The 60,809-nt window shown below is 40.1% G+C and overlaps 5 protein-coding genes across 6 annotated transcripts; 4 read left to right on the top strand and 1 right to left on the bottom strand.

Annotated features, from left to right (window-relative positions):
* Window positions 1-2,697: 2,697 nt before the first annotated feature.
* LOC104442456 (protein DETOXIFICATION 41-like) lies at window positions 2,698-6,588 on the top strand. Its single transcript, XM_010055896.3, has 8 exons — window positions 2,698-3,091; window positions 3,357-3,901; window positions 4,691-4,777; window positions 4,856-4,912; window positions 5,155-5,393; window positions 5,710-5,828; window positions 5,903-5,989; window positions 6,068-6,588. Exons 1-8 carry the CDS (start codon window positions 2,780-2,782, stop codon window positions 6,107-6,109), a joined length of 1,488 nt encoding a protein of 495 aa, XP_010054198.1. The 5' UTR covers window positions 2,698-2,779; the 3' UTR covers window positions 6,110-6,588.
* An 8,495-nt stretch (window positions 6,589-15,083) lies between these two features.
* LOC104442466 (protein DETOXIFICATION 41) lies at window positions 15,084-19,128 on the top strand. Its single transcript, XM_010055900.3, has 8 exons — window positions 15,084-15,465; window positions 15,897-16,441; window positions 17,234-17,320; window positions 17,399-17,455; window positions 17,698-17,936; window positions 18,253-18,371; window positions 18,444-18,530; window positions 18,609-19,128. The coding sequence occupies exons 1-8, from the start codon at window positions 15,154-15,156 to the stop codon at window positions 18,648-18,650; spliced, it is 1,488 nt and encodes a 495-aa protein (XP_010054202.1). The 5' UTR covers window positions 15,084-15,153; the 3' UTR covers window positions 18,651-19,128.
* A 7,798-nt stretch (window positions 19,129-26,926) lies between these two features.
* On the top strand, window positions 26,927-27,565 carry LOC120286723 (secreted RxLR effector protein 161-like). Its single transcript, XM_039299174.1, has one exon. It carries the CDS (start codon window positions 26,927-26,929, stop codon window positions 27,563-27,565), a length of 639 nt encoding a protein of 212 aa, XP_039155108.1.
* A 12,596-nt stretch (window positions 27,566-40,161) lies between these two features.
* Window positions 40,162-47,199, top strand: LOC104442433 (protein NPG1). The gene is made up of 7 exons (XM_010055873.3): window positions 40,162-40,484; window positions 41,405-41,665; window positions 42,921-43,173; window positions 43,296-44,506; window positions 45,031-45,178; window positions 46,349-46,687; window positions 46,766-47,199. The coding sequence occupies exons 2-6, from the start codon at window positions 41,492-41,494 to the stop codon at window positions 46,666-46,668; spliced, it is 2,106 nt and encodes a 701-aa protein (XP_010054175.1). The 5' UTR covers window positions 40,162-40,484; window positions 41,405-41,491; the 3' UTR covers window positions 46,669-46,687; window positions 46,766-47,199.
* A 2,054-nt stretch (window positions 47,200-49,253) lies between these two features.
* Window positions 49,254-55,276, bottom strand: LOC104442425 (polyamine oxidase 2). Of its 2 annotated transcripts, none has more exons than XM_010055852.3 (10): window positions 54,695-55,276; window positions 53,333-53,451; window positions 51,979-52,067; window positions 51,792-51,905; window positions 51,178-51,265; window positions 50,924-51,009; window positions 50,743-50,845; window positions 50,483-50,580; window positions 49,967-50,396; window positions 49,254-49,801 (listed from the first exon to the last, which is right to left on the bottom strand). In XM_010055852.3, the coding sequence occupies exons 1-10, from the start codon at window positions 54,732-54,734 to the stop codon at window positions 49,493-49,495; spliced, it is 1,476 nt and encodes a 491-aa protein (XP_010054154.2). In that variant the 5' UTR covers window positions 54,735-55,276; the 3' UTR covers window positions 49,254-49,492. The 2 variants fall into 2 exon arrangements, with proteins under 2 accessions (XP_010054154.2, XP_010054160.2); XM_010055858.3 differs by lacking the exon at window positions 54,695-55,276 and adding an exon at window positions 54,166-54,400.
* Window positions 55,277-60,809: the final 5,533 nt, after the last annotated feature.

Below are 60,809 nucleotides of genomic sequence, written 5' to 3'. Positions count from 1 at the left end.
GATTGGACGTCGGTTGGCTGATGTGACATGATGAGTGCTGACATGAATAATTTTTAATAATATTTTAATTTTTTGAATTCTTTTTCTTTTTCTTTTTTCCTTCTCCTCCTCCTTCCTCTAGCTGGTCGTCGGCGACTGGCCAGAGGCAACCGCTAACGAGGTCGACCTTGCCAGCCACCTCGCTAGTGGTCACAAGAGCAACCTCGCGCTGGGCAACGAGAAGCCAGCTCGAGGCCGCGTAGGCCACAAGGGCTGCCTCACGCTGAGCCAGGGAGGTTGGCCCTCGCTGAATCTGGCAAGGTGGGCGAGGCTCGACCCTCGCCACCTAGGAGCCTCGCCCACCTAGGCCTCAAGGGCGGTCTCGCCAGCTTGGCATGAGGCTGCCCTCGAGGCTTGAGCGATGAGGGTCGAGCCTCGCCCATGGTCGACGAGGCTTGACCTTGCTAGATCCGGTAAGGGCCAACCTCGCTGGCTTGGCACGAGGTTGCCCTCATGACCCGGGCGGCCTCAAGCTAGCTTCTTGCCGCCCAACGTGAGGTTGCTCTCGCAGCCACGGTGAGGTGGTGGCAAGGTCGACCTTGCCAACAGTCATCTCTGGCCGGTCGCCAGCAACTAGCAAAAGGAAGGAGGAGGAGAAGGAAAAAAGAAAAGGAAAAAAATTCAAAAAAATAAAATATTATTAAAAATTATTCACGTCAGCACCGATCGCCACGTCAGCCTGTCGGTGTCCAATTAGCAAAATCCAACCAAAATTAGCTTGAAATGACTGAATTAGCACAACGTATAAATGTTTATAACTAAATTGGCACAAATACAAAAGGTTTAGGATTTTTCTTATACTTCTTCTAGAAATTACAAAATTGTGAAGATTAAAGCAACTATGGAATAGATAAATTCAATAAGAACAACGTAATCAGATTTGTTCATCGCTTTGACGGCTATCTCGAAGGGCGTTAGCTGATCACGCATGGATGGAAATATCTAGAACCGTGTTCCTAAAGCAAGGATGTAATCTAGCAAGCTAATAATGTTATAACGACAACACGAGATTCAAAGATTACACCGGCCACATCAATGGGAAGTTGAATTGTATGAACTAATAACGTGCGTCCCACCAACCAGTCAACCCCTACATCTAAAAGGTCTATCGACATAACCAGCAAGTCAATCCCCACATAGAGAGGTCAGTTTACTTTGAAATATGTCGCAAATGGTCCTTTTAAACTTTAATCTAACATGCAATATTGTCTCTGAATTCTTTATTAATTAATATGATCTCTGAATTATTAGAAAATATTCAATGTAGCCTTTCCATTAAATTTCAAAATTGATGAGTCTAACATGTCCATCTTTTTATCCATCTACTTTTAAAAAGGCACCAAAAAAATTAGGCCGTTAGCATGGCTATCATCATTTGATGACGTGAATTATTATAGCCTAATTTGAGATAATGTCTTACTTGGATGATTCATATGCAATGTTTTCTTGTTGTCTACGTTCAATCTTAATGATTGCAAGTCACATTAGCAAATCCCCTTAACTTAAGTTACCGGAAAAACATGGGACTTGATTGAACATTTACTAATCATTGAGGGGCTATATGATTGTACATTAAATTAAAATTTATGGACCATTGGTGTTATTTTTCCATTTAAATCGGTATATAAGAATCCAAAGCTTCAAATATGCAACTCTTCAGGCAATTCACGGCAACTTCTTTATTTTCTGTGTCTTTGAAATGCAATGGACTCTAGAGAAACTTCTTAGGCTGGACCGCAGATAATGATCGCCTTGTACTTCCATTGCTGATAAATCATCTGTACTTTTGAATTTAAGACGAACTTTTGAGTAATTGAATAATGTTCGGTGGATGAAAATGAAATGTCTTTGAATCCCAGATTCATGCAGCCCCATCGATATGAACTCGTTCGATTTGATTATCACTTTTTCTCCGCCGTGATCACTGTCATGTTTAATTTGAAGAAAGATGATGCACGGTCAAAATGGGGTGGCTTGACCCGGAAGGGAAGATGCGGAGGCCACCTACCCGCCACGCCCTCGGAGGTTGGTACGAGGTTGTGAGTCTCCACGGTTCATTTGGTGAAGGCGATCCGAGCAACAGTGTCCTGTACTATTTTAGTTCAAAGTATACAGAAAACAGTATCTTCATTTGGTGACACGTTAAAGAATCCTCATTTGGTGAAGGTGGTCCAAGAAACAGTATCCTGTACTATTTCATTTCAACGAGTTCCTCGTCTTAAAATAATCATATTAGAAACATATATAACCAAGCAATACGTGATACTTTTAACAGTCCTTGAGCTCGAGACTACATAGACGGAGTATAGTGACCTGATTTTGAAATTGTATCACAACGTTCATGCGAAAATATTTAAATTGATAGCTGAAGAATGACAAGTGAAAAAAAAAAATTAAATAAATAATTAAAACATTGTAGATCCTCTAGACAGGCACTTTGAACAGTGTAGATGTATCGTCTGCTTCAGTAGATACCTTGAGGGCGATTAAATGTAGCGGTGTCAGCACTAACCGTCCGTCTGTCTGCTCCAAAGCGAAGGAAGAACCGGCTTAAGAAGAAAGAAAGGTTGTTAACCTTCAACCTCAAAAATGGCGGCCCCCACCCCAAGAAAAAAACAAAAAGAGCTCTAACCTCATTTTGCCCCCTATTTGAAAAGGCTTCCTGAGACCCTTAATTGAGCGAGGTCTGGTCTATTTAGCTACGGTGTGCACCATCAAGTTTTCTTCATCAAGAAGGATCATGGGCTCAGCAGCAGCAGAGCAACAGCCGTTGCTGCTCGGACAAGACCCTCACGGTCGAATCTCCGACTTGTCGTCTGCCACGATCGAGGAGCTCCTTGAGCATTCGATCCCGCTCCGATGGTGGGCACGTCTAGTGGCCTGGGAGTCGAGGATGCTCTGGCTCTTGTCCGGCTCATCCATTGTCGTGTCCATCTTCAACTACATGCTCAGTTTCGTGTCGCTCATGTTTGTGGGGCATTTGGGCGCGGTGGAACTTGCCGGCGCCTCCATGGCTAGCGTGGTCATCCAAGGTCTTGCTTATGGCATAATGGTATTTGCCCACCACTCTTAAAGTTAATTGATTTTATGGCTGCCAGTTCAATAATAATCACAGTTCAATGCTCATTATTTGGTTATGCTAATGGTTGCATTCACTTATCTGAATTGTCTGACATCACAAGCATATTGTCCAGCCTTTTTGTTGGAATTTCTATAAATCATATCAAGCCATAATGCCGGTGTTATTATATATTCCGTTGATTCACGAAGCATGTGAAACCAGTCATAAACTTCACTTGTGTTCCGATATCACGCAGTTGGGCATGGCCAGCGCGGTGCAAACTGTCTGTGGCCAGGCTTACGGGGCAAAGAGGTACTCAGAAATGGGCATCATTTGCCAAAGAGCTATAGTTCTGCACTTGGGAGCAGCTGTCCTTCTCACCGTCATATACTGGTTCTCCGGCGATATCCTCCTAGCGATTGGACAATCTGAGACCATCACTGAGCCGGGCCAGTTATTTACGCGGGGATTGATCCCTCAGCTATACGCATTCGCCCTCGCCTGCCCAATGCAGAGGTTCCTTCAGGCACAGAACATAGTGAACCCTCTGGCTTACATGTCCGTGGGGGTCTTCCTCTTGCACACCCTCCTCACATGGATTGTGGTCTATGTCTTGGACTATGGCCTTCTAGGGGCGGCCCTGACTCTGAGCCTCTCGTGGTGGATTCTCGTCCTCCTCAACGCTCTTTACATTGTCCTGAGCCCCTCTTGCAAGGAAACCTGGACTGGCCTGTCGATTAGAGCTTTCACAGGAGTTTGGCCTTACTTCAAGCTTACGGTTGCTTCTGCGGTAATGCTTTGGTAAGATCTTGTTGCAGAACTGCTTACTACAATCGTTCAGTCTTTTACATTGCCATGGTTGAGCAAGGTTTAGTTGGGCAGGTCGCAAGACAAAAATTTGCAATCTGCCCCCAGGGAACCATTCATATCTCGAACACTGTTCCATACACTTCTAGTCTAGGGTCAGTTGTAGTTTCTATCAAGAAACCTATTGTTCTTCTAAAGGACGTAATTGTCATTGTTTACTGCTCCTTGTAGGACTTTTGGAAAGGAATTTACCCTGAAGAATGAAAAAGTGAGGCCTTTAGATAGTTTAGGACTGATTAGAAACTCTCAGGTCATGTGTGCTAGCGAAAGTGGTTTAGTGCCTCTGTTCAATTTGGAAAAAAGTTTCTTCTTTTTATGACACCAGTACTATGTGGAAGATTTGCTTAAATTTGAAAGTGAGATCCTTCAAAAATAGCCTAAAGGACAGCCTTTGGAAAATGGAAGATTGAAAAACCATCTTATCTTAAAATAGAAATAAATAGAGATCCTGCCTCACAGCTGGTGAAGTGAAAATAGATTCAGTTGTACTCTTACTGTTCTTGAAGGTTTGATTCAGGGTAGTTATGCACAGCCAGGAACCAACTCTTTTATGTTATGGTCAGTTCCGCTTTCGAAAACTTCTTTCGAACAGGAAACCGACCAATCATGTTCCAATCCCGCTGGAAACCTACACATCAAGGGCGGTTCCAGTTGGCTGTGTGGATTTAATGTTCCCAAATGCCTAACTGTCGCAAAAGTGATCTTAGTTCCATCTGAATGCAGCTTGGAAATATGGTACTTCAATGGACTGGTGCTCCTGGCTGGTTTCCTCCCCAATGCTACGATAGAATTGGACACGATGTCCATCTGGTATGTCAGCTTATCATTCTTCTTCTATTGGACATGCTAGCTTCATCCTTCTAACATGATGTTTACCCTCATTTTCAGCATGAATTACTGGAATTGGGATTTACAGTTCATGCTGGGGCTAAGTACAGCGGCCAGGTCCGTCACTTCAAACGTTACAGATTGTTGAATGACATTTTAAATAGTTGAATAATGTTCGATTTTGGTTGGCAATCTCCTTAATTTTTGCTAGTATCATTGCCTACTCTTTTTGCTGGCCATACGAACTGCAAATAAATTGATGATAACTACTGTCACTACGCTCTTCATTCAGCTGGTGGATTAGTATGATCCCTGTTGTACTGTTGTCAGCTTACAGATGGTTTGGTGATCAAATGCAGTATCCGGGTCGGTAACGAGTTAGGGGCAGGTCATCCAAGAGTTGCGAAATTTTCAGTTGTGGTAGTGAATGTGACCAGTATTCTCATTAGCATAGTGTTCACTGCGATTGTTCTCATATTCCGGGTTGGTTTGAGCGAACTCTTCACAAGTGATGAAGAAGTCATCGATGCTGTTTCAGAAATAACTCCTCTGCTGGCCATCTCTGTCTTCCTGAATGGAATTCAACCCATACTGTCAGGTAACTGATATTGCATCAGGCATGATACAGAATTGTAATTGCTGGCATGCCCTGTCAATTCATGTCCACATTCTTTTGGTCCTGATTCATGTAGATAATAAAACAGTACATTCTTAAGAAGTGCAATAATTTGTGTTCAAATTTTTCAGTTAAACAAGCAATGTCATATCAAAGTTATCTCTGTCCTAATGATTTTTTAGACTATCTAATGTGTGTTGTCTAATCTGGTTATGTGCAACATTATGAGGCCTGGCACTTGATGTGTTAACTAATCAAATCAATGCCAAATCAAAATTCATGCTTCATGAATCTGCAGGTGTGGCAATCGGCAGTGGTTGGCAAGCTGTCGTGGCATACGTAAATCTGACAGCTTACTACATCATAGGTCTCCCCATAGGATGTGTTCTCGGTTTCAAAACTAGTTTAGAAGTGGCGGTAAATCAACAATCTCTCTCTCTCTCTCTCTCTCTCTCTCTCTCTCTCTCTCTCAAATGCTTTTTGATCTTCAGGGAATCTGGTGGGGAATGATCATTGGGGTTATACTGCAAACAGCAACCTTGATCATTTTGACTGCAAGAACAAATTGGAACAAGGAGGTAATTCCAGCTTCACATCACCTCACATCTCCATCATTTCCCGAATATGGCAAATACTGAATGAATATGCTTTCTCAGGTTGAAAACGCCATGGCTCGTCTGCACAGATCAGCAGAGTGAGACAGACGAGACTTGGTTGGGAAACAGAGAGGCGCATTGCATTCTAACTAACTCTCATTCTGCCATTTCACATTGCTACCATCCCTAAACGTAACAAGGAGAAATATAGCCCGTATGAAGGACCGGATTCTAATGAAGCAGTACTGGGCAGCCAATAATATTCGTGATCATTTAACTGATCACAGACCACAAGGATTCCCAATCCCAGGCCAAGACTTTGGAACCTCACTGCATTTGTATTGATCCTGTTGACGATCCAATCCAATTACGTGGTGTTGCTCAAAACTGGAGAAAAACAATTTACTGGATTTTTTCATCATCTAGAGAACATGCGGCATCAACTAACTGTAGTTTATACATCTTTTCAAAAGTTTTTGGCAAGTACGTCTAGTAACCCTCTTTTCAAATGTTTCCTATCATATCACGTGGTCGAACTGTTGTGCCATGAACAACAATGAGATGTCGTTCCATTCTGCTCAGTATCCTTGAGAACATCAGATGCACTCAGGTCTGGTGATAACATAGAAAAGCACAGATAGAAAGAGGCATTCCGCTAACTGATCTTTCTAGGATTAACCAATATGTTACAGAACAATCAAACATCGGAACTGATTATCCGTTCAACTTAGATACCATATTATTACAAATGCCGTGTCTGATGAATTACGTAGCTCATCAAAAGCACAACCCCTCGGCTTGTGTACTTAAGAAGGACAAACAATCGATTCTGCCAATCCAGAATAATCGGTGGAATTCCTCCCATCCCGGTTGCAATAAGAAACATGGAAGAACAGCAAAAAAGGGAAGATAAATGATGAGACAAGTCATGCAATTCATACATCAGGTCTCGTTCAACCGAGCAACGGAAAAGTGGACTGATCATTCTTCATACTCGCTCTGTTCAATTCAAAATGCGGTCGTTTAGTGAACTTGGGGATATCATGCCTGGACATTCAACACTGTTTGCGTCAAGCAACATGACAACAATAATAATAACCAATAATGACAGATTCATTGATGAACAAAACTGGTTGACCACTCCATTCTTTGCATGCCACAATGCTGCTTCCCCCATATACACGCTCATCTTTGGCGAACACCGAACTAGTGACTCGTGCCTCCAGTGACCGGACATTCTTCTCCAATCTCGGTTCACAGACATGGATCCCCTATACTGTACAGTACATGAATTTCAACCTCAAATTAATGAAAAATGTAAACTTTATCAACATCCGAGACCTATCAAGACACTTAGAAGAATGAGGTGCAAATGAAAGATCCAATCCAAGTCTCTCCCTTTACGCCCTTACAATGACCCACAAAATAAGTCGAGTTCATACCATTCATTTGAAAATTGCAATAAGTGCGAAATTACATGTTGATACTATTGCCCTTATAGTGAAGTGGCTCTGGAACACAGCAGTAGGGCTGTCAGAAGCCCGACCTGGCCTGACCCTATCCGAAACAGTGATAATACACAAATTTTAGGGCTATTGCCTGAACCAAAGGAGACCCAAACCGAAAAAGACACCAAAATTTAGTGCCGGTTTACGTCCAGGCTTTTTTGGTAGCCCCCAGGTACAATTCGATCCTTATATGTGGTCCAGAGCCTAAGAAGTATCTCTAGAGTCCCCTGCATTTCGTACAAGATCTTCGGTGCGTCGTCTTTCAGCAAGAAAAAAAGGCAGAAAAGGAAGAAGCTGCCGCATATTGCCTGAAGGAAGTACCGGTTTCTGATCCGCAAATGGGTGTGGCCCACCGTCGGGGTTCGTTCGATGCGGACAATCTCTTCACTTCGTCGAAAGGACGTGCGCGGGAGTTCGACCGCTTAGCAATGAATGAACCAGCTCAGTATGTGCACTAACCAAAATTTTCGAGCAGAAATTTTGATATCTTTTGTTTTTGCGCTACATCCTTTGGCATCTCATCATTTGGATATTTTTGGACATGATAGGAATAAATGTTCATTTCTTCCTAGAAGAGTAATCTTATCCTATTGGATCGGGTTTACGTTTTCGGTGCTCGACACTATCTATGACAATTGTGTGACGAAAGACCGGTTTCTCTCATATGGCATTGATTTTTCATCATATAGTTAGAGGTTAGTGGTTTTAGATTCCATTCGATTTTAGATCTGTTCAGATTTCACCTAAAATTCAAAACTTATTCATCGGAACAAATTCCTAAATTTTTAGAACGTAGAATCTACCATGCATATCTTAGGACTTAGAACCAAACCGGTTCCCAACGGTCCGGTATTCAGGTTCTCGATTCTATCCTAGAACCATACCCATCCTTACATCTAATAGGAATTCTCACGCAACCTGCCTGAATCAATTGCTTTTGACTTTTTGCTAGAATTAGTTTGTTTATATATGGGACTTGGAGAAGAGTTAGTTAATTGTTTCTTGGAGAGGGCAGCTTGGTGGAATAATTGAGGAGCTAAGAAACTAGTATTTCGGGACGTCGCTTTACTATTGTTAGGTGAAGCGAAGGGAAGGAGTGGTTTTTTCTATACCCTCACGCGAGCACCATCACGCCCATTTCTTGGCTGATTTCACCGCCTTTCCTTCGTACAAGAAAAAGAAAAAGGCTACTGTTTAACTCACGTGCTCTTTGACAATTATTCTAACACTCTAGACATCTCCAACGTGGACTCTTTCTCTACCGCTCTGACCTACTTCTCATGCTGTTCTACTAGTCATGCGATCCAACCAATACTTGCAGACTACAACTCTCAACAACCAACTTTTGCTTATAGCACCTAGTTGGTGTCTTGATTATTTTAGACAAAAATTGATCACAATTTCAACACTTTTCCCCATTCTGCAAAAGTGTACAATCAGATTGTCCGAACCTAATGCAATATGTGGTGAACAAGGGAAAATTGTTCAAAAAGTCCTAAAAGTATTGCATTTTTGCCAATTCAATTATAAACCTTTCAATTTTACCTATTGAGTGATAAATCTTTTTTTATTTTACCAATTTAATCAATTTTGGCTAGAAATTGCTAACACAGCCCCCAACAATGCCATGTAGAATGATCGGCACCGACATGGATAATTTTTTATATTTTATTTTATTTTATTTTATTTTATTTTTTTTCTTTCTTGTTTTTCCTTTCTCCTTCTTTTTGTTGATGGTTGGCCAGTAGCCATGTCCTCTACCACAAGCAAGGCGTGACCCGTTGAGGGTGAGCCTTGGCGAGGCTCACCCTCACCTAGGCAAGACCCAATGAGGGCCGACCTTGCCCAAGCCAAATCTAGCAAGGTCGGTCCTTGCTGGACATCGGCCAGGAAAAGGCAATGGTAGGCAAGGCCACCTTGGCCTACACAAAAGTCAGCCCCCCTAGCCTAGGCGAGGCTGACCCTCACCGAGCCTCGCCCGTGGCAAGCGAGGCCGACCAACCTGGCCACCAACAAAAGTAAGAAGGGGGAAAATATATATTAATAAAAATATAAAAATATATTAAAATATGAGTAAAAATTGTCTACGTTAACACCGATCGTGACATAGAATAGTCAATATTCACATTAGCATATTTCAGCTAAAATTGATCAAATAAACTCGATTAGTAAAATGTGGAAAGATTTATGACTCAATCAATAAAACTAAAATGTTTAAAGCTATATTGGTATCAGAGCAATAGATTTAAGTCTTTTTGGATAATTTTACCGGCAAATAAGTGTTTTGAGTTTGCTCTAGTGAAAGCATGGCGACAAGCGAAATGAAGTTCTCACTGGCGTTCCTCAGGCCCATCTCCTGACATTTATGAAGGCTCTTTATACCAAACGTTCACCGTTACAAGATAAGGGTCCCTTCCCTCTTCCAACTCTGGGCTCATAATCATATATACACGATAAACATGATAAAAGGAAGCCTATCAAAACATTACACCCCTCCATTCTCTCACATGGAGAGAAAAATGGCAGGAACTGCAATCTAAATGCTGGAAACCGAATGGAGATCAAATAAGCAACCGCTTTACATCATTGACCAGGTCTAATGTTTCCACATTCGATGAACTCTTCAAGCGAGCCGCAGCTTTTTCCACCGGAGACAAGCAGAGAATTAGGCATTAGTGTCCATGTCTGACATGAAACCAGATGAGATGACCAATTCAGGAGTACAGCTACCTCAGCGTTCCAAGTTGTTCTAGAATATGATGAGGGCTGTTATTTGTGGAAGAACCCCAGCAATCATTCCCCGCCAGATACCCCGAAATGAAGAGCACTCATCATGAGTTAGCTCAATGAGTTTTGTTTTAGTGATGAGCCAAATGCCATTAAAATGGTGCCAATGGGTGTATTGCCCCTAATAGAAAAGGTTTTAGCAGGGAAGCCATCTCATAGAAAATCATTCCCGAAAGATTGTTTCTAACATTGCCAACAAACTAGACGTAATGAATTGTGGCATAAGAAAGCTCTCGAGTTGTTTGTTGTCTAAAAAGGGATCAGCCAGCAATATGCCGTCACGTAAGGACGGTTCTGCCTCTTGAATATTTCCCTCATTAACTTTTACTTTAGCTTCTGTAGTTTTCATGCAGAGAACATTGGCATGGACTTCACGAGCTGATGAATCACCCCCATGCTCAATTTCAACTGAAAGAGTATGAATGTGAGTTTGATCACACACAATCGGTATGGAGATTTTTATTATATTTATAATATGTACATGAACGGGAAAAACACAATTAAAAAGATTTTACAAATATAACAATCTACAGTGTCAATGATAGCAATTTACAGTATCAATATAGATTGTGAAAGATTTGCTCTATCGACGGAATTGACACAAATCGTAGAAGATCGGCTCAATCAATGGGATTGGCACATATTGTAGAAGATTGGTGTATCATGGGAGATTTGCTTTATCATCAACAACCTCTACGCATTTCACTCTCTTCCGTTCCTTTATTTCCCTGACACTATGGCTAATGATGCAAAAAGCTCAACTGGCCTCCTTGCGAACGATCTGGACACGCATGTCCATAATGGCACCAATGATTATTGAGAAGAAGCGGAGGCCAGCCAATCCCCAACTTCTGCCTAACTTTCAAAGAGCACACCTGGGAAGTTGGCTCGAGATTTTTTACTCCACCCTAACCAGCACGTTTAGAAACAATCTTTCGGGCATGATTTTCTATGAGGATGGATGGGCAATACCCGATTGGCACTATTTGAATGGCATTTGGCTCATCACTAATATAAAACTTATTGAGCTAACTCAGGATAAGTGCTCTTCATTTCGGGCTATCTAGTGGGGAATGACTATTGGGGTTCTACAAACAGCAGCCCTCGTCAAATTAACGGTTAGAACAACTTTAGTTCTGAATTGTGCATCTCATCTGGTGTCATGTCAGACATGGACACCGACGCCTAATTCTCTGCTTGTCTCCAGTCGAAAAAGTTGCAACTCGCTTGAAGAGTTCAGTGAATGTGGAAACATTCAACCTAGTTGATGACGTATAGCGGTTGCTTATTTGATCTCCAGTTTCCTGCATTTAGACTGCAGTTCTTGCCATTTTCTCTCGATGTGAGAGAATGGAGGGGTAAAATGTTTTGATAGGCTTCATTTTTTCATGTTTTGCTTATCATGTATGTATGAGCCCAGATTTGGAAGAGGGAAGGGGACCCTTATCTTGTAACGGCGAACATTTGGGATAAAGAACCTTCGCATATTTCAGGAGATGGGCCTGAGGAATGCCAGTGAAAACTTCATTTTACTTGTCGCCATGCTTTCACCAGAGGAAACTCAGGAACACTTATTCATCGAGAAAATTGTCCAAAAGTTTTAAATCTATTGCATGTATGCCAATACAATTATAAACTTTTAATTTTTCTAATTTAATCATAAACATTTTAATATTTTACCAATCAAATCCATTTGGTCAATTTCAGTCAAAATTTGTTGACGTGGACATTGACCATCTTACATCACAATCGGTGCTAATGTAGAAAATTTTTAATAATATTTTAATATATTTTAAATTTTTTATTGATATACTATCTTTTTTCTGATTTTTTCTTTTTCCCCTTTTTCTTCCTTTTGATGGTGGTCAAGCGAGCTAGCCTTGGCCAATGAGGCTCGGCGAGTGTTAGCTGGCCTAGGCCCGAGAAGGCCAACCTTCGCCCAAGCCAAGGCGGCCTCGCCTTTGCTCAATTGATGCCCAAGCAAGGGCTGACCTTGCCAAATCTGGCTTGGGCAAGGCCGACGCTAGCCAAGGCTTGCCTAGGTGAGGGTGAGCCTTGGCGAGGCTCACCCTCAATGAGCCACATCTTGCCCGTGGCAGGTGAGGCCAATTGGCCAGGCCATGGCTGCTGGCCAACTACTAGCAAAAGGAAAAGAAAGGATAAAAAGAAAGAAAAATGAAAAAAGAATATATATTATTAAAAATTATTCACATCGTGTCGGCTATCCTATATGGTCGCGTCAGCAATTTCTAGTCAAAATTGGTCAGATAGACTCAATAGGTAAAATGTGAAAAGATTTATGGCTTAATTGGTAAGATTAAAATGTTTAGAAATTTTTGGACAACTTTCCCCTTTGTTCACTACATACTGCATTAGGTTTGGACAATCTGATTGTTCACTTGTGCAAAATGGGGAAAAGTGTTGAAATTGTGATCAATTTTTGTCTAAAATAATCAAGACACCAACCAGGTGCCGAAAGCAAAGGTTGCCTGAGAGTTGTGGTCCAGTATCGGTTGTATTTTGTGACTAATAAAAAAGCATGAGAAGTTGGTAGAATTAGACTTAGAGGTAGAGAAAGAGTCTATGTTGGAGTTGTCTGGCGAGGTCGAGCCCTGTCAAAGGCTGGGCAAGCTCAGCCTCAGCAGGAGTCGACGAGTTGTCTGGCAAGGTCGTCGGCCCTCATTTGGCCGGTCATCAGTCATCCCAAGGCGGCGGCCCGTCAACCAGCCAAAGCTTGAAGAAGAAGAGAAAGAAAAGGAAAAATGAGAAGAAGAAGAAAAGAAAAAAGTAATAAAATTATTTAAAAATTAAAAGAAAATGGTTTGCATTATAAATTTTGAATATGGTACTAAACGCAATTCTATTCTGAGAATAGAAATTTTGGGCAATTATCAAATTTCTTCAAATGCTTAGAAATTATTCTTAGGAATTAAAAAAGAATCATTTCGATAAAAAAATTATTCTTTCTAACAAAAATGGTTATCAAACACGTTCTTATTAATGGTGGTCCAAGCGACATGGACCCACATGATCTTGTCTGAAGAGATTACTTTGTCCACACGCGTTTTCTTCTTTCCCAAAATCGTACAAAAAACACGTACAAACGAGCAATGTGTGATACTTTTAACTATCCTCTAGCTCGAGGCTGCAACCACGAATTATATTGACGCGGCTTTGATATCATATTAGAACAAGCAAACACTTCCCACATTGTAGATATATCATCTGGTTCAGAAGATCCCTTAAGGGCGACAAACTGTTTCTCTGTTCCACAGCGAAGGATACGCTGACTTAAGAGAAAAAAAAACGGGTTATTGGCCTTCAACATCAATTTGTTGCGTATTTGAAGAGGCTTCCTAAGACCCTTGATCAGACGAGTTCTGGTCTCTCCGACTGCTGTCCAGTCATTTTGTTGGAAATTCTATAAACCGTTTCAAGCCATAATGTCGGTGTTATTATGTTCCGTTGATTCACGAAGCATGTAAAACAAGTCATAAACTTTCCTTCTGTTCTGATATCACGCAGTTGGGCATGGGCAGTGCGGTGCAAACTGTCTCTTGCCAGGCTTATGGGGCCAAGAGGTACTCAGAAACGGGCATCATTTGTCGAACTGTTGTGCCATGAACCCGGACAGGTTCAACCCGATCGGCCCCTACCGAGTCAGGCCCGGGTCGGGTCAGGTCTGACCCGGTTGGCCCCATTTTTAATTAAAAATTATTTTTTTAAAAAATTAAAAAAATTAAAAACAAAAAAAAATTAAAAAAAATCGAAAATTAAGAAATGTAGGGTTTGGTTATGAATTGCCATGTATTGCCTTTTTAGTGTAATTAGGCCTTTATTTACCCATATATTGATTATATTGTATGTTTAGTTTGCATATTTAATTATGTTAAATTTCACGTATTTAATTTTATTGTAATTAGGATCTTGATAGCTATGATTGTTACCTTAATGATTGTACACCCGTATGATCACCTTACATGTTAGTGGATAAGTATAAGATCAATCTAAAATGAACAAGATTATGTACCGAAATGGCACTAATTGGTTAATTAGTATAATCAAATCCCCGACCTTAGATTCTCTGGTTGCGTAGGAAGTAAGGCATGCTCACATGCTTCACTTGATTTCTAGCCGACCCCAATAGGCTAGTAGCGACTCCTTTTGTGCAAAATTCCTAAAAAAATATCCCAATATCACGCTGAATATGGGCTTGGGAGAGCACGCACCTAATTATGGGCCTTGGGCCCGTCCTTTAGGCAATACCCCTAAACCTATTCCTTCCCCCCGAGAGTAGATCGCGACAACAATGTTTTATTTATTTATTTTTAACTTTTTTCACTTGTCTTTTTTCAACTATCAATTTAAATTTTTCACAGGAACGTTGTGATACAATTTCAAAATCAGGTCACTATACTCCGCCTATGTAGTCTCGAGCTCAAGGAATGTTAAAAGTATCGTGTATTGCTTGGTTATATATGTTTCTAATATGATTCTTTTAAAACGAGGAAACTCGTTGAAATAAAATAGTACAGGATACTGTTTCTTGGACCACCTTCACTTCGAGAAAATATTGATTCTTAAAAGTGTCACTTGTCGCCTGTCCATTTATGTTTTCTGGATAAAATAGTACAGGACACTGTTGCTTGGCCGCCTTCACCTAATGAACCGAGGAGACTCGCAATCTCGTACCAACCTTGGAGGGCGTGCCGGGTAGGTGGCCTCCGTATCTTCCTTTCCAGGTCAAGCCCCCCATTTTTTTTTTTTTTTTTAAGCCCCCATTTAATCGAGCGAATTCTGGTCTATTTAGCTACGGTGTGCACCATCAAGTTTTCTTCATCACGAACGATCATGGGCTCAGCAGCAGCAGAGCAACAGCCGTTGCTGCTCGGACAAGACCCTCACGGTCGAATCTCCGACTTGTCGTCTGCCACGATCGAGGAGCTCCTTGAGCATTCGATCCCACTCCGATGGTGGGCACGTCTAGTGGCCTGGGAGTCGAGGATGCTCTGGCTCTTATCCGGCTCATCCATTGTCGTGTCCGTCTTCAACTTCATGCTCAGTTTCGTGTCGCTCATGTTTACCGGGCATTTGGGCACGGTGGAACTTGCCGGCGCCTCCATGGCTAGCGTGGTCATCCAAGGTCTTGCTTATGGCATAATGGTATTTGCCCACCACTCTTAAAGTTCATTGAATATGTGGCAGCCAGTTCAATAATAATCACAGTTTAATGCTCATTATTTGGTTATGCTAATGGTTGCATTCACTTATCTGAATTGTTTGACATCACAAGCATATTTTTCTTTTTTTGGTAAAAGTATAGTATAGACTTGCCAATCAAATTTAAAAAATGGAGGCCCGGCACCAATAATAAGCAGACACTCAAGAAGACCAAAGGGTCAAGAAGAGTGTAAGGGTGCTGTGGTTCCAAGGAGAATACAAGAGGCGAACATCACAAGCATATTGTCCAGTCTTTTTGTTGGAAATTCTATAAATCATATCAAGCCATAATGCCGGTGTTATTATATATTCTGTTCATTCACGAAGCATGTGAAACAAGTCATAAACTTTACTTGTGTTCCGTTATCACGCAGTTGGGCATGGCCAGCGCGGTGCAAACTGTCTGTGGCCAGGCTTATGGGGCAAAGAGGTACTCAGAAATGGGCATCATTTGCCAAAGAGCTATAGTTCTGCACTTGGGAGCAGCTGTCCTTCTCACCGTCATATACTGGTTCTCCGGCGATATACTCCTTGCAATTGGACAATCTGAGACCATCACCGAGCCAGGCCAGTTATTTGCGCGGGGATTGATCCCTCAGCTATATGCATTCGCCATCGCCTGCCCGATGCAGAGGTTCCTTCAGGCACAGAACATAGTGAACCCTCTGGCTTACATGTCCGTGGGGGTCTTCCTCTTGCACACCCTCCTCACATGGATTGTGGTCTATGTCTTGGACTATGGCCTTCTAGGGGCGGCCCTGACTCTGAGCCTCTCATGGTGGATTCTCGTCCTCCTCAACACTCTTTACATTGTCCTGAGCCCCTCTTGCAAGGAAACCTGGACTGGCCTGTCAATTAGAGCTTTCACAGGAGTTTGGCCTTACTTCAAGCTTACGGTTGCTTCTGCGGTAATGCTTTGGTAAGTATTTGTTGTAGAACTGCTCACTACAATCGTTCAGTCTTTTACATTGCCATGGTTGAGCAAGGTTTAGTTGGGCAGGTCTCAAGACAAAAATTTGCAACCTGCCCCCATGGAACCATTCATATCTCGAACAATTTGCGTACACTTCTAGTCTAGGGTCAGTTGTAGGTTCTATCAAGAAACCTATTGTTCTTCTGAAGGACGTAGTTGTCAGTGTTTACTGCTCCTTGTAGGACTTTTGGAAAGGAATTTACACTGAAGAATGAAAAAGTGAGACCTTTAGATGTTTTAGGACTGATTAGAAACTCACAGGTCATGTGTGCTAGCAAAAGTGGTTTTTTGCGCCTCTGTGTTCAATTTGGAAAAAAGTTTCTTCTTTTTATGAAAACAGTACTATGTGGAAGATTTGCTTAAATTTGAAAGTGAGTTCCTTCAAAAATAGCCTAGAGGACAGCCTTTGGAATATGGAAGATTGAAAAACCATCTTATCTTAAAATAGAAATAAATAGAGATCCTGCCTCACGGCTGGTGAAGTGAAAATAGATTCAGTTGTACTCTCACTGTTCTTGAAGGTTTGATTCAGGGTTGTTATGCACAGCCAGGAACCAACTCTTTTATGTTATGGTCAGTTCCACTTTCCAAAACTTCTTTCGAACAGGAAACCGACCAATCATGTTCCAATCCTGCTGGAAACCTACACTTCAAGGGCGGTTCCAGTTGGCTGTGTGGATTTAACTTGCCCGAATGCCTAACTGTCGCAAAAGTGACCTTAGTTCAATCTGAATGCAGCTTGGAAATATGGTACTTCAATGGACTGGTGCTCCTGGCTGGTTTCCTCCCCAATGCTACGATAGAATTGGACACGTTGTCCATCTGGTATGCCAGCTTATCATTCTTCCTCTATTGGACATGCTAGCTTCATCCTCCTAACATGATGTTTACCCTCATTTTCAGCATGAATTACTGGAATTGGGATATTGAGTTCATGCTTGGGCTAAGTGCAGCAGCCAGGTCTGTCACTTCAAAAGTTACAGATTTTTGAATGACGTTTTAAATAGTTGAATAATGTTTGATTTTGGTTAGCAATCTCCTTAATTTTTGCTAGTATCATTGCCTACTCCTTTTGCTGGCCACACAAACTGCAAATAAATTGATGATGACTACTGTCACTACACTTTTCATCCAGCTGGTGGATTAGTATGATCCCCATTGTACTGTTGTCGGCTGACAGATGGTTTGGTGATCAAATGCAGTATCCGGGTCAGTAACGAGTTAGGGGCAGGTCATCCAAGAGTTGCGAAATTTTCAGTTGTGGTAGTGAATGTGACCAGTATTCTCATTAGCATAGTGTTCACTGCGATTGTTCTCATATTCCGGGTTGGTTTGAGCAAACTCTTCACAACTGATGAAGAAGTCATCGATGCTGTTTCAGAAATAACTCCTCTGCTGGCCATCTCTGTCTTCCTGAATGGAATTCAACCCATACTGTCAGGTAACTGATGTTGCATCAGGCATGATACAGAATTGTAATTGCTGGCATGCCTTGTCAATTCATGTCCGCATTATTTTGGTCCTGATCCATGTAGATAATAAAGCGGTACATTCTTAAGAAGTGCAATAATTTGTGTTCAAATTTTTCAGTTAAACAAGCAATGTCATATCAGTGTTATCTCTGTGCTAATGTTTTTTTAGACTGTCTAATATGTGTTGTCTAATCTGGTTATGTGCAACATTATGAGGCCTGGCACTTGATGTGTTAACTAATCAAATCAATGCCAAATCAAAATTCATGCTTCATGAATCTGCAGGTGTGGCAATCGGCAGTGGTTGGCAAGCTGTCGTGGCATACGTAAATCTGACAGCTTACTACGTCATAGGTCTCCCCATAGGATGTGTTCTCGGTTTCAAAACTAGTTTAGAAGTGGCGGTAAATCAACAATCTCTCTCTCTCTCTCTCTCTCTCTCTCTCTCTCTCTCTCAAATGCTTTTTGATCTTCAGGGAATCTGGTGGGGAATGATCGTTGGGGTTATACTGCAAACAGCAACCTTGATCATTTTGACTGCAAGAACAAATTGGAACAAGGAGGTAATTCCAGCTTCGCATCACTTCACATCTTCATCATTTCCCGAATATGGCAAATACTGAATGAATATGCTTTCTCAGGTTGAAAACGCCACGGCTCGTCTGAACAGATCGACAGAGTGAGACGGATGAGACTTGGTTGGGAAACAGAGAGGCGCATTGCATTCTAACTAACTCTCATTCTGCCATTTCACATTGCTACCATCCCTAAACGTAACAAGGAGAAATATAGCCCGTATGAAGGACCTGATCCTAATGAAGCAGTACTGGGCAGCCAATAATATTCGTGATCATTAACTGATCACACACCACAAGGATTCCCAATCCCAGGCCAAGACTTTTGAACCTCACTGTATCTGTATTGATCCTGTTCACGATCCAATCCAATTACGTGGTGTTGCTCAAAACTGGAGAATAACAATTTACTGGATTTCTTCATCATCTAGAGAACATGCGGCATCAACTAACTGTAGTTTATACATCTTTTCAAAAAAATTTGGCAAGTACGTCTAGTAACGCTCTTTTCAAATGTTTCCTATCGTATCACGTGGTCGAACTGTTGTGCCATGAACAACAATGAGATGTCGTTCCATTCTGCTCAGTATCCTTGAGAACATCAGGTGCACTCAGGTCTGTGATAACATAGAAAAGCACAGATAGAAAGAGTCATTCCGCTAACTGATCTTTCTAGGATTAACCAATATGGTACAGAACAATCAAACATCGGAACTGATTATCCATTCTACTTGGATACCGTACCGTTACAAATGCCATGTCTGATGAATTACGTAGCTCATCAAAAGTACAACCCCTCGGCTTGTGTACTTAAGAAGGACAAACAATCGATTACTGCCAATCCAGAATAATCGATGGAATTCCTCCCATCCCAGTTGCAATAAGAAACTTGGAAGAACAGCAAAAAAGGGAAGATAAATGATGAGACAAGTCATGCAATTCATACATAAGGTCTCGTTCAATCGAGCAACGGAAAAGTGGACTGATCATTCTTCATACTCGCTCTGTTCAATTCAAAATGCGGTCGTTTAGTGAACTTAGGGATATCATGCCTGGACATTCAACACTGTTTGTGTCAAGCAACATGACAACAATAATAATAACCAATAATGACAGATTCATTGATGAACAAAACTGGTTGACCACTGCATAATTTGCATGCCACAATGCTGCTTCCCCCATTTACACGCTCATCTTTGGCGAACACTGAACTAGTGACTCGTGCCTTCGGTCACCGGACATTGTTCCCCAATCTCGGTTCACAGACATGGATCCCCTATACTGTATGGTACGTGAATTTCAACCTCAAATTAATGAAAAATGTAAACTTTATCAACATCCGAAAGACCTATCGAGACACTTAGAAGAATGAGGTGCAAATGAAAGATCCAATCCAAGTCTCTCCCTTTACACCCTTACAATGACCCACGAAATAAGTCGATTTGATACCATTCATTTGAAAATTGCAATAAGTGCAAAATTACATGTTGACACTATTGCCCTTATAGTGAAGTGGCTCTGGAACACAGCAGTAGGGCTGTCAGAAGCCCGACCTGGCCTAACCCTATCCGAAACAGTGATAATACTCAAATATTAGAGCTAATTGTCTGAACCAAAGAAGACCTGAACCGAAAAAGACCCCAAAATTTAGTGCCGGTTTACATCCAGGCTTTTTTGGTAGCCCCCAGGTACAATTCGATCCTTATATGCGGTCCAGAGCCTGAGAAGTATCTCTAGAATCCCCTGCATTTCGTACAAGATCTTTCTTTTTTCTGGTCGAATTCGTACAAGATCTTCGGTGCGTCGTCTTTCAGCAAGAAAAAAAGGCAGAAAAGGAAGAAGCTGCCGCATATTGCCTGAAGGAAGTACCGGTTTCTGATCCGCAAATGGGTGTGGCCCACCGTCGGGGTTCGTTCGATGCGGACAATCTCTTCACTTCGTCAAAAGGACGTGCGCGGGAGTTCGACCGCTTAGCAATGAATGAACCAGCTCAGTAAGTGCATTGACCAAAATTTTCGAGCAGAAATTTTGATATTTTGTGCGTTTGCGCTACATCCTTTGGCATCTCATCATTTGGATATTTTTGGACATGATAGGGATAAATGTTCATTTCTTCCTAGAAGAGTAATCTTATCCTATTAGATTGGGTTTACGTTTTCAGTGCTCGACACTGTCTACGGCAATGGTGTAACGAAAAGACCGGTTTCTCTCATATGGCATCGATTCTTCATCATTTAGTCAGAGGTGAGCAGTTTTAGATTCTATTTGATTTTAGATCTATTCAGATTTCACATAAAATTCAAAACTTATTCATCGGAACAAATTCCTAAATTTTTAGAACATAGAATTTACTATGCATATATGAAAACTTAGAACCGAACCGGTTCGCAACGGTCCGGTTTTCAGGTTCTCGATTCTATCCTAGAACCATACCCATCCTTACATCTAATAGGAATTCTCACGCAGCCTGCGCTGAATCAATTGCTTTTGACTTTTTGCTAGAATTTGTTTGTTTATATATGGGACTTGGAGAAGAGTTGGTTAATTGCTTCTTGGAGCGGGCAACTCGGTGGAATAATTGAGGAGCTAAGAAACTAGTATTATTTCGGGACGTCGCTTTACTATTGTTAGGTGACACGAAGGGACCCTCACGCGAGCACTATCACGCCCATTTCTTGGCTGATTTCACCGCCTTTCCTTCGTACAAGAAAAGAAAAAGGCTATTGTTTAACTCACGTGCTCTTTGACAATTAATCTAACACTCTAGACATCTCCAACGTGGAATCTTTCTCTACCACTCTTACCAACTTCTCATGCTGTTCTACTAGTCATGCGATCCAACCAGTACTTGCAGACTACAACTCTCAACAACCAACTTCTGCTTTCAGCACCTAGTTGGTGTCTTGATTATTTTAGACAAAAATTGATCACAATTTCAACACTTTTCCCCATTATGCAAAAGTTTACAATCAGATTGTCCGAACCTAATGCATTATGTGGTGAACAAGGGAAAATTGTCCAAAAAGTCCTAAAATTATTGCATTTTGGCCAATTCAATTATAAACCTTTCAATTTTGTCTATTAAGTGATAAATCTTTTTTTTATTTTGCTAATTAACTCAATTTAATCAATTTCGGCTAGAACTTGCTAACACGCATGCCAACGATGCCATGTAGAATGATCGGCGGCGCGTGGATAATTTTTTATAATATTTTTTTATTTTTTTTTCTTTCTTGTTTTTCCTTTCTCCTTTTTGTCAATGGTTGGCCACTAGCCATGTCTTGGCCAGCTGGCCTCACCTACCACAAGCAAGGCGTGACCCGTCAAGGGTGAGCCTTGGCGAGGTTCACCCTCACCTAGGCAAGACCCAATGAGGGTCGACCTTGCCCAAGCCAAATCTGACAAGGTTGGTCATTGCTGGACATTGGCTGGGCAAAGGCAATGGTAGGCCAGGCCGCCTTAGCCTACGCAAAAGTCAGCCCCCACTAGCCTAGGCGAGGCTGACCCTCACCAAGCCTCGCTTGTGGTAGGCGAGGCTAGCCGAGTCGGCCATCGACAAAAGTAAGAAGAATGGGGAAAATATGAAAAATATATATTAATAAAAATATGAAAATATATTAAAATATGAGTAAAAATTGTCTACATTAGCACTGATTGTGACGTAGGATAGTCGATATTCATGTCAACAAATTTAAGTTAAAACTAATCAAATAAACTCGATTAGTAAAATGTGGGAAGATTTATGACTCAATCAACAAAACTAAAATGTTTAAAGCTAAATTGGTATAAGAGCAATAGATTTAAGTCTTTTTGGATAATTTTACTGGTAAATAAGTGTTTTGAGTTTCCTCTAGTGAAAGCATGGCGACAAGTGAAATGAAGTTCTCACTAGCATTCCTCAGGCCCATCTCCTAACATTTATGAAGGCTCTTTATCCCAAACGTTCACCGTTACGAGATAAGGGTCCCTTCCCTCTTCCGACTCTTGGCTCGTAATCATATATACACGATAAACATGATAAAAGGAAGCCTATCAAAACATTTCACCCCCCCCCCATTCTCTCACAGCGAGAGAAAAATGGCAGGAACTTCAATCTAAATGCTGGAAACCGAATGGAGATCAAATAAGCAACCGCTATACATCATCAACCAGGTCTAATGTTTCCACATTCGTTGAACTCTTCAAGCGAGCTGCAGCTTTTTCCACTGGAGACAAGCAAAGAATTAGGCATCAGTGTCCATGTTTGACATGAAACCAGATGAGATGAACAATTCAGGAGTACAGCTACCTTAGCATTCCAAGTTGTTCTAGAATATGATGAGGGCTGCTATTTGTGGAAGTGTTGGAAGATATGCAGAAAGTTTGGAAAGATTCGATTAGATCAAATCATAGAGATTTTATTGAATCAATTAAAATCAGATCTAATCTGTACATTGTATCATTTCCTTTTCTTTTACACATACTTTGTAATATAATACAACTCTGTACATTGAATGAAAGTCAGAGAAATACACAAAAATTCCTATACTTCTTCTTCTCAATTTACCTTTCCCTTCATATTTTGACATGGTATCAAAGCTCCGAAGACTCTGACATTGCTTCCGCTTCATCCGTGTTGATTGCCTAGAAGAACCCTATCCTGCAAAAGGGTTGCCGAGAGGAATCAACACTTTTTTTAAGGGAAATTTTTCAATATGAACCAACCAGAGAATCTCACCTCCAACCTAGATGAACAAACAGCAACAGCAACGACCCCACAGGCTTCCAATGCTATTTCCGTGGCCGAACAACAATTCGGCCAACCCCATATCCAAAATCAACATGCATATTGGCAGAATGCTCCGGCTCAGTTTAATCTGGGTCAACCATTTTCGGCGTATCCCTACCAATGGATGCCATATCCATAGATCCCTGGGACGAATCCAATCACATCATCGCTGGGATTTCAAAGTAATATGCCGAGCGACGGAGGCCTACCAACCAGCACTGGGGCAGGCTCGACCATCAGCCCGGAGCAGACGAGCGGATTGAATAATTCTAGTGCGAGACTTCAGGGGCAATCCACAAATCTATACAAGGGAATACCACCTGGTTTTCTTCTATTTCCTTTCGCGGCCGCCATGGGTCAACCAGAGCCCGGCGACGCACTATATGTCTCCACTGCCGACGGACCGGAGTTGCGGCTCATCAGCCACCCTCTCACGGGTCCAGAGAATTACTCAACTTGGGCACGGGAATTTCGGTGAGCCCTAATCACAAAAGACAAAGAGGGGTTCATCGACGGGACCGTTCCGATCCCAACCGACGAAAAAATGGGAAAACAGTGGAGAAAATATAACCAATTGGTCAAAACATGGATCGGCAACTGCATCAACCTAGAAATCGCGACTAGGTTACCACCCATAGAAGACTCAAAAATAATTTGGGACAGCATCCGAGAAATGTACGGCAAATTGGATCGAGCAAAAAAAAATTCGCTCCACTAAGCACTCAGCGAACTGAAGCAAGGAAACACATCGATGACAACGTGCTTCAACAGGCTTTCAGCACTCTGGAACGAGTTGAAAGCCACTAAAGAAAAGCTGGAAGGGCCCGAATCGACCCTCCAGTAGTATAGAGCCACGAAAGATAGGGAGAAGGCGACTCAATTCTTACTCATTTTGAATGATTCGTATCTCATCTTCCGATCGCAGATTCTGGCAATGGAACCGGCACCAACCCTCGGCCGGATCTTCCAGCTTGCGGTGCAAGAGGAGAATCAAAGGCTTGCTTCGTCGAACAGCAAAAACTCCGAAACCCTAGCGCTGGGTGGCAAGGGTGGAGAAGGAGAAGACCCTAGAAAGGAAAGGGCAGGAGCAATTGCTAGGGTTCGCGAATCAGAAGGCGTATAAATGGGGCAGCCGGACGACCTAGATCGAATGTCGCGATCCGACGGCTCCAAAGGCGCGCAGGCTCCGTCTGATCTGAACGGTGGAGATGCGTCCGTTCCAAGGGGATCCAATGTCCTTACCAATGTCATTTATATTCCGGACTTTCAATTTAATCTCATTTCAATGTCTAGAGCCTGTAAGGAAAACTCTTGTCAAGTTCTTTTCAATACTGATACTTGTCTGTTTCAGGCCCTTTCAACTGGGATATTGATGGGCTGGGGTAGTCTCTCTGAATGATTGTTTTTTCTGGAAAAGCTTGCCAACAAATTTTAATCTTTTTCCTTGTAATAAGAAATCATTGTGTAACTCAACTTCCAATTATATAAATTTCCTTTTGCACTCCAGATTGGGTCATAACTCTCATTTTTCTTATCCTCAATGTCGAATTTGCCCGCTTGTAAAGCAATCACGTAACCCTTTCCCTACTGCATGCTGATGTCTAGGGACCCTCTCATACAGTAAATCATGATGGGTCTCGTTTTTTCCTTACCATTGTGGATGATCACTCCAGAGCCACATGGATTTTTCTCATGCAGTCTAAAAGTCAAGTTGTGTCCAACTTAAGAACCTTTCTTTCCTTGTCCAAAACCCAATTTGAGAAACCTGTGCAAAGAACAAGGACAGACAATGTGAAGGAATTTTTTAATCATGAATGTGCGGACCTTTTTTTATCACAAGGGATATTGCATGAAAGCTCCTATACCTATACACCACAATAAAATGGAGTGGTGGAAAGGAAGCATCGTCATCTCTTGGAGGTTGCCAGAGCTTTAAAGTTTCGAGCTTCTATTCCAGATATTTTTTGGGGGGATTGCATATTGGCTGCTACTTATTTAATAAATCGAATGCCTACCGAGATTCTGGATGGACAATCTCCTTTCCATATACTCTTTGGAAAGAAGCCTGACTTGAGCCACTTGAGAGTTTTTGGTTGTCTGTGCTATGCTGCAATTGTCGGGCCCAAAGATAAGATGAGTCCACGTGCTCGCAATTGCATCTTCATGGGATATTCTACCTTACAAAAGGGATATTGGATTTTTTATCCGAGTACAGGAGAATTTTCTGTCAGCAAAGATGTTATATTCCAGGAAATTGTTTTTCCTTTTGCCGACCAGAACAAAGGTGGCACTGAACCAGGGCATTCTCCAACCTATTCTGCTGAAGATAGGTCTGCAGCTTTCGGATATATCTTTCTCCCTCCGTTGACAAATACACCAGGTTTTTCTAAATCCACTACCAGCACAACACCTTTAGTGGATGTCTAGGATGAAAGACTGAATTATGAGGTTCCTTCAAATCTGCCTACTTCAGACTCGTTTCCTGTGCAAATTCCAGACAATGCTACATCTTCGGAAGATGATCGACCCAGACGTTCTGGTCGTGCTACTCGACCACCTACCTGGACTAAAGACTACATATGTGGAGTCAGGAATTCACCAGGTATTCCTTTTCCAATCTCATCTTATGTTTCATTTGATCATTTATCCCCGGCGCATCAATGTTGCATTGCTCGTATTTTTGAAGAACAAGAACCATCCAACTTCCATGAGGCAAGTAATGATCCACGATGGCAAACAGCAATGGAGGTAGAATTGAAGGCTCTCATGGATAATCACACATGGGATCTTGTTCCCCTACCTCCACATCATAAAGCAATTTGATGTAAATGGGTATACAAGATCAAATATCAAGCAGATAGGTCAATTGAACGATACAAAGCGCAACTAGTGGCTAAAGGCTTCACACAGAAAGAGGGTTTCAACTATCACGAAACTTTTTCCCCCGTGGCCAAGGATGTCACAGTTCGTTCCTTTCTCTCCGTAGCAGCCTCTCAAGACTGGTCGTTACATCAGATGGATGTTCATAATGCCTTCCTCCATGGAGATTTAGACGAGGAGATATATATGGAAGTTCCCCAAGATTTGCGGAGACAGGGGGAGAATAAAGTATGTCGTCTCCGCAAATCTTTGTACGGACTCAAGCAAGCATCCAAACAGTGGTATGCAAAATTTGCTGAATCACTGATAGCTGCTGGTTTTCAACAATCCAGATTTGATTATGTTGTTTTCACATGGACTCAAGGTACGTCATCTATCTACTTGATGATATATGTAGATGACATACTCATTATGGGAAATGATGAAATAGCTATCAAAGGCCTTAAGGGATACCTGCATTCTACTTTCCATATTAAATATCTGGGATCGCCAAAGTATTTCCTTGGGATCGAAATTGCTCGATCTAGCCAAGGAATCTCTCAGCCAGAGAAAATTTGCATTGGAGATCATTTCAGAAGCAGGATTATCTGGATATAAGCCAGCTGTGGTACCGATTGAGCAAAATGTCATACTGACAACCGCTGATTATGATGTTGAACTATCTCAGGAGGCAGATCCTATACTCAAGGATCCTTTGGGCTATTAGAAGCTTGTCAGGAAGCTCATATATTTAGCTATGACCAGACCGAACAAAAGTTATGCTGTGCAGATACTTAGTCAGTTCATGCATAAGCCAAAACAGTCTCACATGAATGTCGCGCTGAAGGTCGTGAAGTACTTGAAGAAATGTCCTAGTCTTGGAATTCTTCTCTCTAGGAAGTGTGACATGAAGATGACTACATACTGCGACGCAGACTATGCAACCTATCTTATGAGCAGAAGATCAATAACTGGTTTTTGTATCAAATTGGGGGATTCTTTGCTTTCTTGGAGAACAAAGAAACAACCAACTGTCTCGTTATCTTCGGCAGAGGCGGAATATCAAGCCATGGCTAAAACCACATGTGAAATAGTGTGGTCGAGAGGGTTACTTCAAGATCTTGGAGTGCAGGTCAAGGGACCAACAAGATCATTCTGCGACAATGATGCAGCCCTCAAACTTGCATCCAACCCTATCGTGCATGAGAGAACGAAGCACATAGAAGTAGACTGTCATTTCACCCGCGAGAAAATCCAGGAAGGGATAGTCGAGACACAAGGGATTGGAACACAAGAACAACCGGCTGATGTCTTCACCAAACCTCTGTGTCAAAGACAGCATGCATATCTCTTGAGCAAGCTAGGCATCTTTAACATATACAAGCCACCAGTTTGAGGGGGAGTGTTGGAAGATATGCAGAAAGTTTGGAAAGATTCGATTAGATCAAATCATAGGGATTTTATTGAATCAATTAAAATCAGATCTAATATGTACATTGTATCATTTCCTTTTCTTTTACACATACTCTGTAATATAATACAACTCTGTACATTGAATGAAAGTCAAAGAAATACACAGAAATTCCTATACTTCTTCTTCTCGATTTACCTTTCCCTTCATATTTTGACAGGAAGAACCCCAACAATCATTCCTTGCCAGATACCCCGAAATGAAGAGCACTCATCATGAGTTAGCTCAATGAGTTTTGTTTTAGCGATGAGCCAAATGCCATTAAAATGGTGCCAACTACCAATGGGTGTATTGCCCCTAATAGAAAAGGTTTCAGCAGGGAAGCCATCTCATAGAAAATCATTCGAAAGATTGTTTCTAACATTGCAAACAAACTAGACGTAATGAATTGTGGCATAAGAAAGCTCTCAAGTTGTTTGTTGTCTAAAAAGGGATCAGCTAGCAACAAGCCGTCATGTAAGGACGGTTCTACCTCTTGAATATTTCCCTCATGAACTTTTACTTCAGCTTCCATAGTTTTCATGCAAAGAACATCGACATGGACTTCATGAGCTGATGAATCACCCCATGCTTAGTTTCAACTGAAAGAGTATGAATTTGAGTTTGATCGCACACAATTGGTATGGAGATTTGTATTATATTTATAATATGTACATGAACAGGAAAAACACAATTAAAAAGATTTTACAAATATAGCAATCTACAGTATTAGTACAGATTGTGAAAGATTTGCTCTATCAACAGAATTGACACAAATCGTAGAAGATCGGCTTAATCAATGGGATTGGCACAAATTGTAGAAGATTGGTGTATCATGGGAGATTTGCTTTATCATCAACAACCTCTACGCATTTCACTCTCTTCCATTCCTTTATTTCCCTGACACTATGGCTAATGATGCAAAAAGCTCAACTGGCCTCCTTGCGAATGATCTAGACACACAAGTCCATAATGGCACCAATGATTATTGAGAAGAAGCGGAGGCCAGCCAATCCCCAACTTATGCCTACCTTTTAAAGAGCACACCTAGGAAGTTGGCTCGAGATTTTTTACTCCACCTAACCAGCACGTTTAGAAACAATCTTTCGGGCATGATTTTTTTATGAGGATGGTTGGGCAATACTCGATTGGCACAATTTGAATGGCATTTGGCTCATCACTAATATAAAACTTATTGAGCTAACTCAGGATAAGTGCTCTTCATTTTGGGCTATCTGGTGGGGAATGACTGTTGGGGTTCTACAAACAGCACCCCTCGTCAGATTAACGGTTAGAACAACTTTAGTTCTGAATTGTGCATTTCATCTAGTGTCATGTCAAACATGGACACCGACGCCTAATTCTCTGCTTGTCTCCAATCGAAAAAGCTACAACTCGCTTGAAGAGTTCAGTGAAATTGGAAACATTAGACCCGGTTGATGACGTATAGCAGTTGCTTATTTAATCTCCATCGGGTTTCCTGCATTTAGATTGCAGTTCCTGCCATTTTCTCTCGATGTGAGAGAATGGAGGGGTGAAATGTTTTGATAGGCTTCATTTTATCATGTTTTGCTTTGCATGTATGTGTGAGCCCAGATTTGGAAGAGGGAAGGGGACCCGTATCTTGTAACGGCGAATGTTTGGGATAAAGAGACTTTGTATATGTCAAGAGATGGGCCCGAGGAATGCCAGTGAAAACTTCATTTCACTTGTCACCATGCTTTCACTAGAGGAAACTCGGGAGCACTTAATTATCGAGAAAATTGTCCAAAAAGTCTTAAATCTATTGCATTTATGCCAATACAGTTATAAACATTTTAATTTTGTTGATTCAATCCTAAACATTTTAACATTTTACCAATCGAATCCATTTGGTCAATTTTAGCCGAAATTTGCTGACGTGGATATCGACTATCCTACATCATGATAGGTGCTGATGAGAAAATTTATAATAATATTTTAATATTTTTTAATTTTTTAATTAATATACTTTTTAATATTTTTTATATATTTTCTTTTTTTTTCCCCTTCTTCTTCCTTTTACTGGTGGTCGAGCGAGCTAGCCTCAGCCAATGAGGCTCGGCGAGTGTCGGCCTAGCCTAGGCCTAGGCAGGCCGACCTTCGCCCAGGCCAAGGTGGCCTCACCTTTGCCCGACCGATGCTAGGAAGGGCCAACCTTGCCAAATCTAGCTTAGGCAAGGCCAATGCTCACCAAGTCTTGCCTAGGCAAGGGTGAGCCTCGCCAGGGCTCACCCTCGATGGGCCACATCTTGCCTGTGGCAGGTGAGGCCATTTGGCCAGGCCATGGCCACTGGCCAACCACTAACAAAAGGAAAAAGAAAGGATAGAAAAGAAAGAAAATAATAATAATATATTTCTTAAAAATTATTCACGTCAGCGCCGATCATCCTATATGATCACATCAGCAATTTCTAGTCAAAATTGGTCGGATAGACTCAATAGGTAAAATGTGAAAAGATTTATGGTTTAATTGGTAAAATTAAAATATTTATGATCGAATTAGGCAATAAGATTAAAACTTTTTGGACAACTTTTCCCTTTGTTCACTACATACTGCATTAGGTCTAGATAATCCGATTGTTCTCTTGTGCAAAATGGGGAAAGTGTTGAAATTGTGATCAATTTTTCTCTAAAATAATGAAGACACCAACTAGGTGCCGAAAGAAAAGGTTGCCCGTTGAGAGTTGTGGTCTACATATTGGTTGTATTGCGTGACTAATAAAAAAGCATGAGAAGTTGGTAGAGTTAGACTTAGAGGTAGGGAAAGAGTCCACGTTGGAGTTGTCTGGCAAGGTCAAGCCCCGTCGATGGCTGGGCAAGCTCAACCTCAGTAAGGGTTGACAACACTCCGGCGAGGTCGCCGGCCCTTGTTTGGCCGGTTGCCGGTCATCCTGAGACTGGTGGCCCGCCGATCGGCCAAAGCTTGAAGAAAAAGAGAAAGAAAAAGGAGAAGAAGAAAAAAAAAAAAAAAGTAATAAAATTATTTAAAAATTAAAAGAAAATTTTTGCATTAGAAATTTTGAATATGATGTCAAATGCAATTATATTCTGAAAATAGAAATTTTGGGTAATTATCAAATGCCTTCAAATGCTTAGAAATTATTCTCAAGAACAAAATTTTAAAAAAAAATCATTTCTAATCAAAAATTATTCTTGAGAACATAATAGTTATCAAACGCATCCTTATTAATATCATCAGATAGTTTAGGTCCAATTAGAAATTCTGAGGTCATGTGCGCTAGCCACTTGGTTTACCACCTCACCTCGACTCAGTGTTCAATTTGGAAATAAATTTCTCTTTTAATGAAAAAAGTACTATGTGGAAGCTTGGCTTAAAGTTGAAAGTGAGATCCTTAGAAAACATCCTGGAGGACAACCTTTGGAAAATAGAAGATTGTAAAACCATCTTTTCTTAAAACAGAATATATAGATGTCCTACCTCACAGCTGGTAGCGCAAAATCAGACTTGGTTTTTCTCTATCACCACTCTTGAAGTTTTGATTCAAGACAGTTATGCACAGCCAAGAACCAACTCTGTTATGTTACGGTCCATTCCACTTTCAAAAACTTCTTTTGAACATTAAACCAACTAATCATATTCCAAACTCGCTGGAAACCTACACTTCAAGGGCAGTTCTAGGTGGCTGTGTGGATTGATCGTGCGCAAATGCCTAACTGTTGCAAGAGTGACCTTACTTCCATTTGAATGCAACTTGGAAATATGGTACTTTAACGGACCGGTGCTCCTGGCTGGTTTCCTCCCCAATCCTACGATAGAATTGGACTCAATGTCCATCTGGTATGTCAGCTCATCATCCTTCTTCTATTGGACATGCTAGCTTCATCCTCCTAATTTGATGTTTACCCTCATTTTCAGCATGAATTACTAGAATTGGGATATTAAGTTTATGCCGGGGCTAAGTGCAGTAGCTAGGTCTGTCATTTCAAAAGTTACGAACTATTGAATGACATTTTGAATAGTTGAATAATGTTCCTTTATGATTTTAGTTAGCATCACTGCCTACCCTTTGTGCTAAGCACATGAATTGCAGTATGATCCCTGTTGTACCTTTGTCAGCTTACAGATAACTTGGTGATCAATTGCAGTGTCCGGGTTGGCAACGAGTTAGGGGCAGGTCATCCAAGAGTTGCGGAATTTGCGGTTGTGTAATGAGTGCGACCACTATTCTCATTAGTGTAGTGCTCACTACAATTGTTCTCACATTTCGGGTTGGTTTGAGCAAACTCTTCACAAATGATGAAGAAGTCATCGATGTTGTTTCTGACTTAACTCCTCTGCTGGCCATCTCTGTGAATGGCATTCAACCCAAACTGTCAAGTAACTGATGTTGCATCATGCATGGTTTATAATTGTAGTTGTTGGCATGCCTTGTCAATTCATGTCCACATATTTTATTTTCTTTTGTTCCAACTCATGTAATAATAAACCAGTACATTTTTAAAGAGTGCAATTATTTATATTCAAACTTTTCAGTTAAACAAGTGTTAAGTTACTTTAATTAAGTTTCATTTATTATCAGAGTTTTATTTCCTTCTTTTATTATCAGAGTTTTATTTCCTTTTTATTTACATAAGGGTATTATTGTCATATACAATTTATATTCAATATAAATACAATGGGTGTAGGGTTTCTGTTACTACAGAAATCTACAGCCCCCTCTTTGTTTCTTTCTTTTACATTCCCCTTCTCCTCTTCTCTATTCCTTCTCCCTTCTTCTTTATCTCTTACTATTTGCTGCGAGTTCTCTAATTAGCTTTGTGACATGGTATCAGAGTAAGTCTAACTACCTGATTACTTGATCCTATTGCTGGTTTGAGAGTCCCCTAGTAACCCTACTTCTTCTCTGGTGCACAGCCACCTAAAGCTGTAATTTTCATCTATTTTATCTTCAAGTCTTGATACAGATGAGATCAGAAGATATCATATTCATCAGGTTTGGTTTGTAAACATGGATTACAACACTTACTGATCAGCGGATTCAAGAATTGGAGTACTTTATTGATTATGGTTGACTGGTCTTGCTGGGTTTCCATCAAGCATATAATTATTTGAATTGAGATTTCTAGTCAGATATCTTCTTCTATACAACAGTCTATATTTATGAGTTTTCAGCATCCATTTGGTTAATTGATGGAGCCAATTACATCTGATTATACATCAGTGTTGTTGTTTTGTTTCTTGCACTAAAGTTTCAGCCTACTTGATTAGTGGTAGATATATTTATATTGAGATTATCGTCATGAGTGATACTAAGGCTCCTACAAATAGTGTTAATGTTCAAATTACCACTATTAAATTAAATGGATCCTCCAATTACTTGTTATGGGCCCAAGCTGTGAATGTCTATATTAATGCCAAAGGGAAACTTCATTATGTTGGAGAAATCTTCTTGAAGTGTTTTGAAGTTGACAAAACGTTTCTATCAGTCTAGTCTAAAGGCTTGCAGACTCTGCTATTTAAAGTCTGAAGACCTCCGGACAGCCAGACTCAAGACTCAAAGTCTATCCTCATTGACAGTCTCTAATTCGTTGAAGAAAGGTTATCCAGAACTTGATGTTTTGTTAAAGATTCAACTTTATCAACTGGAGAAGATCTCGTGGCTGGAGAAGACATAACGGAGTCCTTTGATTGATCGAAGATTGACTCGATAATTGAAGATCCGGTGATTGCCTAAATATTATTGGAAGGTTCTGCTTATGGAAACCGAGATCCCGATTGTATGGGCGAACAGGATTGATGAGCTATCAACACGTTCCTTTAATAGCTTGAACAATCTTCCTAATTGATTCCGTCCAACGGGTAGATTGGAGGAATTCCTTTGGTAAGTGCCAACGGGTATGATGGCAAAAAGGAGTATATAAGGAAGACTATCTTAGTTGTTCAAGGTGTGCGCGATAGAAGAATTCCAAAGTCTGAAGCTCCTTTTTGTTTAGACAATTCCTTTGAGCGAATACTTGTATACAAAAGAGAATCTATATTTGTGAGAAATCTTGAGGAGGTGTGGTAGAACATCTACACTTTGTGGAATCAAGGCAAAGCTGTGCTGTAACTTCTCTTTTGTTCATAGTGGAATCCAGCCAATAGGTGTCGGTGAAGAAGAGTGGACGTAGGCTTGATATAAGCCGAACCACTATAAACTGCGTGTTCAATTTTCTCTTCTCTCGGTCTTACTTTGATTATCGTTTCCTTCAACTGTCTAGTATTGTGCAATTGTTGAAGAAAAATCTTTTATATACCTATTCACCCCCCTCTAGGTACTCATACTAGCAATATCACATTATCTTACCACAGACCCTCCTACTAAAAATTCTAGAGACTATAGTGATTGGATGGGAGAAAATGATACACTTCTGGTGTGGTTATGGAATAGCATGGAACCATCCATTGTTGCTAATGTCATGTTCCACACAACTGCTAAGGGAGTATGGGATGATCTTATGGAGAGTTACTCACAAGACAAAAATATGTCTAGAGTTTATGAACTATATGAGAAGATCTTTAATTTTAAACAGGGAGACAAGTCTATTTGAGAGTATTATAGTGCTTTGAAAGGTATGTGGGAAGAACTAAATCTTTATCAACCCATCACTACTGATCTTGAGAGACTTAAGACACAACGAGCTGAATTTCAAGTGGCCAAGTTTATCTGGCTTGAATGCCGACTTACAGCCTATGAAGAGTCGACTTCTTGCTGGCGAGAGAGTTCCTTCTATGAATGAAGCATTTTGTCGAATTCAGCGCATTGTCCCTCCGTCTTCTAAGTCATCTAAAGACAATTCAGCATTTGTGGCTAGTAATGGTGGTCGTGGTCGTGGTGGATTTTCCAATAGAGGTCGTGGTTTTGGGGGAGGTCGTAGTCGTGGTGGTGGACGTAGTGGACAAAGTTCTAATCTAGATAGCCGTCAGTGTATATACTGCGGCAAATCCGGTCATGTTGTTGACACTCGTTGGGCCAAGCATGGCAAGCCTAAGTGGGCTCAACAATTAGTTACTGCAAATACTGTTGTGTTTGAAAGGAGTGCTCGAAATGTGTCTTATAGCGACATGAACCCATCTATCCCACCTGGGGGTAGTTCTTCTGAGTCTACAGCTCGAGATGATATGGTTGCACAACTCATCAAGCGTGTCCAACAACTAAAGGCTTCCAATTTCTCATCCACCGCCACTCTTGCACGTACAGGTAACATGGCCTCCTTCTCTACTTTGTCTCCTAACACCTCCTGGGTTATTGACTCGGGAGCTTATAGTCATATGACGGGTAAGCAAGAACTATTTTCTTCCCACCATAACTCTAGTCCTTCATCAAAAATTATTTTAGCTAATGGTTCCTTGACTCAAGTGGTTGGATCAGGGACTGTTTCACTTACATCTTCCTTATCTTTGTCATCTATTTTACATGTTCCCCAACTTCCTTTAAATTTGTTATCTGTTAGTCAGTTAACTAAAGCTCTTAGTTGTTCATTTACATTTTACCCATCTCATTGTGTTTTTCTGGACCTTCAAACAAAGAAGATGATTGGTGGAGGGCATGAACGTGATGGACTCTACTATCTAAATGGTGTCTCCACTACTAACGTCAATGGTCTAGCTGCTAGTTCTATTACCCCCTTATTATGGCATTCTCGTTTAGGGCATTTATCTTTATTTAAGTTACAACAAATAATTCCCGAGTGTAAATCAATTTCTACTCTTGAGTGTGAGGCTTGTGAACTTGGGAAACATCATCGTAGTTCTTTTCCTAGTCGTAATGATTCTCGTGCATCTACTTTACTTGAACTTGTTCATTCGGACATCTGGGGACCTTCCCGTATTGCTAGTAGAAATGGTTTTAAGTACTTTGTTACTTTTGTGGATGATTATTCTCGTTTAACGTTGCTCTATATGCTTCATGACCATTATGAATTTTTACATGTTTTCCAATTATTTCATCGTGAGGTTACTAATCAGTTCAATACATCCCTTAAAATTCTGCAAATAGATAATGCTTTAGAATATACACAGAAATCAATTTCTTTGTTTTGTTCTAACCTTGGCATTATACATCAAACAAGTTGTACTTATACCCCTCAGCAGAATGGTGTGACCAAGAGAAAGTACCATCACCTTCTAGAAGTTGCTCGTTCACTCTTATTTCATATGAATGTGCCAAAATCATTTTAGAGTGATGTTGTCCTTACTGCATGTTACCTTATAAATCGTATGCCTTCCACTGTCCTCCATCATCAGTCACCAATCAATGTTGTATTTCCTGACAAGCCGTTATTTTCTCTTACCCTGCGCGTCTTTGGGTGTGTCTATTTTGTTCATAACCTACGTTCCGGTTCTGATAAACTATCTCCCCCATGCTACTAAATGTATTTTTCTCGACTATTCATGTACATATAAGGGATATCGATGTTATGATCCTACAACTTATACCCAATATGTCAGTTCTGATGTTACCTTTTTCGAGGGCACACCATACTATTCTACTGAGGGTAAAGAGTTTTCAACTGACATTGTAGCTAATTCTCCTATCCCACAACAAATCCCCCTAGATTATGTTAGTCCTTCTCTAATATCTCCTCCCTTGCAGGTGTATCAGCGGCGAAAGCAGTCTACGGCACCACCAGTCTTCAGCTCTTCCATGCCCTCCAATCAATCTTCCTCCTTGTCTCCTAGTCCGGATGATCTTCCGATTGCCCTTCGCAAAGGTACTCGGTTTTGCACACAAAAATCCTCTTTGGCTTACCCTATTGAGCGTTATGTATCTCTCTCACATCTTCCTTCTCCATTACATGACTTTGCTCTATCATTACAAACTCACACAATTCCTACTTCTACCACTGAGGCTTTGTCTCGCCTTAAGTGGAAGAAAGCTATGGATGTGGAAATGGAAGCTCTGGTGTCTCACCAAACGTGGTCATTGGTTGATCTTCCCCTTGGGAAAGACGCGGTGAAGTGTCGTTGGGTGTACACAATCAAGTAGAATCCAGATGGCTCAATCAAGCGTCTTAAAGCTTGACTCATTGCTAAAGGTTTTACTCAAACTTATGGAGTGGATTATTTTGAGACTTTTTCCCCTGTGGCACGTCTCAATTCTATTCATGTTATTATTTCTCTTGCTGTGAATTTCGATTGGCCATTATATCAATTGGATGTCAAGAATGCTTTTCTTTATGGTGATTTATATGAAGAAGTATATATGGAGCAACCTCCTGGGTATGTTGCTCAGGGGGAGAATCATAGTAAAGTATGTCGGCTACATAAGGCCATTTATGAGTTGAAACAGTCTCCAAGAACATGGTTTGAAAAATTCAATTCAGTGATTTCCAAATGTGGTTTTCACCAATGTTATTCTGATCATTTTGTTTTTGTTCGCAAGAAGGAATCGGGGGTGGTCATTCTTGTGGTATATGTGGATGATATAATTGTCTCTAGTAGTGATATGATCGGCGTTTTTGAGGTAAAGTCCTTTCTTCAGCAGCAATTTCAGATTAAAGACTTGGGAACTCTTAGGTATTTTCTGGGTATTGAAGTTTTACGAAGTAAAAAAGGTATTAATTTGTCTCAACGAAATTATGTTCTTGATCTTTTGTCTGAGACGGGTACACTAGCTACCAAGCCAGTTGATACTCCTATGGATCCAATTCAAAAGTTTGGAATTGATGATGGAAATGAAATTGAAGACAAGCATCAATATCGACGTATGGTTGGGAAATTAATTTATCTTACTGTTACACGTCCCGATATTTATTTTGCTATTGGTGTGGTGAGTCAGTTTATGGAGTCACCTAAGAAGGCTCATTGGGATGATGTATGTCACATTCTTCGATATCTTAAAAGCTCTCCCAGTAATGGACTAATTTATAAATCTAATGGTTCTTCCACTCTGGTTGGCTATTTTGATGCTAATTGGGTTGGGTCAACATATGATCGACGGTCTACAACTAGGTATTGCACCTTTATTGGTGGTAATTTGGTTACTTGGAGAAGCAAAAAACAAACTACCATTACCAGGTCTAGTGCAGAGGATGAATATCGTGCTATGGCACATACTGTGGCCGAATGTTGTGGTTGAAATATCTTCTCCAAGAGCTTGGATTTTCGATTAATCAACCTATTGATAAGATGTGTGATAATCAAGCAGCTATTTATATTGTTGGGAATCCTATTTTTCAAGAGCAAACTAAGCATATAGAAGTTGACTGTCACTTTGTTTGGGATGCTATGAAGCAGAAGCTAGTTGCTACTCCTTACGTTGCCTCTAGAGATCAATTTGCTGATATGTTTACCAAAGCATTATTCCGTCCTGCTTTTGTTGCTGGTTGTTCCAAGCTAGGCATGGGTGACCTATATGCTCCAGCTTGAGGAGGAGTGTTAAAGTTACTTTAATTAAGTTTCATTTATTATCAGAGTTTTATTTCCTTTTTTTACTTACATAAGGGTATTATTGCCATATACAATTTATATTCAATATAAATACAATGGGTGTAGGGTTTCTGTTACTACAGAAATCTACAACCCCTCTTTGTTTCTTTTTTTTTACATTCTCCTTCTCCTCTTCTCTATTCCTTCTCCCTTCTTCTTTCTCTCTTACTATTTGCTGTGGGTTCTCTAATCAGCTTTGTGACAACAAGCAATGTCATATCAAAGTTTCTCTGTCCAAACGTTTTTCAAACTGTCTTATATTCGTGTTGTCCAATTCGGTTGTGGCAACATTGTGAGGCTTGGCACTTGATGTTTTAACAACTCGAATCAAGGCCGAACTACAATTCATGCATTCCATGAATCTGCAGGTGTGGCAATCGGAAGTGGGTGGCAAACCATGGTGGCGTACCTAAATCTGACCGCTTACTACGTTGTTGGGCTCCCCATAGGATGTTCACGGTTTCAAAACTATTTTAGAAGTGGCGGTAAATCAACAATGTCTTCCTTTCTCTCTTTCTCCCGCTCTCTGGCTCTATCTCTGTCTCAAATGCTTTTCGATCTTGAGGGAATCTGGTGGGGAATGATCATCGGAGTTGTTCTTCAAACAGCAACCTTGATCATATTGACTGCAAGAACAAATTGGAACAATGAGGTAATTCCAGCTCTGCATTACCTCACATCTCCATCATTTCCCGAATATAGGGAATACTGAATGAATATGCTTTCACAGGTTGAAAGGACCGTAGCTCGTTTGAACAGATGGGCAGAGTGAGAAAAGACGAGACCTAGGTTGGGAAACAGAGATCTCGTTCTGCCATTTCTTATTATTAAAATATTTCAATAATAAATCGTATATTCGCCTAAAATAGCTCAAATTTTTAGATCAGTCAACAAAAATACCACAAATTATCATATTATATTAGAGTAAAATGTCCTAAATTTGAATCTTCCAAGCACCTATTTACTTCTCAATATACATATTTTCCACGCTTTAAATTTTGGCCAAAGTTCAACCTACATGTTAGAATAGTTGTCACGCACATTGCTAAATCAAACATCTACTTAGATACATTGCCATTATAAATGCCGTGTCCAATGAATTAGGTAGCTCATCGAAACTACAAACCCTCAGCTTGTGTACGTAAGAAGCAAGAGAACAATTAAAAATTAGAACCGATTATTCATTCAGATACAGTGCAGTTACAAAAGTGATTATTCGTTCTACTTTAGATACATTATCATTACAAATGCCGTGGCCAATGAATTACATAGCTCATCAAAATTACAACCCCTTGGCATATTTACTTAACAAGAAAGAGAACAATATAATGTCGTTATAAATGTTGCGTGCGGTGAATTACATAGCTCATCAAAACCACAACCCTCAGGACAAACAACCGATTGCCCGGGATCGAAAGAACAGCAAAAAAGAGAAGATCAATGATGAGACAAGTCACACAATTCGTACATCAAGTTTCATTCAATCGAGCAATAGAACAGTGGACCGAACACGCTTCCTGATCCTGCTGTTCAATTCAAAATGCGGTCGTTCCAGTGAACTCGGGGGGACATCATTGCCTAGACACTCGACACTATCTGCGCTACACAACGCAACATAATGACAGCAACAATAATAACAACCATCAATGACACATTCATTGACGAACGAAGCTGGTTTTTTTGACCGCTCCCATTATTCGCAACGCCATCATACTGCTTCGCCTGCACGTGGTGCTCACCTGGGGCGCGAACGCCGAGCTACGCGGCCCGCGTCCTCGATCGTAGGACATCCTTCTCCGGCCTCCCGAGCAGCGGAGACATGGATTTCCTTATCCCGTGCGGAGCCGGCGAGTTCCGACCGCGAAATCACGAAAAATGGAAATATTACCGATGTCTCGATATTTCTTACGCCCTCACAATAACTCACGAAATAATAAACCGAGGCCGGTGTCAGGACGGCCGGCCTCGGGGTTACCGTCTTGACCCGATTGACCTTAGACCGACGTGGCTCCGGAAAGCAACAGCGGGGCCCACGAGAGGAGGCCAGCGTACAGGATCGCCACCCTCCTCCCCCTCTCTCTCTCTCTCTCTCTCTCTCTCTACCTCGTTCTCCCCCTCGCCATTAAACCATCTCCGCATTCAATATCAGACCTCCACGCCCTTCCCACCACCTCCATTCCCAGATCTCTCTCTCTCTCTCTCTCTCTCTTCGCTTGTCCCTGCGGTTTCCGCTGTACAATTGAAGGGGCAAAGGTCGCTGCTTTTTCGCCCCGGGAGCAGCTCCGCCGTCCCTGGGCCCGGCCGCTGCGAATTGGGCGGAGGGCCGCCGTCGCCGTCTCGCCGATCCCGTTTCGCTCTGCGGCGTCCGACGGGCTCCGCGATCGCCGTCTTCCTCGGGGATCACCCGCTCAGGTCAGACCCGTGCTTCGATTTTGGGAAAGTCCGGCCCGCGCGGCCTCAATTGCGATCCGTCGGGTCGTTCCCGATGGCTTCGTGGGATTTGAATTTGGAATTCGCGAGAAAGCCCGTTTCTTTTTGGCCGGAGGAGCGGGGGATTTGACTTTCTAGCTCTGGGGGAAAAAGTTGAAATCTTTTTGTGTTTTTTTTTTTTTTTTTTTTTTTTTGTGTTCGTAACGTGATTGGATCTGGAGAAGCGATTTCCTATTCGTGTGTCGGGTGCATTGTCGATGTTGCTGGAGAAGAACGGGAAATGGGATTTGATTCGTGTTTAGTTGGAAGCAATGGCTGATTTCGGTTTGCTATTCCGGTTGAGCGGTGAATTTTTCGATGGTTTCGGTTGAATAGAAATTGAACGTCCTCTGTCATGACTTATTCCTTGAAGGTTTTGTTCGCGAGCCCTCGAGGCACTAGTTGAACATGGATAACTACAGAAATTGATGATTTTTTTAGACAAGCGTTTCGTGTCACTGGAAACCAAAACATGCAAAATTTTACCTTTTGGCCTTTGGAATGCTTATTAAATGAAGCTGAATTTGCCCCCCTTGGGGACTCTTTCAGAAATGCAAGCCGATTTCATTCCATATTGACATGGAAGCCATGCTAGATGTTCGTGGATTTGAATTAGAAGTTTGGTGCATGTAAGCAAATTTAAATTTTGTATGTTACTGCCAATGCCTGCCTGGCCTGGCCTGGGCTTTAGCTATGTGCCTAATGATTCTGTTTTATGACTCAATAATCATGGTGCCATTATGGATATGTGTGTCTAGTTCATTTGCAAGCAACGCTGATTGAGCTTTCTGCATCATTAGCTATTGTCTTAGGTTATTGAGTATATTTGAGCTGAAATTCCTCAATTCTTTGTATGTGAAAAGAGAAGAAGAAGCTTCATCGAAGCTAAATTTCTAGGGAAATAAAGGAACGGAAGGGAGTGAAATGCGTAGAGGTTGTTGAAAGTACAGATGCCACGGAGCCAATCCACAGAGTTCAGTGAGTATGGGGATGACTCATCAGTTCGTGAAGTCCGTGCCAATGGGCTTTGCATGAAAACTACAGAAGTGGAAGCAAAACTTGATGAAGGAAATATTCAAGAGGCAGAATCGTCATTACGAGAGGGCTTGTCGCTTAATTTTGAGGTGAGTTCAAAAATTTTCATTATTTTGCAGGCTGATCGGGGATTGCTCGAGTCAAGGTCTACTTTCTCTTTTTTTACTATAAAAAAAACTACCTGAGAGCTTTACACTGCAAACCAATACTCTTAGTTTGTTGGCAATGTTAGAAACAATCTTTTGGGCATAATTTTCAATAAAGATGGCTTCCCTGCTGAACTTATATAGGGGCAATACACCCCCATTGGCACCATATTTTTGGCTTATCACTAAAACAGAACTTATTGAGCTAACTGATGAAATGTGTATATGCAGTACTATGCAATAGCTAAAAAATTTCTCTCGACAATTTGGATTTCTATCAGAGCGTTTCATGGTCATTCATATCTCTCTCTCTCTCTCTCTCTCTCTCTCTCTCTCTCTCTCTCAAAAGCCAGTTTTTTTTTTTATATAAACATGCTTGTTTGCTGATAACTGTATCTACAAGCTTCTCTCTAACTTTTGGCATTGATTTGCCTACAAACTTCTTTTTCAATGTAAACATGGTGGTATTAAGGTGTTGACTGCTCTGAAAATTATTCTGCTCCGACCATTATGAGTGATTGCTTTAGTGTGGTGTGCACATAATTGGTTTCTATGGGAAATCTCTCCCAGTAGTTTAAAATCTTCCTTGTTTATCAAATTGTTCAGTTTTATGGAATAATTTGAAATGGAAGTTGTGTAATCTTAAGTAAAGTGACTCTTGCTTGATTGGTAGAGGTTATTCTGCTTGTGCTGCCATATATCTTGATGGCAAAATCCTCTCTCGTAATTCTTGTAATGCTAACCTTAAAAAATCTCCCTAGTGAGTTTGCTGTAGGAAAAGTGTGTCACAGTGTTCATGGATGTAAACCATGAATGGTTTAATGGTATGGCTAGAGACGTAATAGCTGGCCTTTTGAGATTTTTCATTAATAGAATTTGAATCCAATCCAAGGCCCTTCACTCCTTGAATAATTACTAATGTACTAGTCCTTTTGTATCCTCTGTTGATTACAGATTTTCAATGGGATTGAGCGTGGAATGTAATGACCCTTCCCTTAGAATGCATTATTTATCTATTGTTCAGCTGCTGGAATTTTTTTATATGAATTGATTTTTTTCTGGACAAGAGATTCGCGTGTCATAATCGTATTTACTGCATGTACAGGTGAGGAAAACCGTAGTTGTCCTTTTGAGCTGTTTTCAGTATTCGACATCATGTTAGACTGTTGCTACATCATTTCCTCCCTAAATCTTTCAGGAAGCAAGGGCTCTTCTTGGGAGGTTGGAATATCAAAGGGGAAATGTAGAGGGTGCTCTCCGTGTGTTTGAGGGCATTGATCTCCAGGCAGCTATACAGCGGCTGCAACCATTTGCTGCTGAGAAACAAACTTCCAGGAAGAGCCGCTCTCGAACAGAATCACCACATGTGGTTTCACAGCATGCTGCTAGCTTGGTCCTTGAAGCCATATATTTGAAAGCAAAGTCTTTACAAAAGCTTGGCAGACTGAGTGGTAAAGTCCTTTGTCTGCAGTTTTTGCCTTGCAGGCGTCCAGATTTATAATCGTTTTGCTTCTTCATGATCTTTTTGTAACCATGAGGTAAAACGGACTTCTTTGCCCTTTCTATTTTACAGAGGCTGCAAATGAATGTAAAAGTGTTCTTGATGCTGTTGAGAGGATCTTCCATCAGGGAATACCTGATGTGCAGGTGGACTTTAAATTACAAGAGACAGTTAGCCATGCTGTGGAGCTTCTCCCAGAGCTGTGGAAGCAGGCTGGGTGCTATCCTGAAGCAATGTTATCTTATAGACGTGCCCTTCTTAGCCAGTGGAACCTTGACAATGACTGTTGTGCAAGAATTCAGAAAGCATTTGCAGTCTTTCTGCTGTACAGTGGAGTGGAGGCTGGCCCACCTAGTCTAGCTGTTCAAATTGATGGATCATATGTCCCTAAGAATAATTTGGAAGAGGCCATTCTACTTCTGATGATTCTGATGAGAAAGTTCTACCTAGGTATTGTCCAGTGGGATCCTTCAGTCATGGAGCACCTCACTTTTGCACTGTGTCTATGCGGGCAAACTTCTGTCTTGGCTAAGCAAGTTGAAGAAATCATGCCTGGAGTATACCATCGCATTGATCGATGGAATACCCTGGCTCTTTGTTATAGTGGGGCAGGACAGAACAGAGTTGCCTTGAATCTGTTGAGGAAATCACTGCACAAACATGAACGACCAGATGACCTAACAGCATTATTGTTGGCTGCCAAAATCTGCTCTGATGATTCCTTGCTTGCTGCTGAGGGAGTTGGATATGCACGAAGGGCAATTACTGCTTCTAAGGGAGTGGAAGAGCATTTGAAAGGTGTGAGCCTGCGGGTACTAGGTCTATGTTTGGGAAAGCAAGCCAAAGTATCTTCCTCTGATTTTGAGAGATCTCGTCTTCAATCTGAAGCTCTAAAATCTTTAGAGGCTGCTTTAGTGTTAGAGCCCAACAACACAGATTTGATTTTCGAGTTAGGAGTTCAATATGCAGAGCATCGTAATCTAGATACAGCATTGCGCTTTGCCAAGCTGTTCATTGATGCAACTGGAGGTTCAGTATTGAAGGGTTGGAGATTACTTGCTCTAGTTTTATCCGCTCAACAAAGGTTTTCTGAGGCTGAAGTGGTCACTGATGCTGCTTTAGATGAGAATGCAAAATGGGAACAGGGACCCTTGCTTCGATTGAAGGCAAAGCTCAGAATCTGCCAATCACTACCGTTAGATGCTATTGAGACATACAAATACCTTCTTGCCTTGGTTCAAGCCCAGAGGAAATCTTTTGGGCCTGCAAGAAGTATTTCTCAGGTAAAATTTTGTATTTCACAAATACCTGGTCTCTGTTTCAGAATGGACAGTTATTTACCAACCGACGGACATCTTGGTTTTGATGAAAATTTAAGGAGAATAAAAAAAGAACAAACAGGCATCTTGGTCAGAAGTAAAACAGTGTCATTGGATATGATCTGTTTGTATTTGATAGTTATGGGGAAGTGAATGATCCTTCTGCCTAGGTATATATCTGCTATAGCGTGCATTGTGCAGTGTGTTAGAGGCTTGAGTCAAGCTATAAATCTCACTGGGATTTAGACCACCAAATCATCTTTTCTTTATCTAAATTATGTCCTAAATCATAATGGTAGTTTGAGGGTTAGAGTGATTGATGTTGCTTTTGCATTTCTTGATTCAGCGGGTGCAGTTCCTTTCCCAGATTGGTGTGCCAATTCTTTATCTCTTTCTTTCCTGCATTTAGAATAATGGAAGAATGGGATGGGTGCACAATGTGTTTTTTCTTCTAATATTCTTATTCTGTAATTCATCTTGCTTGGTAGGCGGAGGATGATAGGGATAATGAATTTGAAGTTTGGCATGGTCTTGCGACTTTGTACTCTAGCCTTTCACATTGGAAAGATGCAGAGATATGCTTGGCAAAAGCCAGAGAGTCAAAAGCATATTCAGCTGAAGCTCTACAAACTGAAGGTATAAATCCTTCCGCAGGTTCAATTTATTTTATGTTGATCTCTTACGTATTGAATATGCTAGCGACATCATTATGTTCTGATTTGCACATAATGGTAGCATTATCTGACTTTTTTTGCTTGAATCCCTTAGGGATGGTGAAAGCATCCATCTTGTATAACAAAACAAAAGATTAATTGATATGTTAAATTTTGCATTAGCTGACAAAAGATAGCATTGCTCATAGAGCGTTTTATGGAAGTGGACAATTAATGATTGCATTGCGCCTCAGAGATGCTACACTTGACATCAGCTCGAAAAGCCGCCGCTATATGTTCATTCACTTTGCTAATATATATTGAATTGCATTGTGATGAGATTCACACCCAAATTGATACTGAATCCATTCCTTTCCTGCTTTGTTTTGAGCTTTTCTTTGTTTCCGAGAAGCATAAAGATTGTTAGACTTGGTTTATACCGCATCTAAGGCAATGTGAAAAAACTGGTGACAGCTTTCTCTCTGTTATGAAACGTCAGTTAGTTCTGCAAGATCCGGAAGCAAGTTACTTCGATCAAATTATTCTGAAGTTTCCCTCTTGGAGAAGTTGTCATATAATCAGGCCCTGACTGGTTTGCATGCTTTTTGGAAAAAAAAAAAACAAAAAAAAAACATAGGTAACACATGCCATGAGATTTAGCTCATGCAATTGTGGCAGAATATTTTGCAGCCTTCTCAAATAGGTGGTAGCTTATCCCATGGAAAAAGCCGGAGCATGCTTTATTTGTCACAATGCCATTGGTTTCATTTCTGAGTGCTGCTGCTTTAATGATGAGTTGCGATGGAACATGTTGTTAGGTTAATTGGGGACAGTTTCAGACTATTTCTGGAAAAATACCTTGATTTGCTAATTCTAGTGGATCTTTCCTGACCTCAGTTGTTGAAACTCAGTAAAGTGAGGGAAAATTATAATCTTGTGAATTGGTTGCTGAAATGTGGATTAGCTTTGTGTTTATATTTATGTTAAATGATAGGCAGTGCTTCTCTATAATCTATTTGAAAGGGGTCTAAAAACTTATGTCATGAAGGGGAGAATGAAGATCTTATGGGGATTTTTCTTATGGTTGTTCTTGCAAGGCTAGAACTAGGACCTTGATTCTCCATTATGGTTTTGTCTGGGGTTTTTGTGCCAGGTATAATGTATGAGAAACGGGGACAAATCCATGAAGCTTTGTCTGCCTACATTAATGCTCTTTTATTGGAACCGGCCTATGTCCCTTGTAAGATCTTGATCAGCGGCCTCTTATTGAAGATGAGCCCAGCGGCATTGCCTGTTGCAAGAGGTTTACTTGCAGATGCATTAAGGATAGAACCTACCAACCGACTGGCTTGGTATTACCTAGGTCTGGTTCACAAGGATGATGGTCGCATGGCTGATGCCACAGATTGCTTTCAGGCAGCCTCTATGCTAGAAGAATCCGACCCAGTGGAAAGCTTCAGCACTTTGGTTTGATTGATGTTTCCCATCACAGGTTGGATATGTTTTTATCTTTGATGTACTGCTGATGCATTCGATGTATTGACCATAATGAATCATCTCTAAAATGCAGCCCGTGCGGTCTTCAACATATTCATTAATGGAGCGGTTACCTGTTCAGATTTGGAGTAGCGATTAACTTAAGGAGACATCTTGGCTGGTACTCATTTAGAGATCTTTGGTCTCACACGGCCCTACTCCTCGAGGAAGAGAGCAAGAAATGAAGGGGAAGGACAGCATAAAATGCAATGGAGGAGAAAAAGAAGGAAAGAAACGGCATGAGTCGACCATAGGATCATAGAGGACTTAGTCTGGAAGAGATTTTTGTAACTGCTGATTGATTTTTGCCATTCTTGCTCAGATATGTAAATTTTTGTGCTGCTTTCACTGGGCAATTTGGGTTGGAGGCGAATTAAAATTATTCTTTTCATTATGATGGTTCCTGATGTATCAATTGTATATTTTTTTTTTTTATTACATAATTCAAATTGTGGCATTTATGGTGAATTCCTGCATCCTTGGTTTCCTGAGTCTTAGGTTTGACAAATAGATGTTCAATCGAAATTATTATCAACTGTCACTGTGAGGACTGGAAATAACCCTGGCAATCTCATTGTAGTTTCCCTTTTAATGATTTGGTCATCTGGAATTTAAAACATTTGGAATTAAAAATCAGAGGCCTTGTGGGTTATTTTGATCGGAAATATACATCACTGCTTTGATCTGCTCCCTGATTCTATCCCAACTCGTGTCACTCATTCTCCACTTTGGAAAGCTCATTCTGAAGTATGGGGTGACGTAACGTAGAGTAGGGTATGAGATAGATAGTGGTTAATGGGAGAACAAATTCTGGACTAATAATTGAGCTGATGGAATCGGTCCCATTAGCCATTGGACTTTGCCATATGCTCCTGTTCAGGACCTTGACTGCTTTGTTCATGATTTTGTTTGTCATAATCAATGTAACCTCACCAGTCTAGTGGGTATCCTGCCTCAATCAATTTTGCTGAGACTTTCGGTCCATGCTACCACCAACAAACTGTGATTATAATGATTTGCTGCTTTGAGATAGCAATAGCAGTGGGAATTTCTCCGTGAAGGAAGCTTATGAATTAATCTCATCAGAACAAACATTTGTCTACGTATAAACTCTAGAGCTTAGCATGGAAATGGGATGGACCGCAAAGGATTAGTAGTTTTCTGTGACTAGTTTCACACCAGCGTCTACTTATCAATCATGAAAAGTTTCATCATAAAATCATAGCGGACCCTTATTATGTTTCTTGCCCAAAATCCTTTGAGACCACCTTGCACGTACTTCGAGATTGTCAGTATGCAGAGGCCATTTGGCAGAAGATTTTGCTTACAGGTTTAAGGGGTCATTTCTTTACTCTTGATTTGCATAAGTGGTTGTTAGAAAAGCTGTCAACTGCAACAATTGGTAAAAGAATATAACTGGCCACTCGTATTTGGTATAACTTGTTGGCATTTATGGAAGTGGAGGAATCAAAGATTATTCCAAACAAACTTTCGAATTCCAGGTACACCTATGAATATGATCTTAGGATATATCAATAATATTCTATCTACTTGATTTGTAGAAAACAGATTGTTCGCCAAAAGGGATACAAGAGATAAGTTTGTAGATTGGACCTCCCTCCACGTTTGGCCGAACTCAATTCCGACGACACTTTTAAAGGCAACTCGTGTCCAACTTCAGTCGGTGGACTTATTCGTGATGACTTACACAATTGGCTTGCTGAATTCGCACATTCGGACTATATTCTTCACTCAAAGCAGAGTTGTGAGGCATCCTCTTGGGCCTCAAATTTGCAATTTCATTGGATATTACCAAAATTATTATGGAAGTGGATTCGCAAGTGGCCATTTCTTTGCTTAATAAATCGACTTCACCACTTTATTTTGACAATATACTTATTTTTCAAATTGGAAGTATGCTCAAATACTTTCAACAAATCAAAATTCTCCAAAATTTAGGGAAGGAAATGCATCTGCAAATTAGCTAATAAATGAGATTATCCAACACAACAATGCAAGTGGCCACCAATAGGTTTCCTTCCTTCATTGTTAGGGAATCATATCGGATCATATTTTATTAGGAGAAAAATGATATAATTTTAGTCTCTACCCCTTTTCTTATCAAAAAGAAAACGAGGATGATGGCTTAGACCGATCTCAAATCAACGTATTCTGCTCAAATGTGTAGGAGAATTGTATCCTATTATTATACTATAGTCACTGGTTAAGGCTCATAAACCGCTTTAAAATGACATGATTGTGTCACTAAAATCTAACGGGAAAAAAGTTACCAGAATCTCATGGTATATCAAATTTCTTCCGTGATATCACAAAGTTAAATGTCATTTGCTGTTATAAAAAGGAGCATCAAATCTTGAGGACAAACGAGGAGGACAAATTGATCATTCCAACTTGGAATTTCCAAGTACATCTAAAACGAATATGCGCAGGAAGTTTTGATGTCTCAAATTCGAAATTCGAAAAGCATGCACATACTATAACAAGTTTGACGAGGTACAATATATTCCAACACTAAATGCCGTCCTTCATTCATTATATCTCCAGAGTCAACACTACATAGAAGAAGCCACTACACATTAGCGACAAGTTTGATTGATCAAAGTAATGGAAAACGCTGATTTTCCAAGACATTTCCCACTATGCCAATCAAATTGGCAATGATGTGTTAGCCATATCCCACGGACACAAACAAAGACGACACGATACGCTCATAGTTAAGAGTAGAGAGGCAGCCCTGGAATTACATACGGGAGATCAAGAGAGGGACAGAGATGGAAGCCTCCTCACCCATTACTGGGTGGAAGAGATCCAATTCCCCATACCGCTCCAAAACCCGCATTCGGCAATCTTCCGCAGCCATCAGACCGGTAGAGAATGCGCCATGCACAGATCCTGGGTAACTCAAACTTGTTGCCTCTCCAGCAAAGAATAGGTTATCCACCGGGATTCTTAGTTTTTCAGAAAGATCATGGGGCTTCCCCACTGCACCATAGCTATATGACCCAAGTGAGTTAATATCTGTACCCCAATGAGACACAAGATGCCGAATCTGCAGCATTCAAACATACTCGTTAGATCCTCTAACAACCAGATACTCATTTGCTGCCCAACAATGGGCCAACCTTCAACGATTGAAAGAAGATTGGAGGGGAGAAAGAAAGTTGAAGAATATAGCTTCAGTTTTAAAAGACAAGATAAGGCCTGCAGAAGATACCGGGGAAGAAGCATCAGGAAGGATCTTCTTTAGTTGCACGAAAGCAAAATTAGCTGCTGCTTCATCAGACATCTTCTCGATGTCTTTAGCCAGCTGCCCAGCAGGCATATAAACAAGAACAGAATGACCCGTTGCCTTGTGAAGATTTAGAAAGTAGCTGCACCCATAAGATGAATCAGCAACCACTCCCAGAAATTCCACATTGGGCCAAAACACCTTTTCAAAATGCAACACAATCTTGTTCTCAATCCCAACACCAAGATCCGCAATTGCTGCTTCCTTCCAATCAGGTAGCTTAGGCTCAAACCTAATGCTTTGGGATTTCAGTACACCAAGAGGCACAGCAACAATTGCAGCATCCGCAGCAAACGTTCTCCCATCTTCTACAGTTACCTTCACTCCATTGTAACGCCTCACAATGTTGGTAACTCTACAATACAAATCAATAATTAAAGGGTGAGAATGTTACAACAGACACCTAATTTGAACCTCTAATTATCCAGGACAAACATAGACCTGTGGCCCAAGCGGACATCGAGACCTTTAGCGAGGGTGTTTATAACAGGTAGATAACCCCTAACCATCAATCCATGTCCACCAGGCAGCAATTCTTCCTGTATGCAGTATTACAGAGTATATCACGTGTCAACAAATGGATACACAATTACAAAATGGCATATACAGTCTAAAAACAAACTGATAAACCCTTCCAAGCAGTTCATCATGTAGCAACAGCATCACAAGCAATCAATTAATCAGCTAGACTGTAACTTAACCTGATCCCAGCCTTTCAGAGAGATGTTATCAGCATCTGTAGCAAACCAGCCTTCCATTCTGCAAAGATACCACTGTAGTACCTTGAATTCAAGCCCTTCCAACCTGTAAGCCATGTTACAAATCAAACAAAAACCAAGAAACAAAATCGAAACAGCACTAATAAAGGATTTTGCATCAAACCTTAAATCTGGCCTCCGTTCAAAAACTAGAGAGAAAGCCTGTTGTATGGACATGTCTTCACTGTACTCTTCCCTTACTTTGTTCGCCTGCAGTTATTTAATAGTAAAGGAGAACGTAAGACACAGCACAATATCATTTGTGGGCCTAATCTTCAAATTTTACAACCTATCGGGCATACATATTTGCAGAACTTGCAAGTGATAAATTGCAACATATTATGGAAAATGGGAAACGAGATCCTTTAGAAGCCATACCTCATTCAAGATACTCTCAAATATTTTGCCAACTTCAACAACCAATTCTTGAGGAACTTGCTTGCCATCCATGTCAAAGAGTGCATAACTGCAAAAAATATAAGGTCTGGTCAATAAATGATTTATCTTAAGGTGAAGTAGTAAATTCAACCTTTGCAAGACGAAGCCCTTGAACTTGACTGAACAGAAACATATCAATGACTGTTGGAAAATCAATATAATGAAAACATGAACTGGCGGTAGAGTATTTCTAGGCCCACAGCTGAAAAAACCAACTTCTTATAATCATCACTTTGCCATAGGAACATAACACAAGGAAAAGTCCAATCCAGAGCAAACATAACTACAGACAAGCTGCAAACAGAAGAGTCAAATGCCTAATCTCCACAACTGAGATATAGAGAGCTAAGATTAAATTCATAATTCTGAAATCAATAAGCATTAGAAAGCTTCCTTTGTACAGGATACCGGAAATCACACCAGCAACTTATTCCATTTAGAAACACTCCGCGCATGTTAGAAAGGGGACAGATGAATGAAAAATGTAAAAACCAAAGAGACAGCAAAAGAGCACAAACCAACCCAAAAGATTAGCACACTATCAATAGAGGTACCTTTCCAAGTCATGGTCATACAAGACGGAGTTATCACCGCTGGTTCGGTACAGAGGTAAACCCAACCTCCCTATCAATGGCGCCAAAGGATTCTCTTCGCACACCCCATGCAACCTGGAAGATCAAGATAACATCAGACTCATCATACTCTCATGTTACACTTGCGCGAGAAGCACAAATATTTTACCATGAGGCCCCAAGATCCACAGGAAAGCCACAAGAGTAGTCAGTATGAACTCGACCACCAAGTCTGTCACGTGACTCCAGCAAAAGGACCTAATCAAAAAGAGAAATCAGTTCAGAGGGGAAGAAAGACTTACTGTCAAAATCCATACATCTAAAATTAATTACTTTCAAAAAAATACAGGAAGGGGTAGATTATAAAAGATTATCAACATGCAGACACCATGGGAGCCTGTAAAATTTATGGGAAACTTGTTGAGTGAAACAGAAAAACAAAATTGTTTCCTAAAAGTCCAAGTTCAGACTAAATCGGGATCTTTTACTCCCTTTCGTGTGAATTCCCAGGTGGCAAGTGCTATCATGACTAGAGAAGTCATGAGGCCAAACCATAAGCTGCCTTACAACTGAAGTGCTTCTTGTTTGGACCTCAGAAAAGGAGACTCGACTGCTATAAGAACTAGAAATTTTGTGTTATTGCACCACTTGCAAAACAGTCACATATCATAATCAAGTCTATCATAATAATCTCAACATGCTTGTAGTCAGAAAAGTTAACCGTCAAGCAGCGACATAACTAGTGACAAGGCATGGAGATACTTCTGGTTAGATGAATAAGAAGGATTAGCAAGACCAGATCTAACAGCCTCACATGTAGATGTGGAAGACATATACTTTGCAATATCTGAACAAAGTTATGCAGCCCTAAGCACCAAAAGTGGTGTGGCTTCTTTGAACAAAGTTTACCAGAATGGGACATGACTAATGTCTGACAAGGCAATAAGAAACTGCTAATGAGAATTGTCCATAAAACCCTAATCTGTGAAACATGCATATCAGGAACCCAGTCAAGCTAGACCTTTCAAGTACTCATTTCTTTCCAATTCTGAATTTCTTATATAACAGTTCATCACTATTTTATTAAATATGTGAAAGTATGTATTATCAAAGGCTACATTGCATACAACAGATGGGACTAACTAGTCAACAAGTGCATTGTGTTTTTTTGCCATTGAAAAGGATAACTTCAGGAGAACCTATTTGGCCGTATTTACAAAATAACCAGACACAAGCAAATGATGAGACTAGTTTGCAATGCCACTCTGATGTTATTTATATTACATAACAAAAATGGTACTTCTATCAGCAATAAATGAGGCCATATTTAAGACTATTGATCCTAATTTTAATTTCGTAAACCTACAAACTCTCTCATTAGGCTTCAACATTGGGCATGATTCGCAAAGTAGCAGGAAACATAGTAATATCACACCTGTAGAGAGAGAGAGAGAGAGACTTCCATGTTCAGAATCTTACGTAGAACTAGAAATACTCTCCCACTTTATCACATATTTCATTACCTGAAATGAGGCATCGTAAAGGGCGCGAGCAGCAGCTAGTCCAGCAATGCCACCTCCTATTACAATTACTGATGGTGACCTTGCCTGTCCTCCTTTTGTACTAGATGAATAGCACAAAGCTACATAACAACATATTGAACTTCAATTAGGAATCTTGGTGAATAATCCCCAATCAAGATAATTAGATAATTAGTCCAGATTAAAAGTTAACACGTGACAGCACACAATGCAAGTAAATCCCATCTCAATGATGCACTTTGACTATTCACAGACTTGCAACTTCTGCACGATGTGTCGTCTCAAAATAGTAGTCGAGCTTCAAAAGACCATTCACAGAATGAAAGAAAGCAAAAATATAACATGTTCACGCATGACATTGCAAATTTCACCTATCCATCAGTACAAGCAATATGCAACATTGGAAGTTCCTCTGAGTAACTCACTTCCTGAGATCAAGTATTGATGCGAAAACAAAGCAAGCATAAATACCAGCGCCAAGTGGTATGGAATCAGCAAACTGAGGACTAGGTGTTGCATAAATAAAGAGACACCCCAATTGGATCGCTAAACTGTTCCTATAGTGAATCTGAATAAAAAGAAATCCCACAACTTACCCAATTGAAAAAAAAAAAAATACCAATTTTACTTTTAATACCTAAACCAGAGAAAATCACAGCAACCAAAAGTCCTTGCACCTAAGTTAAGCCTCGAGCTTTCATATGACGTTCTAACATCAAGCATGCAATCTCCCATGTATTGCCATTCCATTGCACCAGGCTAAAGAAGGAATTTCTTTTCATAAGAACTTTAGTCAGAGTCGAAGCTGCACTTACAAGTTATAAGCACATGATCGACACGGCTCATAACCAGTCCGGGCAACGCAAGCTTGATCGTCGCAAAAGTGAATGGATCAAAACAAATTATTCACATAAAAAAGGACACTTGCAACTGCCAGACTCGGCATTCAATCACTAGAAAACAATACACAGAAAATAAGAAATTTAAAAAAAAAAAAAATAGCTTCGAGGCAAAAAAGTTCTACAAAAACGTTCTAAATCCAAAGTTTAAGCTCCCTGTTTCAAAGAAAAATGAAATAAATCAAGCCCAAAAAAAAAAAAAAAAAAAAAAAGAGAGAGAGAGAGAGAGAGACAGAGAGTAGGTTTGGCAAAAAGGATGTCCATTTCGACAAAATCAGCGGAACTAAAGCTCAAAATCCGGGGGCCAAAAAAGGAACCGAATTTAAATAATAATTATAAAAGAATAAAAGCATCCACCGACAATCTGATTGAAGAAGAACATGAAATTATAAGGAAATTATAAGGAAATGGCTCAAAAATGCCCGTTAATTCGACCGGCTCCAACCTGAGCTCAATTGGCGATTACTCCTGTTTCCAGACTCCATACCGACAATCGTCACCGCTCCTTCTATCACTACTACCGCTGCTGCCGCTACTGCCGGCGCGAATCGAACTCGACGGTCTTAATAAAGGGTCCAGCGACTTGTTCTCGAATTTGAAGAGGCACGGCGGCAACTGAGGGGAGAAATGGAGGATGAAGATCAGGAGGCAGGTGGTGAAATGGTTCGAGTTCGAATTCAGGATACCCAGCTTCCCCAACCAGCTCATGCGCTTCGAGTTTTTCCCACCGATATCAAAACCGTCCCCGTCTGTCTCTCTCTCTCTCTTTCGAAGAAAAAAAAAAGGACTGCTCGAGGCTCGATCGAGACCGATCCCGATTGATCGACGATCGCGGGAAAAGCCTTTCCCCCCGGCACTCCGAGGAGCTCCGATCAATTCCAATCGCCGGCGGCGATCGAGGACGCTACCGGAGCGCAGTAGAGAGAGAGGAAGAAGAGAGAGAAACTTCTAGAGAGAGAGAGAGAGAGAGGGGTCGACGAGCGTTCCGCTGAATTCTCGATCTCCAGCTGCCTTTATAGAATTTCTCCCCTCGCTTTCTCTCTCTAGCCTGCCGGAACGACGGGAAGAAAAAGCGTGCAGGTGCGCGTCTGCACGCGATCGAATGACTGGGCCACTAGGAACGCGACGCGTGGCGAAAGTCGGGGGCGCTTCGGTAATTTCGATTCCCCACCGGCTTGAACTTTTCTGCTTTATGGGAATCTACGTACTCGCTGAAAAAAATCTGCCAAATGCATTAAAGGCTAAAGATTTCATTAGATTAATGTATAAAGTTAGGCCAATTTTTTTCATGGAGATGTTGAGTCCACGTGAATCGTGAGTCCAAATTTCACGTCCCCGAAAACGAAATCGCGTGGTGATTTTTTGCCTGTTCATTTTAAGCCACGATTTCCTTGCCGAATATTTAAACAAAAAAATTGATTTAGCGTCTAATTTTCGACCTATTAGCTGATACGAAACTTTTTACATTAAAAAGGGTAAGGATCGGGCAATATTTTTTGTTATATACACCGAAAAGTGGGTAATTCATTGGCAAAATTCGAAATAGGAATCTAAGGTAATCTCGTCTTTTTTTCAAAAAAATTGTCAAAATAAACATTATTTCAAATAAGAGTTTGGAAAAATCAAATTGTTTGAATAAAAATTTGAAGTGAAATTTATTTCAAATAAGAATCTAATGCCAACAACAGTTGCTCTCGCCAAATCTGACGAAAGCGGGCCTGTACTATGTTGGCGAGGGCAACACTCACCAACCCAAGTGAGGGTGACTCTCATCAGATCAGGCAAGGTGACCCTCGCCACTCGCTAGATCTAACAAGGGCAACCCTCGCCCTCGCTTGTGGTGAACGACCTCTGTTGGCCATTGACGAGATTGGCTGAGAAAGGGAAGAGAAAACGAAGGAAAAATAAAAAGTAAAAAATATAGTTATAATTTTTTTTATCAAAATACCCTTTAATAGTCACCGACTAAAGGCACTTATTTGAGATGATTTTACCACTTCAGACATTTTTTTTTAAATGATTTGGCCACTTCAAGTTCTTTTTTTAAATAAAATTCGCTTCAAACCCTTATTTAAGAAAATGATAGTATTTTAAACCCTTCTTTAGAATTTGTTCATCTATTTGACTAGTAATAATATATAAAAGGTAAGATATCTTTATATAAACTAAGAATATTATATAAATATTAATACATCGATGACTTTGATGCACGATATGGTAATCCAAATGAAAAATCGGCTACGTAATATTGTCATCTTTTTTCCGTCAATGAAAGGAAAAATATCACAAGATTTGACCGCGAGTTACTTCCTTATAAGGCCCGCAAAGATGATTATCCGGATGATGATGGCGACCTGTGTATTTTCTTGGCAAATAGTTTCGATTAGATAATTAATCCCTTTTCCCAAAGATCTAATTGAAAAGACTCTATCTCACGTCAATTCACCATATCTCGAAAAGAAATATCAACAAGGCGAATCTATTGTTGATGTACGATTTCATTCACGCAAATCCACCATGTTGTTAACTTGGCTCTTGACATGCCTATTTGGATTACTTTTGATGTATTGGGGTAAGGCATTTTACAAATCATTGATAGGCCAATCAGGTAACTTGCGGTCTTGCTTAACGAGTATCATCACCATAGATCGAGCAAACCCTAATCGATGTATACACGGCTTCAATTTCATATTCATTTTTGTCATGATAATCCCTTTTTTCAAATGGTGGCGATTTCTCACGGTACTCTCATAAACAATCAAATTATTTCCGTGTTTTAACAACCGGGTGATGTCCGAATCCATTTTTGCGCAACTTAATCAAACCGATTTACCGTACGCCCATATTAATCGACTTACTTTTGGCTTGACTACCCGAAACAAGCAGTATGACAAAGGCTAAGCTAGATGACTTTGGGGCAATGGCAGTGTTTCTCCTTTTTCGTGTCATAAGACTCACGAGATTGATTTACCAAATTGTATTGCTCATTAGTCAAAACTTTGGTATATAGAGAAGACAAAAAGAACATAAGCGCGAGCAACCTTCCAAGTACAGTTCCTCTTTAATTTCTCATGCCTAATCGTCAGCTGGATATTTTTTCTAAAAAATTCTTTCTTCGTGGCCAATGAGATTAAGCAATTGCTAGTGGCACGTAAAATATGATTTTTAATTTCTCCACTCTCGGCACAAACCTACAGGACCTCGCCACCTCGCGGATTTATATATGCCTAAAATTCGTCGGTCAAATAAAATCGCGTGAAATCCGATTACTCAACATCGCACGTTGCATTAAAAAAACTCCCAAATTACGTTCGAAACTCCACAAGCATTTATTTAAATGATTGATATCATAAAAATCTCAAATTAATACGTCTATGACAAATTTATATTAAATTAATTTTTTGACCACTAAAAACCTCAAATTTATGTATCTTTAACGAATTTATCCTAAACCGATACACTTGTAACGAAATTACCCTAAATTAATACACTTGTAACGAATTTACCCTCTATAAATTTCTGAAAAATTCTACTATCAAATTGCTAAATTGGATGACATGTGACAATTGACCGATATAATAATTTGAAATTTTACTCTCTATTTATCACAATTATACCAATTTTGTGATTTTTTTATGATATTAATTCAATTTAACAGTGATATATTTGTCACGAATATATCGGTTTGAGGTTTTTGGCAGTTAAAAATTAGTTTTAGATAAATTTATAAATATACAAGTTTGGGGTTTTTTGTGATCATTTGGAATAAATTTGTTACGGGTATACTAGTTTGAAATTTTTCGTGATATTAACATTTATTTAAATTAACACATGTACCCAATGAAAAAGGCAAAATAAAATATAATTAAGATTGACCGGTCGAATGTTTAGCGTGGCTATAGTCACTCGACACCTAATCACCCGCATTTCAAAAGTTTTTTTGTTGCGGGTCTCAATCACTCAACGTAATGCGACAAACGTTACATGCAAATCACTAATCAATTGCTATTTTATTTTTATTTAATTTAGTGTGTCGACCCTTTTAGCTTATGGATGGAGATGCTTCTCCCAACCAAACTAAAAGAGCACAATTTTAAATATTTATGTATATTCTTTTATTTGAGTTTGCTCCTTGTCGGACTTCCATTTCCTCGCACTTTCACTAGGTATCCAAAATATTCATAAATAGATCGTGGGATGACAAAATCAGTTCTTTTAAAATGTGATGAGTCTATGGATTTTAATTTAAAGCAGCTGACATTTAACTAATACATCACTGATGATAGAGAATTAACATTGCTTTCGCTTATCACTAGTCCCGTGCGCCGTGCAAGGCACGTGAATTTGCGACTCCCTGAAAGTTTACTAAAATGAAGTTTTTCGCTTTTAGATGAAGATTGTAATTATAGTATGTATTACCCAATAAAATTGATCCAGTTTCACAAGTAAAGATAATACTCGCCGTATAAAAAATAAAAATAAAAATTGACGCTCTAATTTAAAGGTAACGTGGAACGGGGTTGATGTTTTAAGGACACGTAATTTTCTCTGTTATAATTTAATGACCTAATAGTTTGTTTTGCTATAGTATATATTTGGGTGTCAACAATATTATGTGACATGCATTCATAATGAAAATACCAACTCTACCTACTTGGTTTACTTACAGAAGAAGAATCTCTACAAATATGACCTTTTACCTATCCCATTATCCCAATTATTTAATGAGTAATTTTAGGTTATGGGAAAGTGAAGTATAAAAGTTGAAAATACATTTAGTAGAAGTTGAAATATTTCAATTGTTCACGATATATTTCAGATTAAATAAAATAGAGTAACATCCAAAAGTAGGGAGGGTAAATAACATTGGTATGTTTCCAAATTTTTCTTAAAAAAATGACCAATTTTTTTTAAAATCACTCCAATAGGCTGTGCCATGCGCATACCGTCTAGAAAATATTTTTTAATTATGATAACTCATATCGCTTACAAAAATAAATAAAGAAAAGATAATTTCATCATTTACGAAATTATGTAGATATAAATTGTTATCAATAATGAAAGTTTTTATTGACTATTAATTTCAAGCAATTTTTTCTTAAGAAAATACTTGCAAATAAAAAAATTTGCAAAATAAATGGAGCTTAGGATAAGTATTGAAAGTATTAATTGGATCTTGGGAAAATCTATTCAATGAGTCTTAAACTTATTGTACGACAATTGGTTCAGTTCTAAATCTTTTAATTGTGTCAATTTACTCTTACATCTTTTGATGATTTGTTGATTTTGTCATTTCAATCAATTTTAACGTAAAATTGATGATATGGTGGTTTGGTCAATGTCAACCGTCTTATGTTGACAATAACAATTTTTACAATTTTTTTGAATGTTTCTGTTTTTTCTTTTCTTTTCTTTCTTATCTCTCCCTTCTTTCTCTAGTTGGTTGCCCAACCTCAAGGGTGGCTGGCAAGGCTCAACCCTTGCCAAATGCAGTGAGGCCTAGGCTCGATCTCACCAATCGATGATCTTACAAGTAACACGATGCTTCTATGCAAAACTATCCCTCAATTCGTTATTATTGCCTTTTCACTTTACAAAATGAATTGTAACGGATAATTATAAATCTCATGTGATAATGCTCGAACTATAAGGATGCAATTTTCCAATGGGGCTTACTACGCCATGTAAAGTTAATGTCATGAAATTTACAATGTCCTGAAGATCAAGAAATTAGCGAATTAGCATATAACCCCATGAATTAGCAATGCACTCTTTCATTGAATAGCCTTCTTCGTTATTGATGAGTAGACCCGTCAAATGAATGAGTCCGATCAAGTTTAGGCATGGTTATAAATGATTCGACCCAAATTAACCTATTCCCAACTAAACCTATACCCAACTTGATCCATATTGTAAAATATTTTCATTTAATAGATAAATTTTACAATTTTTAAATTGAGTTCGTGAAAAAATGTGGTATTTCCAAAAATGATAATGTTTTTCGATGTTTGGTTGAAATTTGAAATGAAGTAGAAAATATATTTCACTTAGCATAGAAAATCTGATTTGATTGTCTATGCACTCCTTGGAAGTATTTATTATTTATATTTTTAAATATAATTTAAATTATTATTTTTCTTTTTCCTTTTTTTTTGTATTTGTCTTTATCCTTCTTCTTCTCTCAATCACCAACCACGGCAGCTATGGCATGCAATAGGCGAGCTCAAACCCCTACCCAAGGCTAGCGAAGCTCTGTTTGCTAGATTGAGAAGGTTGGAGTCTTGCTAATGCCAAGGTCCACGAGTTCAACCTCATCAGATTTGGTGAGCTCAAGCTCGCCAAGGCCGGCGAGGCATTGGCTCGTTCAAATGGTGATCTTGAGGCTCGCCAGTGCAATTGGTGAGGGCTTCTAGGCCCTTGCCCGGAGGGCAGTGGGGGTCGGACACTAGACTTTGTAGGGGAAAAACGTAAAAGAAAAAAATAAATAATAAATAATTTTTTTAAAAATAAAAATAATAAAAACTGCTCAAGAGGAACTAATAATCTTTATAAGTTCAATG

This window comes from Eucalyptus grandis, chromosome 1 (genome assembly GCF_016545825.1).
Source record: "Eucalyptus grandis isolate ANBG69807.140 chromosome 1, ASM1654582v1, whole genome shotgun sequence".
In the NCBI taxonomy this organism is placed as follows: Eukaryota; Viridiplantae; Streptophyta; class Magnoliopsida; order Myrtales; family Myrtaceae; genus Eucalyptus; species Eucalyptus grandis.
The sequence above is the reverse complement of the archived record's forward strand: the minus strand, read 5'-3'. Positions and strand labels throughout refer to the sequence as shown.

What these genes read in the sequence shown, in the direction of transcription:
- LOC104442456 (XM_010055896.3), top strand. Translation starts at nt 2,780, where the DNA reads ATGGGCTCAGCAGCAGCAGAGCAACAGCCGTTGCTGCTCGGACAAGAC. An exon ending in GTCTTGCTTATGGCATAATG is followed by an intron (nt 3,092 to 3,356) that starts GTATTTGCCCAC and finishes GATATCACGCAG; the next exon opens with TTGGGCATGGCCAGCGCGGT. An exon ending in TTGGACACGATGTCCATCTG is followed by an intron (nt 4,778 to 4,855) that starts GTATGTCAGCTT and finishes CCTCATTTTCAG; the next exon opens with CATGAATTACTGGAATTGGG.
- LOC104442466 (XM_010055900.3), top strand. Translation starts at nt 15,154, where the DNA reads ATGGGCTCAGCAGCAGCAGAGCAACAGCCGTTGCTGCTCGGACAAGAC. An exon ending in GGGCTAAGTGCAGCAGCCAG is followed by an intron (nt 17,456 to 17,697) that starts GTCTGTCACTTC and finishes GATCAAATGCAG; the next exon opens with TATCCGGGTCAGTAACGAGT. An exon ending in GAACAAATTGGAACAAGGAG is followed by an intron (nt 18,531 to 18,608) that starts GTAATTCCAGCT and finishes ATGCTTTCTCAG; the next exon opens with GTTGAAAACGCCACGGCTCG.
- LOC120286723 (XM_039299174.1), top strand. Translation starts at nt 26,927, where the DNA reads ATGACCAGACCGAACAAAAGTTATGCTGTGCAGATACTTAGTCAGTTC.
- LOC104442433 (XM_010055873.3), top strand. Translation starts at nt 41,492, where the DNA reads ATGCCACGGAGCCAATCCACAGAGTTCAGTGAGTATGGGGATGACTCA. An exon ending in GCTTGTCGCTTAATTTTGAG is followed by an intron (nt 41,666 to 42,920) that starts GTGAGTTCAAAA and finishes TAAATCTTTCAG; the next exon opens with GAAGCAAGGGCTCTTCTTGG. An exon ending in CTGCAAGAAGTATTTCTCAG is followed by an intron (nt 44,507 to 45,030) that starts GTAAAATTTTGT and finishes CTTGCTTGGTAG; the next exon opens with GCGGAGGATGATAGGGATAA.
- LOC104442425 (XM_010055852.3), bottom strand. Translation starts at nt 54,734, where the DNA reads ATGGAGTCTGGAAACAGGAGTAATCGCCAATTGAGCTCAG. An exon ending in TTTACGATGCCTCATTTCAG is followed by an intron (nt 52,068 to 53,332) that starts GTAATGAAATAT and finishes CTTTTTGATTAG; the next exon opens with GTCCTTTTGCTGGAGTCACG. An exon ending in GATGTCCGCTTGGGCCACAG is followed by an intron (nt 50,397 to 50,482) that starts GTCTATGTTTGT and finishes TTTGTATTGTAG; the next exon opens with AGTTACCAACATTGTGAGGC.